At 61.9% G+C, this 66,922-nt stretch overlaps 3 protein-coding genes across 7 annotated transcripts in view; 1 reads left to right on the top strand and 2 right to left on the bottom strand.

Moving 5' to 3' along the window:
- The first annotated feature begins 21,950 nt into the window (after nt 1-21,950).
- On the top strand, nt 21,951-32,675 carry TLE6 (TLE family member 6, subcortical maternal complex member). The gene is made up of 16 exons (XM_079115182.1): nt 21,951-22,433; nt 23,358-23,471; nt 24,243-24,328; nt 24,839-24,884; nt 25,947-26,009; nt 28,075-28,137; nt 28,214-28,484; nt 28,558-28,932; nt 29,231-29,289; nt 29,368-29,405; nt 29,817-30,075; nt 30,149-30,399; nt 31,181-31,322; nt 31,802-31,952; nt 32,189-32,265; nt 32,380-32,675. The coding sequence occupies exons 1-16, from the start codon at nt 22,428-22,430 to the stop codon at nt 32,482-32,484; spliced, it is 2,106 nt and encodes a 701-aa protein (XP_078971308.1). The 5' UTR covers nt 21,951-22,427; the 3' UTR covers nt 32,485-32,675.
- Nucleotides 32,676-34,288: 1,613 nt separating this feature from the next.
- TLE2 (TLE family member 2, transcriptional corepressor) lies at nt 34,289-50,834 on the bottom strand. 4 transcript variants are annotated; one of them, XM_079115179.1, is made up of 20 exons: nt 50,668-50,834; nt 50,496-50,593; nt 50,218-50,281; nt 49,825-49,869; nt 48,479-48,541; nt 46,402-46,476; nt 46,013-46,196; nt 45,795-45,814; nt 43,249-43,347; nt 42,095-42,139; nt 41,561-41,710; nt 40,222-40,360; nt 39,475-39,599; nt 38,990-39,066; nt 37,880-38,129; nt 37,423-37,670; nt 37,162-37,309; nt 35,983-36,133; nt 35,525-35,601; nt 34,289-34,475 (listed from the first exon to the last, which is right to left on the bottom strand). In XM_079115179.1, exons 1-20 carry the CDS (start codon nt 50,689-50,691, stop codon nt 34,368-34,370), a joined length of 2,190 nt encoding a protein of 729 aa, XP_078971305.1. In that variant the 5' UTR covers nt 50,692-50,834; the 3' UTR covers nt 34,289-34,367. The 4 variants fall into 4 exon arrangements, with proteins under 4 accessions (XP_078971305.1, XP_078971304.1, XP_078971306.1 ...); XM_079115178.1 differs by having other exon boundaries at nt 39,439-39,599; nt 46,013-46,193; nt 50,668-50,833; XM_079115180.1 differs by having other exon boundaries at nt 39,439-39,599; nt 50,668-50,827.
- Nucleotides 50,835-62,738: 11,904 nt separating this feature from the next.
- The window catches only part of TLE5 (TLE family member 5, transcriptional modulator), a 6,231-nt gene continuing 2,047 nt past the window's right edge, over nt 62,739-66,922 (bottom strand). The window contains exons 3-7 of one of the 2 annotated variants that reach the window (XM_079115210.1): nt 65,550-65,613; nt 64,784-64,828; nt 64,407-64,469; nt 63,581-63,655; nt 62,739-63,504 (exon numbers count right to left, since the gene is read on the bottom strand). In XM_079115210.1, the coding sequence (XP_078971336.1) occupies nt 63,286-63,504; nt 63,581-63,655; nt 64,407-64,469; nt 64,784-64,828; nt 65,550-65,613 (466 nt within the window). In that variant the 3' untranslated portion in view covers nt 62,739-63,285. Of the gene's footprint in view, nt 63,508-63,580; nt 63,656-64,406; nt 64,470-64,783; nt 64,829-65,549; nt 65,614-66,922 lie in introns of both variants that reach the window. The other variant, XM_079115209.1, reaches the window with a different exon arrangement.

Genomic DNA, 66,922 nt, shown 5'->3' on the forward strand with positions numbered 1-66,922 from the left:
TGCTTTTTTCAACTTTCTTCTGGACTTCATGCACTGGGTTTGGGACTGTCTGTTCTGTCAGCAGACCTTACTGATGGACTATGGAGTTTGACTACCTAAACCATCCTGTTGGTAGACACCCTCTTGCCACTGATTGTGACCCCCTTTGAATTCTTATTTTAATTGATTTAGGAAAAAATAGTAAAATTCTAAATGAATCTGGCTTGAACCTGAAAATCATAAGGAGATCAGACAGGATGGGTAAGAGCTCTTACTGGCGCTCAGGATCTATACAGCTGACCCAGCCAGCCCTGCTCATCTGGGCTTGCCAGGGCTAGGGAGATGGTGAAACCACCAGAAAACAGATCAAGATGTGCCCTGGACTCACGTTCTGCACTGTTCAGCATGTCTCATGTGTCCCATGTCCACAGATGCTATAGTCAAGTCTGGAATGTCCCTAAAGGCCCATGGGTTAAGGCTTGGTCCCTAATTCAGTGCTCCTGGGAGGTGGGGGAGCCTTTAAGAGGCAGGGCCCTGTAGGAGGTCATAGGCCACTGGGGCATTTCCTTGAAGGGGACTCCAAGGAAAGCGACTCTGGTCTCTTCCTGCTACCTCCTGGTCATGAGACAATGACTCTGCTCTGCCATGTTCTCCACCACGATGTGCTAACTTACCACAGGCCCAAGAGCAACAGAACCAACTGACCATGGACTGAAAGCTTGAAACCTGAGCCCAAACAGACCCTTCCTCTTTATAATTTGGTTACAAAGAGAAAAGATTTAGCCAGTTGCAGTGGTGCATGCCTAAAAACCCAGTGACTTGGGAGGCTGAGGCAGGAGGATTGCCAGTTAGAGGCCAGCCTCAGCAACTCAGCAAAGGTCCTCAGCAACTTAGCAAGACCCTGTCTTAAAATAAAAATGAAAAGGGCTGGGAATGTGGCTCAGTGATTAAGCACCCCTGGGTTCAGTCCCAACAAAAAGAACAAGGTTCATATTTCAAAGCTGCCTGATCTCTGCCAAGTAACAATCTTCTTTCTCCCAACCAGGAACCCATAGAAACTCTAGGTCCCACCAGTCTTGGCAAGGTCAGAACTGAACCAAAATATTGGATCCCAAGAGGGAATCAGCTGAGCAACGACCCTGTAGGCCTAAACGCTGGCAGGCCCAGTCCATGTACATCAAGTGGGGTCTGCATGAGAACAAAGGGCCCTCAGGCAGGTTGGACAGTCACAGAACCCGCAGGGAGGGCTCAGACTGTTTCTAAACACAAGTAATTCAAGGGAACTGAGGTTGACATTGAGGCCTTCTCCTGGAGAAACCGTCTTTTCAAGCTCAGCCACTAGGTTTCATTAAGCAGCACTTTCCATCGTGAGACGTTGCAGTTGTCTTGTTCTTCCTTCTTCTGTCCACTTCCACTTCGATGGCCCCATTCCCAGGCTGCCATCGACAGTACTCCCTCCGCTGCCCCTGCCCTCAGCAACACTGGGCTCTGTGGTCCCCTAGACCTCTGCCCCTACAGAAGCCACTACAGCCCTAACTTCCTCCATGGTCAGTTTCCCAAATGCTTAAGCATTGGCAGACTTGGAATCTCCTATCAATTTTTAGTTAATAAATCTTACAAATGATTATGTATTAGTTCACCAGCTGCTGGTTTCACTTAAGTAGAGATGCTTCAAGGGGGTGGGCATGCTGGCACAGAGGGCCACGAGGCCTGCTTCAGTTGGCTCTTACAGGTCACCGAGTTCAGTCTCTCTGCCGTCACACTGTTTTACAGCTCCGCAAATGGCTAAGGACTCTGGGAGTGGCTTGGTGGCAGAGCCCTTGCCTGGCATGCGAGAGGCCCTGGGTTCAGTACCCAGCACTGCAAAGCAAAGACAGACAGCAACACATAGGCGCCCTGCCGACCGGCCGGTTCTGCCCAGGAGAGGGCCAACCACCCAACCTCCCTGCAGTGAGCAGGGTCTCCCTGGCCTGTGCTCCGGCCAACACTCCCAGGTTCCAAATGTGTCCACCAGCTGCAGCCCCAGCTCCTCCCACGACCCCCCCCCAGGGGGTTTTTTCCATTTGTAGATGGGGCCTTGCCAAGTTGTGAGGCTGCCTTGAACTGGTGCTCTCCCCGTCCCCACCTCCCAAGTGGCTGGGAGGACAGGCATGTGCCATTTGCCCAGCAAGCACAATGTCCTCCAGGGGCACCCAGGCTGCCCTGTGTGTCGGGACCTCACTGTCTCTCAGGTTGCTTCTCGGCCGTGTGATGTCCACTCTAGTGATGGGCCACCCTGAGCTTACGCACCTGCCTGTGGATGACGTCTGCTGCTGTGAACGATCTGTGTCCTGCTTTAATTACCCCAAGGCAGCCGCGTGACACGGCAATACTCTACAGACCGACCCTCAGATCCCACCAACCCCACACACACCTGCCACCCCAGCACTGGGGAGGCTGACGCAGGAGGAGCCCAGGAGAACATGACAAGGGCCGGGCGGGGCTCAGTGCTAACGCGCTCTGGGTTGGAGCCCCAGGACCAGAGAAAATAAAGTTCACATCAAATTGCGAGGAACTCAGAAGGGCCCAGAGTCTTGAAAATGAAGCACGAAATGGGAGGACTCGTGCTTCCTGGTTTCAGCACTTGCCAGGGCGCAGAAGCAGCAGCGTGTGGTGGACAGCCAGCAGCCACGCCCTGATCTGGCCCCGAGCACGGGGAGGGCACAGGAGCCGGTGAGGTTCAGGCACAGGAGAAATCTGCAGACCCATGAAGCAGGTGAAAGGCCCAGAGAGAAAGCCAGGCGAACGGTCGCCTGCCTGCTCACGGAGTGCAGAGGCCCTGCAGTGGAGAAAGGCGCTCTTCTCACCCAGTGGGCGGCAGGGCAGCCACGGCCAGAGAACGACATCAGACCTGACCTCACCTCGAGTACAAGACTGAGGCGGAAGACCTACAGGTGAAGCCGAACTGTAAAAGGAGAAAGACGGTAAGTCATCCTGACCTTGGACCTGGCGGACGAGGAACCAGACAGCGTTCACGCTCTCGCGACTCAAAGGACACACTGGAGAGTGAAAAAGAAACCCACAGAGTGAGGTGGGACTTCAAGTCACATACTGATAAGGAACTCGCACCCAGAATAAATTAAGTCTCACCACTCGATTTGAAAGGGACAAAACCCGGTGAACGGGTGGGGTCTGAATAGACTATTTTTTGTTTTAAGGAAATTATATAAATGGCCATGAGCCCATGAAAAGATACCCATGATTGTCAATCACCAGGGAAATGCAGATCACACTCACAGGGTCCTACTCCTCTGGCCGTGGGATGGGCAGAATCCAAGACCAAGACCGTGACATGTGCTGGCAAGGATGTGGAGCCCTGTGCACTCCAGGCTGCGGCTGGTGGGAATGCAAAACGAGGTGGCAGTTCTTCAAACAAACGAACTGCCATCTGACATGGGATTCTACTCCCAAAATAACTGAAAACAGGTATAAACAAAGCCTCATACACTCGTGATTATAGCAGCATTATTCCTAACAACCAAAAGAGGGTAAGTGAAATGTCTACCAATTGATTCTTAAACAAACACAATGCGGTCCACCCACACAATGAAACAGTATTCAGTCAGGAAAAGGGATGTTCCAACATGAACGAACCTTGGCAACATTATGCTCAGGAAAGAAGCCAGATGCAGGACACATGCTGTATATGATTCTACATATGAAATGTCCAGAAGAGAGAAACCTATAGAGAGGTGGATTAGAGGATACTCACAGCTGAGGTAGGGAACAGGGAGATGGAGGTAAGGCTAAAGAGTACATCATTTCTTAATGGTGTGGTAAAAGTGTTCTGATGTTGCTATGGTTGTGCAGACTAAAAACACTAACAGTCACTGAATTGTACACTTAAACTGAAGGAATCTTATGGTATCTTAGTTATACCTCAAAAGCCTGCATTTTTTAAATACACAGTGAATATTTTTTTTCATATTGGGGATGGAACCCAGGGGCAGCATAAGCTAGGCAAGGGCTCAACCACTGAGCCACACCCAGCCCCCTTTACTTATTTTCTATCTTGAGACAGGATCTCACTAAGTTGCCCAGGCTGACCCTGTACTTGTGATCTTCCTGCCTCAGCCTCAAGTAGATGAGAAGACAGACGTGTACCACTGCACTTGGTCACACTAACCTATTTAAATGAAAATAAAAACACTAAATGTCCACGAGTACAGAGGCTATCATACTGGACCTCAGAAGCCACAATAAGAACATGTGCAATCATGCTTGTAGAAAACACTGAAAATTCCAAGAATCTGCAGAGAAATCAGGGTAGAAAAAATACCTATTGACTAAAATTGAATCAAATCTTCATGACAAAACTGAGGTCTGTAAAATCTGGCCCAGGGAAATGTGCCTTAGGAGAACTTACAAAAGTTGAAGCTTTGTTGAGTAAATTTGTCACTGTCACCACTGTCACACGTCTGTCAACCAACCTTTAGTAACCATGAAGGACATGAGACCAGTGGCACTTTTAAGTGTCAACCAGAATGATTTTCACTCCATGTGGGCCACTCCAAGGATGATCTGGTAGTTTTTATTACAATTTAAAACGTATGCCAGTCACAATGGCCACACCTGTAATCTCAGCTATCTGGAGTTTGAGGCCAGCTTGGGCAGCTTAGCAAGATCCTGTCTCAAACGTTTTAAAATGCTAAGGTGTGATTCGGAGTAGAGGGCTTAGGTGGCACGACCAAAACCTCAGGTCCAATCCCCAGCACCAAAACAGCAGGAAGAGGAAGTCCCCCTCAGTACCTGGGAGAGACCAGACCCAGGATCCCCAGACACCAAAATGCCTGCAGCCCACGTCATTTCTGCAAAGTGGTCTAGTGCTTGCACAGAGCCAGCACGCACCCTCCCTCCTCAGACTTCGGGTTGCCTCTCCATCGCCCAGTTCCACACCAACGTTACCTACACAGTTGTCGCGCCATGCTGTTTGGAGAAAAGAGTCTACGTGTTCAGTACGATATTTTTTTTTTTCGTGGTTGAACCTACAGATGCAGCATCGCTGGACACTGATGACCGGCTGACTGTTCATGCTGAGGACATCTCTGGAAGTCCACAGAAGCCACTGGAGGTTTGGCTCGAGGGGTTCACCCACATAACAGGGGACAGACACTGGACCTCCTTTTTCGGGCATACCGTCTGGTGCCACGCTTGGTGTAAGCTCTCACAAAGAAACCGCTCCTTTAATCTGATAAGTATACAAACCATACACACATTATGCTTCCCAAATATGGAGCGCCACAAAAATAATACTGGCAGGGCGGGGGACGTGGCTCCGCGTGCGCAAGGCCCGGTGTGGGACCCCAGCAGCCCCCACCCACCGAACACCCGACGTCGGAGGCCGGCGCGCAGAGCGCTGCTCACTTGCCGCATGCCAGGACCCACGGACGTGGGACCCGCGACCCTGAGCACCTTCCGCGGCCTGTCGGCGTCACGCGGGGGCTGACGCGGGCCGGCGCCCACGGCTGCAGAACCGGATTTGCCGAGGCGTCTCCGCCAGGCCTTCCAGCGGGCCGAGGACAGGCCCGAGGGCGCCCGGGCGCAGCGTCTCCCAAGGACGCGCTGGAGCTCGGGCGCCGGCGCTCCTGCCCCCCAAGTCACAGCGGCTGGAACCTCATCAGGAACCGCGGGCCGTCCCGCTGGCCCGGCACCTGCGGCTCTCGCGCTCCGAGAACCCGACTCCATTTCCAGCCCAGGAGCAAGACTCAGATAAGGAGATCGCCGGCACCGCGACCCCGGGCACCTTCTCTCGCGGTTCCCAAGGAAACCCGAGGCGCCATTCGCGGAGCCAGCGCAGACCACGCAGCGAGCCGGTATCATCTAAGCCCCAGGCTGCCCGGAAAATCCCACGGCCCGCCCCGCCGCTCCAGCCTCGGCACCGCCCCGGAAGTCCGCCCCAAGGCGATCCCGCCCCCTGCCCTTTGAACTTCGCCCCGCCCTTTGCCCCTTCCGCCCCAGGCGAGTGCCAGTCGCGAAGGCCACCCAAGGCCAGGCGAGGTGGAGAGAAGTCATCCTCGGGAGAGGAGGACTGCTGGGGGCAGAGACAGCCGCCCCAGAGCAGCCCGCCCCGCGGACCGATACCCCGCTTCCGGTTCCGGTTATTCAGGAAGCGGAAAAGAAGGCGAGTCCGGGGCTTGGGATTGAGGGACGGGCCAGGTCCTCCAATCGATGATCAAAGAAACTGTTCCCCGCCGTCCTGGGTGGCTAGTCCCGCCCCCGAGAGGGCGTGGCCCAACCGCGTGGCCCAGCGCCGTGGGCGTGACTAGTCCTGGGCCCGCCCCTGGGCGCGGCTACGGCCGGAACGAGGCCCCGCGGCGAGCCTGGGGGTGCCGTCGGTCCCTGAGCGGCCCGATGCGCTCGTCTACGGCGAGCGCTAGAACGAGTGCGTCTCCCGTGCCGACGCGTGCCAGGAACAGGTGCGGCACGCCCACCGTGGGGATTTTTCCCTCCTCCCGTCCGCCATACCTTTCTCTCCGCGTGGCGGTTCTTATCGACGGAGGCGCGGTGCTTCCGGCCCCGGCGCTAGATGGCGACCTCGCTCACATTTTCACATTTGCAGATATTTCACTGTGCCTTGGATAGACCCAGCAAAAACTCAGGAAGTCATCACCTTCCAACCCTGTGGCCCAGAGACAAGCGCTGTCCGGCAACAACCTTGGATAGCCTTCCAAACTGTTGTGTGTCCCTAAGCAAAACTGCATTTTTTTCCAGTAAGCATCCGTGAAACTTCTCTGCATTGAGGAGGTACAGCCATAAACTGATCACAGAAACCCTTGCACCCCTTCTTAGATTTCACTAGGAGGAACGATATTAGAAAATGAAAATATATAATAAATATGCCCCAATGTGGTGGCATGGGCTGTAGGGCCAATCGACGGGGGTTTCTGTCCTTTCCGCGGCTTCCTAACCCTGCCCAGCTGTTTGACTCCCGTCCCACCCAGGGAAGGCCCCGCCCTCTCCTGTCCTCCACACCCATCCCTCTGCCTTTTACAGGTCTAAGGTATGATGCGCTCCGGGTGCAGAGGCTGGCGGAGGGTGACTGAGGTGGGGCGGTGAACACGGTGGGGTGTGGAACATGGATGTACTGAGGCACAACACACAATCAACTGCACCATTGCAGTTTTTAGATTGACTCTTGGAAAGCCACCGTAAAGAAAAGAACGCAGAAGACAAGAAGAAAACACTTGTAAGTGCATACAAGGCACAGCCAGCCCTCCGCATCCAGGGATTCAACCAATCTCTGAAACTATTTAAGATGTTTCGTCTGTGAACTTCAGGTGCAGCTCAGTGACCGAGCACCTGGGTAGCATGTGCAAGGCCCTGGGTACCATCCCCAGCGGGAGAGGAAGAGGGAGAGGGAGAGGGGTGGGGAGGGGGTGGGGGAGGGGGACGAGAAGGAGCTGCGGGAGCGCTTGCCTAGCACCTGTGAGGCGCTGGGTTCCATCCTTAGCATCACATAAAAGTAAACAAAGGCATGGTGTCCATCTACAACTACGAAAAACTTTTTTAAAAGAAAGACAAATGTTTTTTAGTCTGTACTGAACATGTAAGCCTGTTCCCTAAGCAATACAGTGTAACCGCCATGTACAAGGCAGGCGTTCACATTGTTACTTACTGTAGAGCATCTAGATCGCTCGGGCCTATCAGCAGGTGCGCAGGTTCTGTGCGGGCCGAGGCCATTTTATGCAAGGGACTTGAGCTTCATGGAGAGTACTACCCCAGGGCTCCTGTCTCCCCATGGACAGGGAGGGACAATGGCAAGTGCATCCAGATTATATAAAGAATCAGAGGAAAAGCCACCACAAGAGGGCCCCCTCTTTACCAAAACATCCCAGTTTGCTATTATTCCCCTGTATTTCGGGCCAGAGGGCACAGAATGCAATAAACTCCAGTCAAGTGGTGGGGGGAGGGTATGCATAACCCATAGATACATATTTATTAGAAATGAGGAGAAAGCTAACCGCAAAAAGGCGGCACTGGAAATCAGGCGCAGGAGATGCCAGGGAACTTCTTAAGTTATAACCAAACAAAGTTCGCCAAAGCCGGGCGTGGGGGCCACGCCCGCCTTCCAGATACTAGGAGGCCCAGGCAGGAGGATGCAAGTTCGAGGCCAGCCTGGGCAGCTTGGGGAGGCCTTGTCTCAAAATTAAATAAAGAAGGGCTGGGGGCTTGGCTCCGTGGGAAGGTGCACTTGGGTCCAGGGCGCGGGCGAGTCCCCAAATCGTTTCCCCGTTTGGGCACGAGGTCTGTGCCAGCCAGTGGTCAGGATCATTCCAAGGCTCTGCTGTGTTTTCTGGAAGTCTCGGCTGCAGCCCTTCCTAAAGTTCGGCGGGTGTGCTGTTTTCCAAGACTGTCACGGGAAGGTGATTCCTTTTAGGAGTTCTAGAGTGGTTTGTCCATGGCTGAAGTCACGGGAGTCCCAAACGAAGCCAGCAGCACGTTGCTGGTGGGAGCCGGGCAGAGCAAACTGCTGGCCTCACCTGCCGGAGGCGCTGGTCCCACAGCCCCTGCGAGGGCCTCCAGACTCCGCTTCCCCCAGGCCCCGCCTCTTAAATGACCCCCCACCTCCCAATAGCGCCGGCGGGAGCCCGGCCTGCGGGGTCGCTCCAGATGCAGGCGGGGAGTGGTGGAGACGTGGATCCCTGCGTCAAAAAGTAGATGAACTCAATTAGCAGGGCGGGGTCTGGCCTGGGCAGAGTGCCAGCCCCGGGAGCTGCAGCACTGGAGGAGGACGCTCGCTCCGCAGCTGCCTAGTCAAGACCGGTTCGGGCGAGAACCCTGCCCCTGGGAGCTTCTGGCTGGTTTTCCAGCGAGCCACCCCGCTGCTTGCCAGTGCAGGAAGGGGCTGGGCTGGGGCTGGGTGGCGCACCTGGCTCTGGCTTTGATCTCCAGCCCTGGCCTGGGGGACCAGTGAGGCTCGCAGGGCCTCTGCAGTCACGGCCTGTACTCTGAGCCAGGAGGAGCCGTAGAAGGACTTTGAGCAGACCAGGGATGGGTCTGCCTCTTTTTTCCTTTATAGTGCTGGGTCCGCCGAACCTAAGGCCCCACACGAGTGCGCTGCCCCTGAGCTGCACACCAACTCTGGCCTTTGTTTAGTTTTGGTACTGGGGATCGAACCCAGGGGTCCCCTACCACTGAGCCACATCCCCCACACTTTGCCTTTATCTTGAAACAAGGTCTCAGTTGCTTAAGGCCTTGCTAAATTGCCCAGGCTGGCCTCAAACTTACAATCCTCCTGCCTCAGACTCCTGACTCGCTGGGATTACAGGTGTGCACCACTGTGCCTGGCTCCAGGAAATGTTTTACATATTTTTGTTCAAAGTCTTCAAACCCTTGTGTGTGTTACACACTGGATTCCGACACCTATTTTGCAACTCAAATGCTTGATCTGTATGTGGATTTCATAAAATTTGCCTTTGAAAAATTCTATTTCTGTGCTCAAATTGTTCCAAACATATTTACACAGGTCCCTAAGCATTTACGGTGACCAACTCGTGCCCGGTCATCAAGCACTGTCCTGATTTTAGCCCTAAACATTCTGCCAGGAAAACCAGGATGGTGATTCAATCTAATTGAGAGCCTGTTTTTAATTTAAATTTTAATTAACTAAATTAAACACCCATTTCTTTGGTCCTCCTAGCCACAATTCAATAGCCACATGGATGGCATGAAAGGAAAGTGAAACCAGGCGAGCAACTCAAACCAGACAAGGAGATCCACACACACACAGTTTATTTGCCAGAGTCTGACAAAGGCCATGCTCAGAAAGGGCGAGAGGCAGGGAAAGGCTAACTGGGGTGTTTTATGGGGCCTCTGGCGTAGGCTTGCATGAGCAGTCCATGTGAAGCCCCTCGGTGGGCAGTTCCTAGGAATTGCCTGTGGTGCGTCCTCAGGAGAACAAGGGACATCTCAGTGAAGTTGGTGAAGGGCCAGGAGCTACCTGCCAACTTTCATTTTCTCTGCAAGCACCACTCTAGGGCAGCAAGACCCATTTTATAAATGGTATCGAGGACGTAAAGTGGTCGCACAGATGCTAAGCCGTTAAGCCTTGGACCTAATGATCCCCCTCTTGGTTTTACGTTGGACCCTTGGGAATGTGGGTGAAGGTCGCTCTTCTAGCTGCTTCTGACTGGGTGGGGCATCAGCTCAGGACGCTGGGGCGGGAGGTCTTTGGGACATGGGTGAGGGTTTGAACTGGGAGGCACCCATCATGGTGGGACAGGCACCCACATTCCCAGGAGCCTCCGGCTGACCCCTAGTGAAGACTGCCCGGTCTGTGTGTGTTCAGCGGCGAGAGGGCAGAGCCGGCCGCTCCGTAAGGCCACCTCCACCCGGAGGAAACGTGGGCCTCGAGGGCCTGGTGGCCTCGGTGGATAGGTGGACAGGTTCAGCCACCTCATCGGCAGTTTTTCAGATTGTCCAGCAAGGTCCGCGCTGTCCTAGACGCTCCCCAAGAGTCCTGTGGAAGTGAGGGAGGCGGCCAGGGCAACGCCCTTGAGACGGGGAGGCAGACGGCACGTTCTCCCGGGTCGGTGGAGCGGGGTGCCGCTGACTGCAAAGGGCGAGTTGGGGGCCAGCATGACCCGCACGCGGGGTCCCACAGCATGGGAGTGGATGCCGGTGCTCAGGGACATGGGCAGAAGCAGGTGCCGGGGCCGGAGCAGGAGGTGGTGGAGTGAGGTGGCGTGGAGCAGGGGGTTGAAGGGTGGCGTCTGGAGCGGTGCCCTGCGGGCCGCGCCGCACTGTCCAGTCGTCCCTGGAGAGGGGACTGGTGTGTTCTGGGAGTGCTTTCGTGGCTGTGGTTGGGCGTGATCGCCGCGACTGGGAACTGGTTTCACGGGGCACCTGCAAGACAGTTCCTTTCACATCCGAGTCACTGACAGCCTGGAGAAGGGGATTGAGAGGGTTTGCTGAGTCACAGAATATAAATGCCATCATTGATCCAAATAAACTCCCAGCAGGACCCCCAGGAGCCGAATCCTGAAGCCTCAACACGGGACCCCAACATCCAGCCTGCAAGGCTCAAAATGAAGCCCGTTATTGGGCTGAAAGGCTGGTGTTGAGCGGGGTCCCCAGACCAGCAGCATGAGCGTTTCCTCCTCTGGCTGGCCGCGATGGTGGCAGGGGATTGCTGGGCTGGGGATCAGCCAGCTGAGTCAGCAGCCCCCGTGGCCTGGGGTGCTGCTGGGCTCCCTCCCCAGCACAGGGAGAGGGAGGAGGGCAGAGATGGCCAAAGGACACTCTGGAGGTGACAGAATCGTCCCAAAATTGGACCGTGGAGATGGTTGTACGATCGAATCCACTTACTGAAATCCATCGGGCTGGATGCTTAAAATGGGTGACCTCATCTTATGTGAATTGATTCTGTGAAGCTGCGGTAAACGTTCTGCCTGTAGAGGGGGCCAGAGTCCACAGCTCTGCTCTGGCCCGCGGTTTCCTCCTCTTCCCGCCTTCCAGGGAAATGAACTGGACCCAGGGTGGCCTAGAACAGCCCTTCCAAGCCCTTCCAAGCCCATCCAAGTGCCTGGAATAAGCCAGCCCCTTCACGTAGGTGCCGGCCAGCAGAGGCCCCACAGGTCCTGTCGAGCCCGCTGTGACCACAGCTAGTCCTACCTGGTCAAGGCCTTTGACCCCAGCACTGGGTCAGTTGGCCACGGCACCGCATCCCAGCCACATCCCTCCCAGAGGGAGGGCTCACACCTGGCAAAGTGCAGGCTGGGACCAGCACCTAGGGGTGTGACAAGGGGCCTTGGCCTGACCATCAGAAGACCTGGCTCCTTTTTCCACAACTCAAAGACAAACACAGACATAGACGGGTCCTCCCCTTTCCTGACCACCTCAGCACCGCTGGGCCCAGCCTCCGTGCATACAAGTGTCCAGAGGGAATGCAGGGACCTGGGAAGCAAAGCCACCCTCACCCCCCAAGTGAGACACACAGAGAAACACCAAAAACACGTGCAGAGTGGACAGCCATGCATCCCATCGTCCTCCAGACGGCAGTGCCCAGCAGGGATTCAGTTCACAAGGGGGTGTCCACTGTCATAGGAACTCGGGAGAAATAAATACATTTTTCAAAAGACAACTGTTTGCCTGGCACAGTAGTACATACCTATGATCCCAGCTGCTCAGGAGTCTGAGGCAGGAGGATTGCAAGGTTGAGGCTAGCCTCAGCAATTTAAGCAACGTAGTGAGACCCTGCCTCAAAATCAAAGATAAAAATTGCTGGGGATGTAGATCAGTGGTTAAGCACCCTGGGTTCAATCACACATACCAATAAATAAATAAATAAATAAATATTAAAACCAGAAGAGCTAGACATGCTAGCCACACCTGCCATTCCTGCTACTCAGGAGGCTGAGGCAGGAGGATTGCAAGTTCCAGGACAGTCTGGGGAATTTAGCAAGATCCTGTCTCAAAAGGGTTGGAGGAATAGCTCAGAGACTGGGTCACAGGCACAGGGCCTTAGTTCCATCTCCAGCACTAAAATATAAATGAATGAACAGATAGATGTAGAAAACACGGGAGAAGAAAGAAAAGAGCACAGCAGACGGAGGGGCGGGCAGGGCGTCCTTCCTGAGAGTGGTTCTTTATGTTTTACTTTTTGGTCCTGGGGATGGAGCCAGGGGTGCTTAGCCACCGAGCCACATCTCCACCTGCTTTTTTGTTTTATTTAGAGACAGGCTCTTGCTAAGTGGCTCAGGCCTCTCCAAGTTGCTGAGGCTGGATGGTTTGGTTTTGCTTTTTGGTGCCAGGGACTGAACCCAGGGGCACTCAACCACTGAGCCACATTCCCCGCCCTATTTTGTATTTTATCTGGAGACACTGCACCCCACTGTTAAGTGAGTTTTTAAACAGTCCTGCTGGTGGAAGGCGACTGACTGAGGAAGGGGAGAAGAAAGACTCAAAGGTGGGGCCCGTGCCGTGGCCGTCATCCCAGCGGCTCGGGAGGCTGAGGCAGGAGATCGCAATTCAAAGCCAGCCTCAGCAACGGTGAGGTGCTAAGCAACTCAGTGAGACCCGTCCCTAAATAAAATACAAAATAGGGCTGGGATGCGGCTCAGTGGTTAAGTGCCCCTGAGTTCAACCCCCGGTACCAAATAAAATAAAACAAAATAAAAAGGCCCAAAGGTGGACGATCACTCACCAGTGACACAGGGGCAAGGCCGTCTCTATATTCCTGACCTCTGACCTCCAGAAATTGTGTGAGATGATAAATGTGGCTTGTCTCGAAGGGCTGTTTGGGGCAGTTTGCTATGCAGCCATGGCTGACTGACACTCTGGGCTTTCTTTCGGAGGGAGAGCCAGGTCTGAGAGATCCAAAACCTACTTAAGAATGAACACAGCTTCCTCCACTCTCAGGCCCATGGGCAGATCCAATTCATTGCCACTGTGCAGATCTGGTGTTAGGGTGTAAGGGTCATGGAAAGTGTGCTGGTGCCAGATGGCTGGAGTTCAGCTCCGGTGATTGTGAGGTGGAGTGTCCCCCAAAGTTCATATGTCAGAAACAGTCTCCCAAGATGTGCTGGTGGTGTCGGAGGTGGGCCGTCAGGAGGTGGTCAGGGCCCAGTGAGGTTGGGGCCGGGGACCCCAGGATGGCATTGGCGGCTTAAGACCTGAGCTGACATCTGCTCCTTCTCTGTTACCTTTGACCTGGACCTGCCAGTTTGCAGAACAGGTTGCCCAGTAATCATGGTTTTTTTTTTTTTTTGGTACTGAGGGTTGAACCACTTAACCACTGATCCACATCCCCAGCCCATTTTATTTTTTATTTTGAGACAGCCTCACAAAGTTGCACAAGGTCTCAGTAGCTGAGGTTGGCTTTGAACTTTCGATCCTCCTGCCTCAGCCTCCAGAGTTGCTGGGATTACAGGCGTGGCCGCCGTTCCCGGCTTGAACCCACGTTCTTTCTGAGAACCCCCAGGCTGTGGTATCAGTTATGGCAGCAGATGAACAACCGATCTGTCTCTCAGGCCTTGGTCTCCTCTTCAAGGTGGGATACCAACAGGCTGGAAGGGCTGAGTGACTTGCTGCAGTTACTTCAATGCTTCTTCTGTGGTGGGGGTGGGGTTGGGGGGCTAGGGGAATGGAACCTGGGGCCGCTGTGCCTGAGCTTCACCCCCCAGCCCTCTTCACTTTTATTTGGGGATAGGGTCTTGCTGAGGCTGGTCTCTAACTTGCAATCCTCTTGCCTCAGCCTCCATGGTCGCTGGGATTCAGGCACGCACCCCCACACCCAGCTGGTTACTTCATTTCTTTTTGGAGCTTTGTGGTGGGTAAGAATGTGTCCTAGAAGGATGTGCTGAAGTCTTGTGTCCCCACCCCCCACATACCCATACCTGAGAATGTGACCTTCTTCAAAAATAGAGCTTTTGCAGGTGTGATTCATCAAAATGAGGTCACACTGCATTAAGGTGACCCTAAATGCAGAGTCTGAGGTCCTAATAAGAAGGGGGAAATGTGGACACAGACACGGAGGTGGATGGACAGCCACACAAACGTGGAGGTGGAGACTGGAGAGATGCCCTGTGCCTACAAGCCAGGGGACACCAAGGACACAGACTTCCCCGGACCCTGGGAGAGGTGGGATCTTCTCTGGAGCCTGCGGAGGGCCCACCCGCTCCCCTGGGGACCCCAGGAGAGGACTTCCTGTTGGGCCGAGCTGCCCAGCTGGCTAAGGCTTCCCAGAAACCGGTGCAAGTGTCCACCAGGCGGCGAGGCCACGCCTCCGTCATCCGGGCACACAATGAAGGGAAGTGGGAGGCAGCCAGCCACACACCAGGCAGAGAGCCACACGTGGGGAGTTTCCTTGCCAGTCAGGATGTCAAAGGCCATCACCCGTAGGAAAGCGAGAGGGGAGGAAGGACTTGGCTCTGGGGTGCTCACAGGGGAGGAAGGACTTGGCTCTGGGGTGCTCACAGGGGCAGGAAGGACTTGGCTCTGGGGTGCTCACAGGGGAGGAAGGACTTGGCTCTGGGGTGCTCACAGGGGAGGAAGGACTTGGCTCTGGGGTGCTCACAGGGGAGGAAGGACTTGGCTCTGGGGTGCCTGAGTGGAGCCTTGGTGGGGTGGGGGGTGGGCTGCCGGGACACAGAGGAGATGCTCCAGTCTGGGGAGGGGACGCTCCCTTTTCACTTTTGTCTTCTCTGCAAGCTCCTCTCCAGGGTGGGAAAGCAGAACTTATTTCATAAAATGGCGGTAAGGACAGACGAGCAGCGGCGAGAGGTCCAGAGCCGGCTGCTCCGGAAGGCCGCCTCTGCCGGGAGGAGACGTGGGCCTGGTGGCCTGGGTGGAAGTTTCCATAGCTTTGGCCACTTCGTCACTGGGCTGCTGCCGTGCTGGCCAGATTGAGGCGACGTCCAGGGCTCCTCCGGACAGTCCTGAGAAGTGGGGGACGTGCTTGGGTCATGCGACCAGCGCGGGAGGAGGGCGGTGCCGTGAGGAGCACTGGGGCCTGCAGAGCTGCGCGTGAGCACGCACCCCCAGTGCCACGGGCCAGGCAAGCGCTCGAGCGGGGCCATGAGAACCCGGTGGGCTGGGGCGCGAGGCGGAAGAGGAGGAGCGACGTTGGTGGTGCTTGGGACGAGGAGCCGGTGTCCTGGGAGGCGCGCAGCAAGGTCCAGTCGACCCCGAGGGGGGTGGGGGTATTCTGGGAAGGCCTGTGGGTCTGTCGCGCGGGTGTTGAGGGGGCTGGACAGCAGGCTGCCGCGACTGGACCTGGCCTGACGTCCAGACTCACTGACCGCCCGTGGAGAAGTCCAGGAGGAGAACCGTGAGTCGTACCCCGATGGCTGAGGCTGGGGGACCGTTGGTGAGAGGCGAGGGGATGTGCCCTGGACCGGGTGGACGACCACGTCGGGAGGTGCTGGGCGCTGGAGGCCAGGCCTGATACTCGGCACCGTGGCTGTACCGCGGCTCCGACCCCGTGTTCCTATGCTGTGACCCAGGGATCTGGTTTCTCAGGGAGACAGATGGCTTGGTCCATTGTCCCCAGTTAGACCTGTGTGGATGTCGGGAGGCTCCTGGCCTCCGTGAGAGTGGTCAGTGTGGGCGATCGCGCGAGCAGGACGTGCACCCTGCCGGGAACCGTGGATGCAGGAGCCGAGTTCAGTTTCAGCAGAGGAGGGAGCAACGGTAGTCCTGGGAGGTCAGCGTGCTGGCTCCCGCGAGGCACTGAACCTCGCAGGCCTGAGGGACGCCCGAGGCGGGGGTGGCGGCCGGCAGGCCTGAGGTGGGGTGGAGGTGGAGCCGGGCGGTCGTGGCCAGCATCACCAGGCTTACCTGGTCCCTGGAGGGTGGTTTTGGGGTGCGATGGGTGCATCCACCTGCCCAGAGGACTGGGGGGCACAGGGCATGAGGAAGTGCCAAGGGACGGGAGAGCTTTGGCCACCAGCTGGCAGACACGAGGGGTGAGTTCAGGACCACTGTCACAGGCAAGGGGGACGGGGTGGACTGAGGAAGGGCGCTGGCCACGCGTTGCTGGGAGGTGGGGAAGGCCTGGCCATCCCCTGAAAGTGTCAGCAAGGACAGGAGGACCCCTGGGGCTCAGTCCACGTCCCGAGAGGCCTGTGGTGGTCGGCTCAGTCCCCACGAAAGAGAAGGGGCGGTGAGCGTCGGAAGGAAGGGGACAGACGAGAAGGCTCCGCGGGGCCAGCTGGCAGGGGACGCGGGTGGCGGGCGTGGGGCTGCAGCCCAGCGGTGGTGCCGCGGTCCTGAGCGGGGAAGGAGAGGGAGTGGAGCCCTTGGGGGGCCCTGGATGGATGGCCAGCCTGGGTTCTGTGGACAGCGGGTATTGGGGTCAGGCTGGAAAATGGTCGCGTCCTTGAGAGAAACTTTGATGGCTCCTGGTGCGAGGCGGGCGACGGGCAGCGATGTCTGCGACCCCAGGTGGGTAAGCGGGAGAGCAGGAGGGGAGCAGGCGGGGCCGGTGCCCAGGGCAGTAGGCCAGCGGGTCCAGGCTTGTGTCCTGCGAGGGGAGTGGGGCACCTGGAGATGGTGCAGCGGGATGAGTAAAAGCTGAGCCAAAGGCACGGACAGGGAGGGGTCCACAGGGTCAGGACTGCCCTGCACCCAGGCAGGGGCGCTGATGGCAGGCGGGCCCCCAGAGCTCCTGAGGCTGCATCTGGGGCTCCAGCGTCTAGCGGGGAGATGGGCCTTCCCGCGAGGGGCAGTATCCCCGACTTCCCGCGAGCCACAGCGGTAGTGAGGTCCCGGGTCCTGGGCCTCGCCAGTCCTCCGTAGCCAGTCCTAGATCTGGAGTGAGAGGCCGGCACACCGGATGGTCTGGGGCCACTGTGAGCTCGGGGACAGTCGACAGCCCAATGTCCTTCCCGCTGGCACTTAGGACAGGGGCCCCGGGGCTTGCGAGGTTTAGCAAGGCGTTGCCTCCCTGCCGGACTCGGGGTCTCGCGAGGGGAAGTGGAGCAGGGCCTTAGCAAGGCGGCCCAGGAACATGGGGTCCTCTGCGTAGACTTGGATCACGTCTTGCAATCCTTCACCATCGACAGCCTTATGGGCCGCAGGCCGGAGGCCTTGCCCTGAGCAAGTCAAAAGTCGCCTCGTCATCACCAACCAGCCTGGTCATTGTAACTCCAGCCAGGTTCCCGATCGGGAAGGGCCGCTGGCCGAGAGGGTGGGCCTTACTGGTCTGGCGGGGTCCCGTGGGCATGTGCCCTGGCCTGTTCCCAGACTCACCTGCGCTCACCAGGTGTGAGGGTGTTGGATGTGAGAGCCTGTGGACTTCCTGCCAGGTGAGGTCACACGACTGGGCCGAACACTGAAGTTCCTTTATGTGGGTGGTGGAGCCGAGTCGCTTCTCCACCTGGGAAAGGTCCGAGAGAGAGAAAGGGACAAGAAATCTAACATCGCCACAGACTCCAGGGCGCGGAGGGGGCCGGTGGGATTTGGTGAGTGGCCATTGGTGACCACATGGCCGGGGAGAGAAGGGAGGGGCCCTGGGGTGTCTAAGGTGCTGGGAGTTGATATGGTGGGGGTCATCAGCGGGGTCGAAGGTGGCAATTCGGGAGCTGGCGGCTCAGCCTTGGGAGGAGTGGGCGTTGGGTCAGTAGGAGCTGAGAGTCTGCGAGGGAGGGCACGGCTGTAGAGAGAAGGTCCAGAGCCCAGGCAGGAGAAGGCCCGAGTGTACGGTATCTCCTTCCATTTTCCTGAACGCTCACAGAAGTTGAAAGATCCCTAAGGATATTGGGATCCAATGTGCCGTTAGGTGGCCATTTGGAGTCACTGTCGAGGGTATATTGAGGCCAAATTTGGTTACATAAGCAAATACGCTTTGGGGATTTGAGATCTGGGGTGAGATGGAGCGGTCCTGGGTTGGCCAGGAGGCAGCTGGGGGGCTGCGTGGAGGGACTGAGGGGTGTTGCCATAATGAGAGTGGGGTTAGTGGGTCTCGAGGCCAGGCGTCCCCCCGGCCTCTGTGACCACTGCGTAGAAGATGGTCACACGGAGTCGCCACCACCACATGGTATGCCTCAAGGCAAAGGCCTGTAGGGGTGCCTGGGTGCCCGCACTGGGGCCTTCGTAGCAGAGAGGACCCAGTGAAGCCAGAACTGGGGACAGGCAGTTAGTGTGGAAACGGGTCGGGTCAGATGGAGGAAATGGGGGCCAGGAAGCATCTGCCTCAGGAAGGCGGACACGCCCTGGGAGAGTGGAGCTCAAGGACCTCAGGGCTCCCTGGTCACCAGATTCGCCTGCCCTGTCAGGGACTGCAGGCGGGGCTGCTGATTAACGCCCCCAGCCCTCACCTGCCTGAGTCACCTTGGCCCTCCCCCTGCCCAGCGCTTCGCACTTTATGCAAAACCAGGCCTGGTCAGGTAGGCAGGAAGGAGGAGAAGGGGGAGAGAACGGGAGAACAAGGCTAAGCAAGGCAGGACTCGCTCAGTCGGAGGGATTCTGCCTGTGGGTCCCCTTCCTGGGCTCGGGGAGAAGTCTGCTCTTCCTTTTCCTTAATAAGCTTCTTACTTTCTCCTCTACGCTCGCCTCCTGCTTCTCTGGCGTTAACTTCACCTGGGGAAGCAGGATCACGGTAAACGGCGGAGAGGGAGTCTCACAACAGGAAGGAGCCCCTGCCAGCCCGGAGCGCACCCCACTCAGTGGAGGGATTCAGCCGTGGTTGCCAGAACCGTGGCTGGGGTCCCCGGTCCTCGGAGGCCACTCAGCGGTCACTTCCCAGGTCTCCTGGGGTGTTTAACCCAAAGCTGGGGGAGGAGCCACTTAGCCAGTGTTGGGACGTGCAGGAGATGGAGGCCTGGTCTCTGATGGGGGCCGTGGAGGAGATGGAGGCCTGGTCTCTGATGGGGGCCGTGGAGGAGATGGAGGCCTGGTCTCTGACGGGGGCCGATCGGGTCCCAGGGCAGCTCAGACCCTTAAAGCAGGGGAAGCAGGCCTGCTGGGGAGCCAGATCCCAGAAAAGGGCCGAGCAACACAAACCAAGCAGAGAGCCACACGTGGGGAGTTCGTTTGCCAGTCAGGCGCTGACAAAGGCCATCACTGGGCGGAAAGCGGGAGGGGCAGGAAGGACTTGGCTCTGGGGAGTTCGCAGAGCGCCTAAGGCCCCAGGAGCTGCAAGTGGGAGCCGCAGTAGGGGGCCAGTCAGGGAGGGGACGCTCCCTTTTAACTTGTTTCCTCAGCAAGCACCTCTCTAGGCAGGAAAGCAGCACTTAATTTGTAAAATGGCCCAAGGATTTAAAATGGTTGCACAGATGCTAAGCCTGGGACCTAACACTGAGGGGTTCACGCTGCCTATGCTGGGCTCCTGGAGGCTGCCGCCCGCAGGGTCAGCCCAGCCAGCACCTCTGCGTAGCCTCTGTCCTGCCTGCCTGGTCTGTGCCACCGAGAGGACAGCAGGCCGGGCTCCGCCACCCGCGCCCTCCAGTGACTCCTGGGCCTGGGACCCTGTGTCCCCAGGGGTGAGGGTCTAAGCTCTCGGGGCAGACCTGGGGCATGTGTCCCCAGCCTGGCCCGGGCTGCTGTCCTCAGGGAGGGAGTCCTTGTTGGTGATGCCCAGATGGAACTGGGGCCCTGCACTGAGCTGCTGCAGCTTAGTTTTTATTTATTTTTTTATTTTAAGCAAACATTCTGAATGTTTTAGAATGTGAATGGCTTTTTGGAAATGTCCTACAGACCTTGAACAGCCTTAGCCTGGAGCCACCAGCCAGGGGCCTCCTTGCCTCTCGCATCTCCTCCCCAGGGCCAAGCCAGGCCAGGCAGAGTGGCCAGAGGTACAACTGTCATCCCAGCCCTCACAGGGCTTCAGCTCGGACAGCAGAGTGGCCATTTAAAATGCTTCCAACTCCCATGGATCACAGGAACTTGCAGAGAGCCCAGATCCCTGTCCAGTGCTTTGTTCCTTCATGATGGAATGTTCTAGATCTTTGCTGTCCAGAAGGGGAGGCCCTGACAAGGGGGGCTGGTGAGCATTGGACCTGCAGCTGGGGCACCTAGGAAATGGGACTTTACATTTTATTTATTTATGGAGGTGCTGGGGATGGAGTCAGGGCCTTGTGAGGCAAGCTCTCTACCAACTGCACTATGTCCCAGCCATCCCCAGCTGGTGCTTGCTAAGCAAGCCTCTCTCTACCATTAAGCCAAACACACAGCCTTTTTTTTTTTTTTTTTTTTTTTTTTTTGGTGGTGCTGGGGATTGAACCCAGGACCTGTGTATGTGAGGCAAGTGCTCTACCAACTGAGCTATATCCCCAGCCCAGCCCCAGCCCTTTCTTTTTTTAAAAGTATTTTTTAGCTGTAGATGGACACAATACCTTTATTTTATTTACTTATTTTTATGCGGTGCTGAGGATTGAACCCAGTGCTTCACATGTGCTAGGCAAGTGCTCCACCTCTCAGCCACAACCCCAGCCCCCCTTTTCTTTTTAGTTTGAGACAGGGCCTCACTAAGTTGCTGAGACTGGCCTTGAACTTGCCATCCTCATGCCTCAGCCTCCAGAGTCACTGGCATATCTGAAAGGCATGTATCACTGAGCCTAGCACATTGTATTTAATTTTCATTCATTTTGGTTTAAATGGACGCTGCTTAGTGGACAGCATGTGAAACAATGAAGCTCTGGACGAGGGATGTACCTGAGAGGAAGTCCAGAGCCAGGGACCCCAGAGAAGAGCAAGGCAGAGAGGGAGCCTCAGCAAGCTGGCGCGCCGGGCCTTCCAGGACCCACACCCCGCTGCACAGCCGCCACAATCAAGCCTTCCTGTGTTGACATCAGAGCTTCCTGGCTGCTCAGCCCCCAGCTCCACAGCACAGATGGAACAGAGGAGCACCTTCCTGCAGCTCCCACCTGGGCAGACCTGCCCGGTGCCCATGTGGACAACACAGGTCCCAGGAGGGGGCACCTGTAGCAGAAGACAGCTGGATCTAGACTCACCACCTGAGGCTCCACCACGGAAACTGCTGAAATTCCTTCAAGAGTAAGCTAAACGTCAGGACGGCACACAGGCCTGACTGGGCAGGCTGAGGCAGGAGGATCCCAAACTCAAGGCCAGCCTGGGCAACTTAGCGAAACCCTGACTCGAAATAAAAAGGGCTGGGGGTGCAGCTCAGTAGTAGAGCACCCCCAGGGTTCAATACCCCAGACTGAAAAAAAAATTTAGTCTAAGCCAAATCTGGAGAAAAATAGTAAAGGGATATTGAGGGGAAGGGAGGGAGGGCCCCATGAGGACGTGACTTCTGAGGGCTGAAGAATGTGAGCACCCGAATCAGTGGCTGTCCAAGTGAGACTCCCAGGCAGAAGGAACATCTCTTACAAAGGCCCTGGGGCCAGCTGCACAGCCTCTCCTCCCAGAACTCTGGACAGGGCACTTCATAGTTGGAACCGGAGCCAAACACAACTCTTGGATCCTCCTACCATAGGATCCCATCCAGACACACACACACACACACACACACACACACACACACACACACACACACACGAGGTTCTTGCCCGTGCAATGCCCTCCTGGCCTCCCTTTCTTTCCTAGTAAACTCAGCTCAGCTCTGTTCTGCCTTAGAAGCTTCAGGCTCTGCCTGGAATACCCACCACTCTTCCCCACCCTGGTCATGAACTTGGCAATTCTGAACCAGCCTCAGGCCCTGAGCTGTTCCAGCTGTCAGCACTCAGATCCTTTGTCACTGCACTGCGAGGACAGCAGGGAGATGTCGCTGATAAAATGTGTAGCCCGGGGCGTGGCTCACAGGAAGCTGCGGATCAAGAGGAGCTTTCAGGTTCTTTCCGGAAAGGGGACTCAAGCATCATTTATATTGCACGTTATTTAATATTGAGGAAAACCTCATTGGTCTTGATCTGAGGACTAGGGTTAAAATGCCAAAGATCCTACCCTACTGTTCCCCCTCTCTGCCTAATGTCACTCTTGGATAAAGCTAAAAATACAGACCAGTCACGATGCAGGTACTTGTCGCCCAGCGCCTGTCCAAGCGCCACCCTCTGATCCTCAAACCCTATGGCCTCCTAACTACCCGTGCTCCTGGACCCCACGCCCCACGCTGCCTGCGCCCTTCCTTCGGGCCAGCGGGACCGCAAGGGTTAAGCGGAGCCTGCGCTTCGCTGAGTGACAGCCTGCTCGAGGGCCCGAGCGAATCGACCAATCGTCGACGGAGAGCGCAGCCCACGTGGGCAAGCGGCCTCGCGATTGGCCAGCGCCTCCGGCGGCCGCGGCTGGGCCCGAGCCCACGTGCAGCCGCGGCTCCGTCCCCGCCCCGCGGCGCGGTCCAGGCGGCGGGGGCGGGGCCGGGGCGGGGCCGGGGCGGGGCCGGGGGCCGCGGGGTCAAATGGCGCGGGGCCGCGGGGCGCTTCCTCCGGGCCTGAACTTGGCCGACCCCGGCGGCTTCCGCTCGGCTCCTCGCCCTCGGGGGTGCGTTGGCAGGCCGTTTCCGGGGGGCCCCGGGGCTCCCGCCCGGAGGGCTGAGGGCGCCGGGGGCAGAGCCCGAGTCCCGGAGGGTGGCCGCCGCGGAAGCGGCCAGCGCCTGCACGTCCCTTCCCGCGCTGATGAATTCCGCCCGGTGCCCCTGGCGCACTCGTACTCGGCCTTCAAAACCCCTTTCCAGGGACCTCCTCTTGTGCTTCAGAAAGTCGTTTCGGTGGCTTCGGCCACCTTCTCTGGGCTCCCCGTTCCTGACAGGCTGGCCTCACCTCCCGCACCTCTGGGGCAGGCCTGCGGGCAGGGCTCTGTGGTTTCGGAGTCTGGCCCACCGAGATCAGGCGGGGTGCTGGAGGTCAGGGGGAGGGCCTGGGCCTGGGACCGAGGCCTGGAAGTGGAGACTGGGCTGGGGGCCCGGTGGGTTCTGTGCGGTCCTGACTGCCTTCTGCCCTCAGGACCTGCCGGCTACTTGCTACTTGTGGAATCTGTGGTTCAGTCCTGGGAGCCGCTGCCCGAAGATGACCTCTCTGGGCCAGCCCACGCCCGAGGGCACCCGCAGAGCAGCAGGGGTGAGAAGGCTGGGGGTGGGGGTGAGGCCCAGGCCCGGCTCCTTTGTCCTTTGGGAGCCGCCTGTGCTGGGCGGCCGGCTCCTGCGAGGCTTTGCAGCTGGAGGCAGTGACCCATCAGCCCCTCCCAAGGACAGGTGTGCAGGTGCGGCCTTTCAACTGAAGCTAGCTGACTAAACACAGCCCTCTGCCCACCTGCCTCCAGAGACCCTGGCCAGCAGGGGACCCTTTAAGTCAGGGCCACATAGTGGACACTTGGGACCTGAGTTGGAGATGGGAGTGGAAGGACTCCTTGGGACCTGGGGGAGCGCGTCCCAAGGCTGGGCGGTGCTGCCCACCCCAGTAGGCTCGCTTCTCCGGCCCGAGCACCTGAGATGTAGTCTGATTTATGGGGTTGGCACGGCTTGGTGGCGGAGCACCTGCCCAGCGTGCGCCAGGGTTCAAGTCCTACCACTGCCGAAAGGGACATGTCTGGCCTAGCAGTTGGGCACAGTGAGAGGTCAGTGACCGTGACTAGTGCTGACCTCAACAGTGGCGTGCTGCCACCAGCCGTGGGCAGGCGGGTGGTCTCCCAGGAGCGACGCGTTGGCGGTTGGGGCTGGAACGCCTGCTTTGGGTTTTAGGCCATCCTGCACTGCCCTGCGGGTTGTCCCTGGGGGCAGCCCTGGCGGGGTGGAGGTGTCCTGGGGTCCCGGTGACTGGAGGGGTGGAGGGTCCTGGGGTCCAGGTGACTGAGGGGCCGCTGGTTTTATTCACCCTCCTTGGATTTTCCAGCGGGATCCAGGAATCTCTGGGCCCGGGAGCCCGCCAGCCCTCGGTCATCCCTGCACCCTGAGCCAGCTCAAGGACCAGCTCTCCAGGTGAGAGGCGGAAGGAGGGAGGCCCTCTCCTTGTGGCCCTGTCGGGTGGTCTCGGCGTGCTGGCCTGACAGTCGGGACCATCACTGCCTCGCAGGAGCCTGAAGTGGGGGCCTTCGGGAATGCACCTTGGTTTTCATTTGAAATGTCCATTTTTCTTGTTCAGCAAGAATCTGATTCTGTTCCATCTGTTTCTGTTTGTTTTTTTGATTGAACCCAGGGGTGCTCTGCCACTGTGCTGCTTCCCCAGCCCTTTTTATTTTGAGACAGGGTCTCACTGAGCTTACTGCCCTCCTGGCTCTGTCCCTGGTGGACACGTGGGCCGCCTGCCTGGCTTCCATTTGTCCTTTCCATTACTGCTTCAAAGCCTCCGGGGAGGCGGGGTGCGGCTCAGGGCAGAGCGCCTGGGATTGGGCCCTGGGCTGCACCCTGAGCCCCACGTCCTGGAGCTGCTCCCTCCGGGGCGGGCCCAGCGAGGGTCAGGGGTGTCTCCAGCCATGTTCCTCCCCACAGGCTGCAGCTTCGAGTGACCTCTCAGCTGGAGAGCATCTGCCACCTGGTGAGCAGCACTGCCCGGGCCCCAGCTGGGCTGCCTTGCCGGGGACAACCCAGGAGCCCCTGTGTTGATGGGTCTTTAAAAGTAACACCTTGCTGGATGTGCTGGGCGTCGCTGTTAGGGTGATGCCACTGCAGCCTGGTCGGTGGCCCAGGTGGCGGAGAACAGCTGCAGTCCTGCTAGAGCTACCAGAATGTTCTGCCCCCACAGCCCCCGCCAGCCACTCAGCCCTGAAATGCAGCTGGTGGGACTGGGGAGTGGAATTTTCCTGTTTGATTTAGCATCAGTGCCTCAGGAAGGAGGCCACAGAGGAGGCCGCACAGCATAAAGGCAGTCAGCTGCCCAGGGAATCTGCAGAGGGTCCTGAGCTTAGGCGTCAGGAAGGCTTCTGGGGCTGGGGAGGTGACTCAGGGGTGGAGCACTTGTCTGGCACCTGCGTGGCCTTGGGTTCCATTGGTAGCACTGCACACAAAAAGGGAAAATGATCCAGAGAGGCTTCAGTTGGGCACAGCTGTCAACCCAGCTGCTGTGGAGGCTGAGGCAGGAGGATGGCAACTTCAAGGCCAGCCTGGGCAACTTAGCAAACTCTGTCTCAAAAAGGGCCAGGAATGTAGCTCAATGGTAGAGCATCCCTGAATTCAATCCTTAGTATTCACATTTCAAAAAACTGTCGCTAGCAGGCTGGGGAGACAGCTCAGTTGGTAGAGTGCTTGCCTTGCAAGCACAAGGCCCTGGGTTCGTTCCCCAGCAGCGCAAAAAAAAAAAAAAAAAAAAAAAAAAAAAAACTGTCTCTCTGGAGAGAAGAAGGAAGGGTGTTCTACAAAGGCCCTAGAGCGGGACCACACCTGGCAGGCTGCCTGCAGAGCAGAGGGTGTGCCCATGGGCAGCCCTGGGCTGTGGGAAGATGATCAGAATTCCTAGATCAGCTATCACTGAGCTTGGCAGCTGGCGTGTCATTCAAGAGTAAGAATCAGAGAGGTAGAGCAGCTTGCCCTGGGTCACACAGCTTGGGGGAAGCACACAGCATTCGAACCCAAGTCCCTGCTCCCATGAGCCACCTCCCAGCATGGTTCCTGCTGTTCGCAGTTCTCGAGAGTCCGGCAGGACCTCCAAGAACATCACAAGCAGGTGAGCTGGGCCCAGACTCGGGAGTGTGACTGTCCCCCTTGGAAAGGGCAAGAGCGGGAGACAGGTGCAGGGTCTGTGGACCTCGGGGGGATTGGGCCTGACCCTGGGGAAGGTGGGGTCATGGAGGGCTGTGGGCTGAGGGGTGGAACCCAACTTGAGTCCCGTGGTCCCCTCTTGGAGATCCGCGGGCCCCATCCCCTCTGAGCGGCTTCCAGGAGCTTGGCTGGCCAGTCCTTTCTGGCCTGCTCCCTGGTTCCCTGTGTGGCCCTGACAGCCTTGGCAGGTTTGCTGCTTCAGGCCGGGTGCGGTTCTGTGCCAGACTCCAAATTGGGTCCCCGGGTGTCTGAGTACTGCTGAGGCCCCGGCTGCGTGGGGCTGCAGGGGCGCCTGGCTCCCCACCTGTCAGCTCCGGGCTCCTGGCCCAGCCAGGCAGCGCACGTCCTCCATCCAGACCGTCCTGCCGCCTGGCCCCTTTCTCCTGGGGGCTGGCAGGACTCTGCCGGTGCCAGATGTGACTGGCAGGGGGCCCAGGTTGGGCAGCTGGGGAGGGGATGGGGAGAGCAGCAGGAGCCGGCAGAGCGTGGTTATTCAACAGACGCTGTCCATCACCTGCTCGGAGACCCACGCAGGTGTCAGGGATGCGGGGAGGAGGAGCACAGATGCTCCTGGGCCTGGGCACGGGTGGGGCAGGGTGGGTGCGGCCGAGCAGCAGGGGAGCCAGGGCTGGCCTGGGTTCAGTGCAGGGTGATGGGAGGCTGGCTGCGAAGGTGAGCTGTGACCAGACGGGCAGGAAGGCGCTCCAGCAGGGTGCACCGTGCAAAGGCCCTGGGCAGGTTGGAGCCCTGGCACTGGGGGCTCAGTGAGGATCCCGTGCAGTGGAAGCAAGCGGGGCAGGAGGGCATGCAGGGCCTTGCCCACTGCAGGGAGGACTTGACCTTCACGGCAGGAAGCGGGAGCCATGGAGAACTGCAGGAGTGGAAGGAGGGACTGGCTCGGTGGGTGCTCTCGCGCCCCCTGCCCGTGCAGAGAGGAGGGTGAGGCCGGAGCTGGGACGCCCCGGTGTGGGATGCCCAGGTCGTTAAGTGGCCTGGGGTTGTGTTCGGGGAAGGACCTGCTGCAGCTGCAGAGGATCGGGATGGGGCACCCCCAGGAGGGCTCCTACCCGCCCGCTGCAGCCTGCGGGAGGCCTGGGCAGACCCCCCGCTCAGCAGCCCTCCCAGCTCTTCCTACCTGGGAGCAGCAGCCCCCTCCACAGCCCCTGCCGGCAGCCTCCCCAGGGAGGCCCAGCAGCAGGCGGGAGCTGTGCCTGCTGAGCGCATTAAAGCGCCGGTAAATTGCACATTAACAAGCCAGTGAATTGAGAGGGCTCCCCTGGGCCGTTGGCCGGGATCCATCACTGCTGCCAGCAGCCGCGGAGGCGGGGCTGGGTGGAGGGTCCCGGCCCCTTGTGGCCCTGGCAGGTGGACCCCAGGCCAGCCCTGGCCCGCATCCCTTCCTGGCGGAGGAAGCGCTCCCAGCCTCAGGTCCTCGGTTCTCTACCGGCCACGTGCGAGTGTCAGGAAGCTGTCAAGGGGCTGGCCAGGGTGGCCGGGTCTTCAGGAAGGGGCAACAGCTGGGGACTGGCTTTGGCACCATCCTGCCTTTCTAGACCCACTTCACCTGCAGAACAGCCCCAGCCACTCAGGAGCGGCTGCTGCAGCAGGCGGGGGACAGACACCGCCATCCCTGGGGCACCCGGGGTGTGGGGCCGGGCGTACCTCTGCAGATGCCACCATGTGTGGGCGCTCTGGCCTGTGTGGAGCGGCCCAGGCACGGCCCTTGGCCTGCCTGCCGCCCTCAGGATGCGGGGCAGACCCAGGAGGCTATGCTCAGGACGCTGTCCTGCGTCCTGATCCCACAGGCCTCAGGACAGACCTGTCACAGGTGTTCAGAGCCTGCCTAACAGCAGGCCCCACACAGGCCTTGGCATGGCCCTGGTCCCCCACCTGCCTCTCGAGGCTCACGCGCTCCCTGACCAGCCGAGGCCCTGGCCGTCTGGGTGCAAGGTCCCCTGTGCCTCCTGCAGGTGGACGCCCTCCTTCAGGCAGTGGAGGCCTGCAGCCCCGTCCTGGACAGCCAGCCCACGGAGGTGGGTTTCGGGCCCCCAGAGGGAGGGCCGGGCTGCAGCGTGGCCCCAACTCTCACCCCCGTGCCTGCGGCCCCAGGTGGGCCAGCTCTCCCCTGGGGAACAGGCCAGCCAGGGTCACCGGGAGGCCCCAAGCCCCAAGACGCCCCAGCTCCCAGAGGTCAGGACCCTGCAGCCGTGGGAGTTCAAGAACATGGTCACCGCGAGGTCATCCAACTGGTTGCGGCGGCCCCAGTCCGTCTGGGACAAGGGCTGGTGGCCCTCCCAGCACGGCACACCCCAGTTCTGGCAGGACATCCTGACCTCGCAGCTCTGGCAGGTCTTTGCTGACGCCCATCCCTGCCCCGGAGGTGAGTGTTGTGGGGGAGCAGGCTGTCAGGGGCCAGGCCGAGCCTGCCACCTCTCCCTCTTCTGTTGTCGTAGTGGCCGGGCCGGCGCTGGACGTGGTGAGTAAACACGCCTGGTGGGGCCGGGGGCCTGGGCATGGGGGCTGTGGGGTCCTGGGTCCCTGCAAGGTGAGTCCCCCTCCGCTCCCACCCCGCTCCCACCCCGGCCCCCAGGGGCCTTGGTGCCACCAGAAGGCTATGTTGAAGCCACTGTGTCTGCAGCCCTACACCCCCAGGATGGGGCCCCAGGCAACGAACGGGCGCCTGGGAGTGGCCTGGGTGTCCCTGAAGCTTTCTGGCTCCGAGACCCGGGGCAGCCTGGTTGCTGTGCTCAGCAAACCCACGTCCCTCGGGCAGGACCGCAACGACCCAGAACCACATGACGAGGACACAGAAGCTGGAGACCCCTCGGGTAAGCGGGTGGGAGAGGCCGGCTGGGGAGCAGCACCTGCCCGGCCCAGCTCCCGTCCCATCCCAGCTCCCGTCCCATCCCAGCTCCCGTCCCATCCCCTGTCCCATCCCCTGTCCCATCCCGTCCCGTCCCATCCCCTGTCCCATCCCGTCCCGTCCCGTCCCATCCCGTCCCGTCCCGTCCCATCCCCTGTCCCGTCCCGTCCCATCCCCTGTCCCGTCCCATCCCCTGTCCCGTCCCATCCCCTGTCCCGTCCCATCCCCTGTCCCATCCCATCCCCTGTCCCATCCCATCCCAGCTCCCAGCTCCCCTGGAGACTCCCAGGAAGAGGAGGCTGCCCCGGCCGGCCCTGCCCAGGTGAGCTCTGGCCCGGCTGCCACCTGCCTTGCAGGCTGTGGTGCAGGGCAGGGGACAACTGGCTCTCCTCCCTCCCAGGGGCCCGCCGGAGAAGCTGTACCCCTTCTGAAGCTCATGTAAGTGCCCACGCTGCCCACCTTGCCTGGGAGGGGGCCAGGCAGTGCCTGCCTATCCCGCCACCCCAGAGGAAGGGACCAGAGGCACGGGGTCCACCGTGCTGTGCTCTCCAGCTGAACTGGCTCTGGGGACTTGGGGGGACGAGTTCCCAGGGAGAGCAGGGCGGCCGCCAGACTCGGGTGCAGGTGATCCCAGTCTCTCCGTCTGGGAGAGACCAGGTGCCGGAGGGAAGGCTCCCTGAGGAAGGGGCTTGGTGCCCGGGACCGTGGAGCCTGGGCAGGAACTTGGCACCCCAGGCAGAGGGAGAGGAGTGCAGCGGGATGGTGGGAAGCCAGGTAGAGCTGGAGGACCCCACCTCTGGAGGGATAGAGAGCTGCCGCAGGCAGGTCACCGCGAAGCTCCGTCCCCAGATCTTGGGACCCCGAGGACCTGGGGGACACCTGCAGGAGGCCGGACGCCTTGCCCGGGCAGTCCCGGAGGTTCGCCATCCCGCACAGGCTGCAGAAGATGCGGCTGCTGCAGCACGGGGAGCCGGTGCTGGCCACGGCTGTCAGCAGCTTCACGCGGCACGCGTTCACCTGCGGCAGGGGCGGCGTCAAGGTGTGGAGCCTGGTTGGCCAGGTGGCCGAGGACAGGTTCCCCGACGGCCACCTGCCCGCACACACGCAGGTGAGGGCCGCGGGGCTGCAGGCGCGGGGCACGGGCAGGCCGCCACAGGAGGTGACGTCCATGCCGCCCCCAGGCCCCGGGCGCCTACCTGCGCACCTGCCTGCTGTCCTCCAACAGCAGAGCCCTGCTTACCGGCGGCCACAACCTGGGCAGCGTCTGCGTGTGGGACCTGGCCGCGCCCTCCCTGTGCGTGCAGGCTGAGCTGCCCTGCCCAGGCCTCTCCTGCCAGGCCCTGGCCGCTGACCTGGGAGAGCACTTGGCCTTCGCTGGCTTCACCAACGGCTCCATCAGGATCTGGGACCTGCGGGATCGGCACGTGGTCAGGTGTGGCCCAGGGGTGGGCGGGGGCCTGCGTCCAGCCTCCCTGGAGCTGCGCCAACCAGGGTCTAGCTTGTCGGAGCCAAATCCTTCCTTCTTGAGCTTGGATCTGGGAGTCCTGAAGCGGCAGCCTTTGCTGGGCTGCTCGCCTGCAGCCACGTCATCTGCTTTTCCCCAGCTGGGACAGACTCCAAGGTGCCTTTGGTCCTGGGGACTGAACCCTGAGGTGCTCTACCGCTGAGTCACACCGAGCCCTTTTCGTTTTTTGAGACAGTACTCGCTGAGTTACTTAGGGTCTCACTAAGTTACTGAGGCTGACCTCCAATCTGATCCTCCTGCATCAGCCTCCCAAACTGCTAGAATCCCAGGTGTGCGCCCTGTGCCTGGCTCATTCTTAAAAGAGCAAAATTGTAAACAGTGAGCGGACGGTCTGTCACTGGGAGTCCTTCCACGAGACACCTCTTTGGCAGCATTGTGATGGGAGTCCTGGTGGCCTGTGGAGGCCGGGTGGGCCGGGTGCTGCACCAGCACCATGCTCTGGATCCCCCTGGCTGCCAGCTCGGGGGGTCTGCCTGCCTGTGGCCTCAGGGCAGCTCCCCTGCGAGGGGTGTGGGGCAGGCCAGATTCTGTGTCCTTCAGCTCCAGCATGAAGGTGCGAACTCGGGTGGGGAACGCTGTCAGGTCGGGGCCCAGAGCATACTAGACGAGTGACTGAGAAAGGCTGGTGGCCCTTCCTGGGGCAGGAGCCCGAGTTCCAGCCTGACCGCAGCCTGACTCTTCCGGCCAGGGACCTCTGCGGCCAAGTGAACGGGGCCAAGAGCCTCGCGGTCAAGGACCACACCATCTGGACGGGGGGTCTGGACGCCCGGCTGTGCAGCTGGGACCTAAGGATGGTGCAGGAGCCCCTGGTGTACCTGTTCGAGTCCCAGGTATGTGGCTGTGGGAAGGCTCTGGTGACGGGCAGCAGCTGCCCTCTGGTTAGGACAAGCTGGACGCTGGGGAGGGCACTTGGCCCAAGTCAGTCCAAGTGACGCTGCCGGGACTCTCGTCCTTAGGAGGGTTCTCTGGGCGGGGCACAGGGACACCCGCTGTCAGCCTGGTGACTCGGCGGAGGCAAGAGGAGGGCAGGTTCCAGGAGGGCCTGGGCCACCCAGCAAGGCTGTCTCAGAACATGAAGGGCTGTGCATGGCTCCAGGGTGGGGCACCCACCTCGCAGGTGCCAGGCCCGGGTTGGGACCCAGCACTGCCACAGAAGATCCTTGGCCATTGCCCAAATGCTCCCCAACACTCACGCTCCAGCCAGGCCTGTCTGGGGAGCCGTGCCACAGCCCGGCGCCGTGGTCCACGGCAGCCCAGGAAGCTGCTGTGCCCTGCTGGGCAGGCCTGACGGCACTGCTTCTGTCCCCAGATCATGAGCCTGTCCCACAGCCCCCAGGAGGACTGGCTGCTGCTGGGCATGGCCAACGGCCAGCACTGGTTGCAGCACTGCAACGGGAGCCGGGCGCGCATGGTGGGCTGCAAGGAGGGCGCGGTGCTGGGGCTGCAGTTCTCCCCCTGCGGTGAGCCGCCCGGCCCCGGCCCCGCCCCGCCTCGCCCCGCCTCGCCCCGCCTCGCCCCGCCTCGCCCCGCCTTGGTGGAAGCCACGCCCCGCCTTGGTGGAAGCCACGCCCCGCCCCGGTGGAAGCCACGTTCTGGCAGGGGGACGGGCGGAGGGTGTCTGGGGCCCTGTCTTCCACAGGTCCAGCTTCAGCCGTTGCTGTTCCTGCGTGACCAGCGCCCTTCCGCTTCCTCCCAGGCCAGTGGTGGGCGAGTGTAGGGGTGGATGAGCTGGTCACCATCCACAGCATGCCTGCGGGGGCCCTGGTGTTCCAGGTGGGTGGCAAGCTGCAGTGGGCACTGGGGACCTGGGGGTCCCCGAGGGACCAAGCCAACCTGCCAGGCAGGGCCCTGGCCATAGTCCGGGCACTCAGCTGGCCACGCCCCCAGGTGCCGGAGCCTTCCTGCATCCTGTGCTGCGACGTGTCCTCGGACAACCGGCTGGTTGTGGCGGGGTCCGGAGACCAGGCCTCCGTGTACCTTGTCAGCTACTGAGGCCTCGCGACCGTCCGGCCCTAGCTCCTCGTCATGTCTGTCCTGGGGGTGGTGGGGGTGCAGGTGGTGGAGGGTGTGGCCCGGCCGGGGCCTGGGGTCCTGCAGCGTTCAGCCGGGGCTTTGCGGACTCCCATCTTCACGTAATAAAGCAGCTGGAAAAGACGGTCGGTGTCCTGTCCCCGAGAGTGAGGACCCTGTCCCCAAGTGTGGCTAAGACCAAGGGGACTCCGCAGCCCCATTCACAAGCACCCTCCAAGCTGCCTCCTGCCCCAAGATGGTCCCCCCACGGCCCGTCCTGGGTCCCAGGTGGCTGCCAGGAGGTGTTCTGCAGGATGCGTCCCAGGAGACCAGCAGCTCTCAAATGGGCCACTCTGCCCAGGGGCGCTGAGTGACGTTCCCCTGGGGCCTGTGGCTGTCCTGACTAGGGTGCTGCTGGCACGGTGCCAGAGGTGGCCAGGACCCCACCCCAGCGACTGCCGACCCTGGCTGAAAGGGGTCTGTCTGGCATCTGCTCTCCTCAACCTGCAGTGTCCTTGCGCCAGTGGTGCCTTCCGTGGGGGCCCTCGGGACCCTCCAGCACCGTCTGCCCTGACCTGGGGGGTGGTTCCTGACCTCTGACTTGGCGTTCACCCGCTGGCAGAGTTCTGAGCCCTGCACCAGAAGCCAGATCTTGGGACCCGGGAGAAGCACAGCCACACCCCAAATAGCCCCTGTGCAGCTGGCTTGGATGTGGGTTGTCACTGTGGGGCTCCCTCCCTGACATGGCAGTGTTGAGGTCACGGGGCCCTTAGGAGGAGGTGCTTCCTGGGAAACGAGGCCTCGGTGTTGCTGTGGCTCCCTTTGGACCCTGGTTCTCTTACAAGAGCATCGACCCCTGAATTGCTGTCTGGCCTCCTATCCCCACATAGTGCCTCCTGGTGTGCATCCGCCACGGGGCCACCTGCTGTGAGGTGATACAGCGAAGGGGGCCTCAGCAGGGCTGGCCGAATCCATTTGGATGTCCCATCTCCAAAACTGAGCTAAATAAATCTTCTTTATAAAGGACCCAACCTCAGTTATTTGTTATAATAACAAATGAACTTGCTGTACTTTGGATCTTAATGTCCCAGAAAGGCAAGGTGTTAAAGGCCTGGCACTGTTGGGAGGGGGTTCAGCCTGGCTGGGGCATTGGCCACTCTGGTAATCCCAGCAACTTAGGCTGAGACAGAAGGGCTGGGGGTGTAGCACACGAGGCCCAGGTTCCATCTCCAGCCCTGGGAGAAAGGTGAGGCACTGTGGGAGGTCTTAGGTCATTGGGTGCATGCTCTCCTCGCTTGGTGGTCACCAGGAGCTGAGAGGCTTCCTCCACCGCTGATGTGCTGCCCCAGCCAGAAGCAATGGGCCAACCGACCATAGACGGAAAGGTCCAGACCCAAGAGCCAGAATAAACCTTCCCTCTTTATAAGCTGATGGTCTCTGGTACTTTGTCGTGATGAGACAGGGCTGGCTACAGGACGCAGGGACCGTGGGGCCCTGTACACCAGGCTGGGCTGCGGCACCCACCCGTGCTGGCCAGAGCTTTGAGGACCACGGGCAGCCCCTCCGCCCCACCTGGGGTGGCGCTCTGTACTGATGCCACCTGGGCCCAGGGGCCACTGGGAGCACCTGGCAGAGCTCCAGGACAGGAGCACGTTACTCGGCCCCCCAGCCCCGTCCCGTGCCTGGCTGGTCCTCCTGCAGTGGCCTCTGCCCGCAGGGCAGATGCCCCTAGGCTGCCTGACCAGCATGTGGGCTGCCCTCTGCCGGGAGAAAGCAGTGGTGGCGGTGTTGTAAAGACCTTTATTTCCCCAGAGTGGGAAGTCCCGGGGAGGAGGGCCAGCGTCGCCAGCCCGAGGTAGCCCTCCTCAATAGACCACCTCATACACGGTGGCCTTCTTGTCCCCGGAGCCCGTCACGATGTACTTGTTGTTCCTGGAGATATCGCAGCTCAGGACCGAGGAGGATTCCTTGGACTGCAGACAGCAGGAGGGAGAACGGAGAGGTGAGGCGGACGGGCGTGCGGGCCAGGACAGCAGGGCCAGGACGTCCTGGCCGGGAAGCGGGACAGCCTGTTTTTCTCAGTGTGGACACCGACTTTGGATAGCTCAGCCCACAGAGGCTGGACAGCCGCTGCCTTCACTGCTACACGGGGTCTGTAGGATGGCGTGCCTCGGACAAACGGCCCAGCGGACTGTTCTGCGCGTGTCCTGGGCAGCCTGATACCTGCCTGTTTCCACCTAGGGGTACTTCTGACCCAGGACAGGGCTCTGCCCTGATCCAGCCTACGTGGAGAAGCAGCTGGGGCTGTGGCAGAGCCTTGCTGGGCAGGCGCGCTCTCTCAGGAAGGGCAGCGCCTATGTTCTCCCAACAGGGAGAGAAGAAACTGCAGGGCGGCCCTCTCCCGGGAAGCTCAGAGAGGGCAGGCACCAGCATGCAGCCACACAGCCCAGCAGAGGGCCGAGGCTCCCAACACAAGGACCAAGTCCAAGGGTCAGCAGACTGCAGAGAGCCTGACTGTAAATGCTTTTTAGACTTTGCCTCAAGTCCAGCTAAGTCTCCGTCGCAGCCTCCTAGCCGCCTATTTTTTTTTTTTTCTTATAATCCTTTAAAAGTGTAAAAGTCACTCCACAGCCAAGGGGATGGGCATAATAGCAAGTGCCCCTGGAGGGTGGGGATTCTGGAGCAGCCTCAGGGCGGAGGCAGCGAGGCCACACAAAGGAGGTCTCCCCAACACCTCTGCACGTGGCAGGGTCAGCCCCAGGAGGTACCTGGCTCTCAGAGCCACAGGGAAGCAGCACCGGGTGGGAGCGGGTGTGGTGGGGGTGGAGCCTGGGGGGGGGAGATGGGGAGCCCTGGAGGTGGCGCAGGGACCCAGCCCGGCCCCTGACCGCCCCCTGCCAGGCGCTGAGATCGGTCAGGGACGACAGTCAAGTTGACCTTGAGAGTTTTACCCCGTTAGAAGCTTTCTAAGGCAGGCCAGGGCGCATGGCCCGTGGGCTGAGTGGCCCAGCGCCCTGCATACCTGGAAGATGCTGGCTCCGTAGGGCGTCCTCCAGGCGTTGAGCAGGTTGTCCTTCCCGGTGCTCACGAACCAGCGCCCTGGGGAGGTAGTGAGGACCCTCTGGGCCGCTGGCTGGGGCGGGGAGCACAGGACCTAGCCGCCCCCTCTCTGCCCCCACTTCACTGCTGCAAAGCCAACACGGCAGGGGCTCCAACACCCTGGAGGGCGGAGCCCCGACAGCTGCCAGACACCATGCAATCGCCTGAGCAAATCCGACTCTGCATGTGGGGGGCGGTGGGGGTACTGGGGGCTGAACCCTGCGACCCCTCTCCCACCTACATCTCCAGCCACCCCCACTTTTTAAATTTGGGGACAGGCTCTGGCTAGACTGCCCAAGCTGACTCGAACTGGCGATTCTCCTGCCTCGGCCTCCAGGGCCGCGGGGATGACAGGCGGGGCGGGGCGGGGGCGGGGCATACCGCAGGAGGCGAACTTGAGCGACAGCACGCAGCTCTCGTGCAGGTGCAGCTGGTACTTCTCCGGCTTGCGCACGTGCAGGATCTCCACGCTGCTGCTCTCCATGCCCACCGCCAGCCAGTCCTGGTTGGGGCAGTGGCCCAGGGAAAAGATCTAGGGGAAGAGGGAAGAGGAAAGAGCGGGGATCCGGGACCCCTTCAGAGGTGGGACCCACATTGCCTGTTGGCGGAGAGCAGTGGCAGCTGGCCAGGGCCGCCTGGGTAAGCCACGTCCAATTTAGTATTAATCAGTCACAGCAACCCGGAGCACAGCCATTATCTGCTCTGAGCTCACGACAGCTCTGGAGGCGCCTGGCAGGGGAGGCAGGGGAGGAAGCCATGCTGACAAGCCTCCCCTTGAGCAGCGGGTGAGCCCAAGCGATTCGATAAAGGCTCAAGGTCAGACCAAGCCTGGAAGCCAGGACTTCCGAGACCCAGCTGGAACTCTGCCCGCCTGCCAAGGCCTGCTCCTTGTTTCCGCCCGAAAGGACTCGGTGCTCCCCCACCCTGCATGGAGCCCGTCCTGGGCCACGGGGGGGGGGGGGGGGGGGGGGGGGGGGGACTAGGGCCAGCTCCACCCCAGCCTCCCCGGTCTTCCAGCAGGTGGGACACGTGCAGAAGCGACCGAGAAATAGAAGGGAAGACCGAGGGTTTCGGAGTCCCAGCCTGAAGACCCATTCCTGACGCTCCACTCAGTCCTGAGACCCCTGCATCCTCCCGGCCCCTTCCCCACATCCTTCAGCCTTGACCACCACAGCACCCTCCAGTCTCTGTCCCACATCAGCCTCCACCTGCCCCCTCAGGCCAGAGGCTCCCAGGGTGAGTCCTCAGTGGGGAGGGGAGCTGTCAGGAGCTCTCCATTGAGTCCAGAGGCTGAAAGCTGAGGAGAAACCGGCTATACAGTGAGATGAGGAGAACGAACGGGTGGATAGGAACATGCGGGACGATGAGCTCAGGATCTCAGTGGCCTCATAGCTTAACATGATCAGGCTTTTTGTATTAGCCTATGTTTTTGAAGAATTAAAGGGGATGGCCTGTGGATTGGTCTGGAGGACAAGAAAGAATCTGGAATTGTGCCACCCACTGAGGACAGGAAAGGAGTCTGGGATCCTGGAACTCCCACCAGACCCACAGCCAGCCCACCTGGGAGCTGAAGTCATGCTGCTGCAGCTGTCGACCCTCCCGCAAGTCCCAGCAGCGCACAGTGTTGTCCAGGCCACCGGTCCAGAGCCGAGTGCCATAGTCAGAAATGTCGATGCAGCTGGCACCATCCGTGTGGCCCTGGAACTGCCTGGAGAGAGCAGGGCCCTGTCGTCTGTTCTGGAGCCTGGGCGTCTCCAGCACACACCCAGCGCACAGGGCGGGAAGGCACCTGCTGGAGGTCAGGCGTCACCAGCCACCCACCTGACCATGGTCTGGTTCTGCAGATCCCACACCACAATGTTGCCATCGCTGCAGCAGGAGAAGCAGACCTTGGCGTCCGGGCTGACCGCCAGGGCATAGCAGGCCGGCGCGGAGGAGGTCAGCTCAGCCTTGATGCGGGGGGTGGGCGCCGCCAGGTCCCAAATGGACAAAGTGCTGGCCTCGCCGCCCACAATCAGACTCCGGCCGTCAGGCAGCAGCTTGCAGGAACGAATGTAGTTGTCCCGGTTCTGGGGTCAGCAAGAGGCGGCAAGGGCTAGTCACTGGCCCTGGCCACACCTCTTGGACCCTGGCTGGAGGTCACATCTCCCTAGCCTGGGAGTAGCCCCACCCATTGGCATGCAAGCCCCGCCCCTCCGAGTACAAACCCCGCCCTGGTTGCCTGCAGCCCCCACCCCTTGGCTCAAGCCCCGCCCCGCGCGCGCAGAGCCGCCCTCACCAGGCAGTCCAGCTGGGCCACCGGCGTCTTGGCGCCGGGCTGGCCCACGTCCCACACCTTCACGCAGCCCTTGCCGCCTGTGTACACGTGCTGCGTGGAGCCACTGATGGTGACTGCGCATACCACCTCCCCGTGCGCCAGCGTGTGCAGCTGCCGGGCGTGCCGCGGGATGCCTGCGCCCACCAGCGCGTCCGAGGGGAAGGGCACCGGCTGCATCTGCCCGTCCGCAGACACATGGAAGGAGTAGGCCCTGCGTGGAAGGTGGCCGTGACCACCGGGACAGGCCCTCTGCGCCCTCCCTGCAGCGGTGCGGGGGCGCCCTCGGGCACATTAGGGAAAGGTCAGGAGGACGTGGTTGGAGCGATGGGAGTGTGACCAGGACAGAAAGGACCTGGGTGGTGGCCTGGCGCACGCCAAGCCAGCATTCAACACGCTTGCTGGATCAGGATCCATGAAGATGCCGCCGAGACCCAGCTACCGGCTGCTGACCGGGGGCCAGTGAACCCAACTTGGTCTCTTCTTTTTTGTTCTGGGGGTGGAACCCAGGGTGATCTACCACTGAGCTACAGACCCAGCCCTTTTATTTTTTGAGACAGGATTTTGCTAAGTGGCTGAGGCTGGCCTCCAGCTTGCCATCCTCCTGCCTCCACCTGCCAACTGGCTGGGATGATGACTTAAAATCTTTAAATTTCAGCTCCTTGGCTGCACTAACACATTTCAAGTGCTCAGAAGTCACACATGACTGACTTAGACAACAGAAGGCCTAGAACATTCTCACTGCAGAAAATTCTAGTGATACCTGGAGTCCAATCATTTTCTGGGGTGCTGCAGGGTGCGGAGCAGTGTCCCTGGCCTCTACCACTCTATGCCAGGAGCTCCCCCTGCCCCAGTGACCACCACAAATGTCCCCAGGTGTGACCAAGGGTCCCCGGGGGCAGAACCACCCCATAGATGGCCATACCATGTGCTTTGCACCCTCCTCCAGGAACTGTTTGGAACCCATTTATCTTAGAGACCCCCGGAAGGGCGCGAGGAAACCCCAATGCACAGTGCAGCACTTGGAGGTGGCAGGAGGCGGGCTGGGCCCAGGGAACCCCACCCGGTACTCACGGCTTTCCCCCAGGGATGCCAGGCAGGGAGGAGGAGATGGACGACCCTCGGAGGTGGGGGTGTGACTCAAATGCCACCTGCAAAAGGCCAGAGAGGGTCGCCCAGGGCCAGCGCCTCCCACCCGCCTCTGCCCCCTGCTGTGGACTCTCGGCTGTCTTTTGGGACCCTACAGCCCCAGGGTCGGGAGGGTCCTGAAGCCGACCTGGCTCCAACGGCTGCAGAGTGCAGCCCCCGTCCATCGCCCTCCACTTCACTCACGGCTGCCTTTGCCCACAGCCAGGGGTCTGAGTCAGGTGAAGCTTGTGGGCTCCTGAGACCCTCAGGTCACCTGCACACCTGCCGAACCAGGGCCCACCCCTTCGGCCGTCTTCCTGCCTCTCCTTGGGTAGTGTTTCCACCCCTGGGCCCCTGCCCCTGGGCCCTGCTGGTGCCCGCACAGCTGGACTCACCATGGGGGAGCGTCCATACACCACAGAGCTGCTGACCTGGGGGGACAGGTGGAGACTGACGTAGGAGCCGGGCATGGAGAGGTCCCCATTGAGGGTGCTGTGGGAGCCCAAGCTGAAGGTCGTGGTGAAGGGGCTGGACAGAGTCAGGGGGCTCCTCAGGGCTGAGCGAGAAGGACAGGTCTTCACCACCCCATGCCCATCCCTCCACGCGGCCTCCAGGATTCCGACTGGCTGCTCCCAACCCGGGCATCGCTCCTCTGGGTGGCGTGTCTTTCTAGCCCCTGGGTTGGCTTATTCTCCAAAACCCCCCGGGGTCCACCAGTGCTTTAGGAACGGGCTCCCCACCCCACGTTCAGCCCCGTCCCTCTCGAGTCCCTCTCCTTCCCCCACCCTGCTCATGCAGGGCTGGGAATGTGGGGGCCTGGGTCGTCCACGCGCAGCCCTGAGGGAGCCCAGAACCAGCACAGCATTGCCAGCCCTGGCATCACAGGTAGGAAACAGGCTCAGAGAGGCTGGGTCCCTTGTCCAGGGTCACAGAGCTGGTGACTGGCCACACCCGGCCCAGAACCCATGCCTGACTCAACACCAGGTGCACCAGGCTGAAGCCCCAGAGGAAGTCACTTCGGTTTTCTGGGCCTCAGTTTCCCCAGGTGTCCAGCCAAGGTGACGACGAGTCTGAGAGCAGAAGGCCCCCCAAGGCATGCCAGGCAGGGCTGCCCCGTCCTCCCATCTTCTAAGAGCCCCCGGAGCAGGCCCAGCCGGGCAGCAGCAGGCTGCACTCACCCACACTGTCTGTGGACGGCGCGGGCTTGGCGGCCAGCGGGCAGAGGTGACTGGCTGAGCTGGGCCCAGGGGTGGGCGCGTCCTGGGGCGGAGAGGAGTCGCAGGATTTGGAAGCCGGCATGCCCGTGGGAAGGTCGTTCTGCAGAGAGGAGCAGGACGAGGCGGCCAGGGGTCCCGTCAGGAACGGGGCAGGAGGCGCCACAGGGCTGCAGGGCCACCAGCCCAGGGGCCACGGACTGTCTGCACACGTGAGAAGGACTGGCGGCTACCAGGTGCTGCCCCCGTGTGAGGCCACTGCGCCTCATTCCAGAAGGCTGGGAAGGAGGTGGGAGACCCCGGGGCGGGGGTGCGCGCAGAGTACAGCCAGGACCCTGAGCCAGCGGCCGCACCCAGAGGCCACCACGCCCGAGGCCGGCGGTCCTGGGAGGACCAAGTGGGCAAGCCAGGGTGAACCGGGTTCCTCCTCACCCACAGCCAGACCCGGGAGGGCTCCGCGCCCGCCTCCTCTGCCTTTGGAAAGCTGTCCTTGTCTAGTGTCCAATGTGGCTTCCCGGCCACACAAACTGCCACGGCCAGGCCCACACGCCCAGGGAGAGGGTGGGGTTGGGAGGATTCGGGGGTGTCCCCTGCAGAGCTGAGCTTTGCCACATCCCCAGAGGCCTCCCTGCAGGGAGGGAACAGCCCCAACCTCTGGCAGTCACCATGGCAACCCTCTGGGACGGGAGGCCTAGAAACCGACCTCCTCCAAGGGTGAGTGTGGGCCAGGGTCCTGGGGGGTTTGCACGGAAGGGGACTGCGCATGCCAGGGAGCCCCTGGGTGGTCCATGCAGCCGTGCAGGAAGGACGCCCCGCGCACTGAGGGAGGCTGGCTGTTCCCGGACAGCTCTCTGGGAGGGCTCCACACTTGTGGGTCTGAAGTCCAGCAAGAGAGTCGCCAGTCCTCCAGGGGGGCTTTCCCGGGGCCCATCTCTGTGGGACTTACTGTCCATTGCAAGGACACCTGGTTTCCAGGTCAGGTGGAGTTTTTCTTTTCTTTTTTTTTTTGCGTGCTGGGGATCGAACCCAGGGCCTTGTACTTTCGAGGTAAGCACTCTACCGACTGAGCTATCTCCCCAGCCTGGGAGAGTTGTTCTTAATATTTATTTTCCAAGTTTAGTTACAAAGCTGCTTTTTAAATATTTACTACTGAGGCTCCACAAAGTGAATCTTTGCAGGAAAAATTAGAGGACAAAAGAATCATGAGGAAGCAGTTGGTATGAGCCCCACTCATTTCTCATCCCACTACGTCTGCTTTCAGGCCCCCGGGATAAATCGAGTTTCAAGACCCCCCACTTCTTACCAGGATGAGCTCCTTGGGTCTGGGGAGTGGTGAGCCAAGACTGGAGGCCAAGGAGGCTGGACTGTCCACAAGATCCCCACGGGCAGGGACACAGATGGACGCCTTTCCACAGGGGGTGGTGGCTGGGCTGGGGGGCTCGGAGGGCTGGTCCTGGGTTGGGGGAGATGTCAAGGTGAAGTGGGAGCCCTTCTCTAATTGCCCCTAGCTGCGCATCCACCTCTGGCACGGGCAGCTGGTCACCTGGGCCTCAGGTGTCGGCTAAGTGAGTCTGGAGGCAGCAGCTGCTTGGTAAGGGCTGGGCACTGACCCCTGAAGGGACAGAGGGGCCAGGGGAGTGGCGCCCCTTCCCCAGACCACGGGAGCCCGGCTTGACGCCACGCTCAGTGCCTTTGCTTCCCCACCTGTGCTGTGACTCTTCCTGCCCAGGCTGTCCCCATCCCAGCCACCTCACAGAGGGGCCAGGACCCCATGCCCTCTGGCCCCTTCCAAAAGGCCCCCAGCTGCTCGCATCGGTGAGCGTGGACCCCGGCTCACCTCGTCCACCACCAGGTTGTAGTCACTCTTGTCCTCGTCGCTTTCCTGGGGGAGGAGGGAGCTCATTCTGGTCATACCCCTGCCTCCACCCCTAACATCTCCCAAGAGGGAGTCCTGGTGTGGCCGTACTGTCTAGACCTCCACGGCCAGCGAGCCGGGGCAGAAGGAAGGCTGGCAGTACCGGGCTGGCCCTGGGGGTGTCCCCAGTGGAAAGGAGTAGAGGGACAGAGCCCAGCGTCCCAAGTGTCCAGCCTCTTGGCCTCAGCGCCCTTGGTGAGGGAGAGGCAGGGACCAGAAGCCAGCCTCCCAGCAGCCCTGTGTGGCCGGCTGCTCGCCCACCCCAGCCCTGCCTCCCAGGCCTCCTGGGGCCCCTGGCCTCAGCCCTGCCCTCTTCAGGCAGCCCATTCTCCCAAGACCTAGTTCCACCTCTGCCTAGATCCTTCTATGGCTCCCCGGTGCTGCTGGTGGAAAGACCAAGCCCAAGGCTCCATCTGATATAGAAGCACCGTCCTGGGCGCTCTGGTCAGGAGCACAGGCGGCTTGGACTCTGGTACCGGAGGCCACCTTTGGGCAATGTCTGGTTTCCTGGACACCCAGGAAGACCCAGGGTGCAGCCTGCGTCCTGGAGGCCAGGTCTGCCGCAGGCAGGTTTGCTGACTTCCCTCCCATGCCCTTTCCTTGTGAACCGGGGCCTCCCACGTGCTAGGCAAGCACTCGAGGACAGCCACACCCACACCGCTTTCTTCCCTAAGTCAAAATGAGCTGGGGCATCCGCAGGAGCTGCGGCCCACAGGAAGATGGAAGACCGGCTGGCTGCCCTGCGGCACGGCAGGGCCCCGTGGCCTGGTGGGAGTTTGAGGCTACAGGTCCACAGCAAGTCCCAACGAGAGGGCCCTGGGGAGACCTGAGGTCCCATGGAGACTGGTTTCCCAAAGGCAGTGGGAGGGGACGCCAGGGGCAAGCCCAGAGGAGAGACGCCACCGAGGTGACCGTGGCAGCCCTGTCCAGAGGCCACAGAGACAGAGCCACCCTCTGGGCTGGCGGCCTGGGGCTACGCTGAGTGAGCACAGTGGACACGGCCGGGCTCCAGGGCGAGCCGGGCCCTGAGCTGGGCCGTGCATGGCGCCCCAGTCCTCCACCTGCCCCCAACTCACACAAGGTCCTGGCAGGTCCTTGTCCTCGGGTCTCTGCTTCCCGTTGCCACTGGGTCGCTCCTCCTCCACCAGACTCTCAGGAGGTGAGGGGGACGCACTCTGGGGAGACGAGCCAGCAGGGAAGGGTCAGGGCCCTGGGCTCCCACCATGGCTGAGGGCCCCCCTGCTGTTTTGGGGGCCTGTACCCCAAGCTTCCCATCTGGAAAATGGGCCTCCAGAGGGAAGATTCAGGGCTGAGCTTTCAGCCTACAGCCGGCTCACCGGGAGCAATGGTGAGTCCCTTGCAGGGGGGTGGGCAGAGCGTGGGAGACAGGGGCCCTGGCAGGGCCACATGTGACACCGGGCCACCTGGGTGCCCCTCAGTGGCTCTCACACCTCCCAGAGCCTCCACAGGGGTGCCAGGCAAGCATCCTGCTGCAGGGCCCCCGGCCCCCGCCCAGGTCCTGCCCCAGAGCCTGACTCCGCGGACAGGTGGGAAGGCCAGCGTGGGAGACACGGCTCCCTCGGAGCCCTGGCCTAGAACGGAGCTCAGCCCCAGCACTATGAAACGCAGACAGACAAGGCAGACACCGCGCACAGAAGCATGGAACAGATGTCACTCAAGCGGGAGCAGCAGGCCTAGACACAGAGGCGCTCGCCTGGGCCCAGGGCCAGTGTGGCTTCTGACTTGCTGTGTGACCTGGGCCAAGTCACCAAACCTCTCTGAGTCTGTTTCCTCATCTATAGAATGGGGCTCCCCGTGCCCACTCCCCAGGTTTGCTGGGAAGACGCAGGGAAGTCAGGCTGTGGAGACCTGCCGCCCATGTCCAACATATCACAGCCGGGATGCCCCACATCAACCTGGACCCTCTCTGGGGTGGTCCTGGGCCCTGCAGCTGCTGGGCAGCCACCCTGGCCTCCACCCACTCCAGGCCAGGAGCTCCCAGTGGGACAACCACACGTGTCCCCAGGCGTGGCCCAGGCCCCCAGAGCTGATCACAGCAAAGACCCCCTGCTTCCTCACCCTCCGGGACTCCTGCTCTCAGTCCCCCTGGGTGACCCCACGTGTGCGCGTATGCGGCACGCGAAGGAAACAGATCCACAAGAGGCCAGCATCCCCAATACCAGGGGTCATCTCAGGAGGTCCTCGTGGGGGGGCTAGACAGTGGGCACCAAATTCCATGTGCAACGGAACCTGAATGTGTCCCCACAGGGCAATAGGCCTGGGTGGGCGTCAATCAGCAAGGCGAGAGCAACAGACGAGTGACAGCTAAGACACAGTCGTGCTGGGTGGGGGTGGCACCAAGTCCAGTGATTGATGTCCTTACAAGGCCACGTGGTGGGGCGTGGTGGCCGCACCTGTCATCCCAGCTGCCCAGGAGGCTGAGGCAGGACAACAAGTTCAAGGCCAGCCTGGGCAACTTAGAAAGACCCTGTCTAAAAATACAATGGAACGGCTGGGGCTGGGTGTGGCTGGGGGGCCCCAGACCCAAGAGGCCAGAGCACACGGACCCTGCAGGCTTTGCATCCCAGCCAGTCAGAGGCCCCCAGGGCTCTCCCAGGCCCACGGTGCGTGAGCGAGGCCTGCGTGGAGTGCGAGGAGTGCGTGGCCTGCTGCCACTGACCTTGTGGAACGGCCACAGAACCCAGGAGTGGAGCCTGCTCTGGGGACGCCCTTCCTGGCACCCTGTCCCCTCGGGGTGTTTCCTGGTTAGCTGCTGTTTCTGGAGCTGGCTGAAGATCTTCGCTACCACTGGGTGGGTTGCCAGGGGCCGCAGGCACCCATGACGTGCCCAGGGTGCTCATGGCGCACCCGGAATGCAGAGTGCACTCTGCTCCGGGGAGTCACAGACAAGGGAGATGGGAAATATCCCGCTAACCGAGTTCCTCCCGAATACAGGCCGGAGGGGTGGGCGTCTGGGCCCTGCGTCCAACAAAGCGCGCTACCGGCATTCACCCCACCGCGAGACCTCTAGGGTCTACGGGAGGCTTCAGTGCTTCTGGGCTCCCCAGATCCAGCACTGCCTCCTGATCGCCACCTGCACGAGGCGCTACCCAGGGGCCGGCGGGCTCGCGCACACCTCTGCGGGCCCAGCCTCTCCAGGAACACCAACGTGCTTTGTTTTTTCGGTACCAGGGATTGAGCTCAGGGTCACTCAACCACTAAGCCACCCCCCCAGCCCTATTTTGCATTTTATTTAGAGTCAGACTCATGCTAAGTGGCCCAGTTGGCCTTGGCCTTGCCATCCTCCTGCCTCAGCCTCCCGGGCCCTGGGGTGACAAGGTGGCCACCACACTGTGTCAGGTGGTCCTGTTGCAGCTGATAACAAGAACAGCCTGCAAAGTGGCTCACGAATAGGCCTCGGGCAGAACAGAGGCAGCGAGTGATGGAGCACTGCTCACCCGTGACCCGGAAGCACTGGAGAAGCCGACGGGTGAACCCCGAGGTGGGGCTTCTCCCACGGGGGCTGAGGCAAGATGGGGACTGGGGTCTCCTGAGGCCCCAGGCCCAGAGCGCCCCGCTCGGGCCCTGTGCACACGGCATGTGCCAGTGCCCCTGGACTTACCCTGCTCAGGGCTCTCTCCACTGGCAGGAGGCAGGAGGCAGCGAGGGAAAGAGAGGAGGCTCTGGTTGGGCGAGGGCGCCCATCCCAGCAGCCCCGCCCGAGCCGCCCGTCCCTCCCAGCCTGTTTGCAAGGGTGCCCTACGGAGGGCAGAGCTGCCCAGTACGCAGCTGGTGAGGCGGAGCCTGGGGCGGCCCTGCCACCCGCCCACACCAGCTCACCTCTGGGCCCCTCGGCCTCGGCACCTGCTCGATCCTCCTTGGCAGTCACCGCCAGCTGAGCCTGGGCGGCCAGAGCTCCGGACAGGGCAAGCAGCCCAGTGGCACTGCTGCCCACCAGCCCGGCCGGGCGAGGGGTGAGGGGCACGGGGGGGGCGTGGTGGGACAGCGGCTGGAGCTGCTGCTGCTAGAGGGGAGGAAGGATGGGCCAGGGCGGGCGGGAGGGCACCCAGCAGTTCCCGGCCCGGGGTGCAGGGACAGGGCAGGGCAGGGGCAACGCCTGGGGCCTGGAGCAGCCAGAGCCCGGCCAGCTGCCTGCCCCTCCCTCCCAGTGGCAGGTGGCCGGGGCCTGGGGGTGCTGTCCCCAGGGCAGCGGGGGCCGGTGGACTCACCCCGATGAGGCTGTTCAGCTCCCCCACCGTCACCTGCTTGGCCCGCTCCACGGCCTGGAGAACCTGCTGCTGGTGCTGGACGGGGACGCAGGCAGAGGCCCCCTGAGCCCCGCCGCTCGCAGGGCCCGGCCAACCGGGCCTCCTGCCGCCCGTTTCAGCCTCCCTCTTTTCCTCCCGCTCCTCTTTAAATCAAGCAGTAAACACAGTCGATTCTGCACTGGGGTCCCCCCAGGCTGCGGCGCTCCAGGCTGGGCCCCACGCTGGGTGGGTCCTGGGTGCTGCAGGGTGCTGAGCAGTGTCCCTGGCCCCCACCGGCTCCAGGCCAGGGGCACCCAGTGCGCAGGCATGCACAGCCCCAGTAGAGAGCCGCCGCCCACCAGGCCAAGGAAGAGAAGGGCCGCCCTGGGCCCGTGGGAGTGGCTCAGCGGCCAGCACTTGCCTACAGCGGGTTCCAACAGCCCACAGCACAGAGGAAGAGGGGGCGGCCTGCAGAAGCCCCCAACCCAGCTGCCTTCCTGTGCGGGGCCTCCCCGGGCCTCCCTTGGGCCTCCTTGGGCTTCTCTGTGTTCTCCTGCCTCTGGCCTTTCACTCAGCGAACTTCTTCATCCCCAGTGCCGGGACAAACCCAGGGCTCACGCAGGCTGGGCAAGCCTGCCATTGGTGCGGAGCCCGGCCCAGCAGTCACCCAAGTGGCCACAGGCAGCCGAGGCTCCCACGTGGCGTGTGGAGAGCGGCGTGTCCTGGGCCTATGGCAGTTTGCTCACTGTGCTCCTGAGGACGGCAGGAGGCCATGGAGGACACTGCTGGGGACCGTCACATGGGCACGCCCGTGTGGGCCTGCCCAGGTCCCCTTCTTCCATAGAGGGTCAGAGAGTGAACACTCTGGCTCTGCGGGCCACGGGGGTCAGTACCGACTCAACTCTGCTACTGCAGTGGGAAAGCAGCAATGGATGCCACGCGGGACAATGGCGTGGCTGTGTGCCAATAAGACTTTATCTACAAAAACAGGCCAGAGGGCCAGATTTTGCAGGTGGGCTGCAGCTTGCAGATTCCTGGCCGAGGGGAACAGAGTTGCTGGGCGGATACATGGGCCTCTCGTCACTCCTTCCCAAAGTCCTATTACCCGAACTTCCTAAGGTTCTTTCCCTTCTCACTCGGGCCTGTGCCCACCCTCAACTCCCGGTGCCGTTTCTACAACCTGCACCCAGACAGGGCCTCTTCCCATCCTGAGCCTCAGGAACCTCGGCCCCAGAGAGAGTGGGAGTCCAGCCCCCACCGCCACGAGGGCCACCCTGAGGCAGAAACTCTCCTTGTCACCAGACGCTTCAGACAGAAGCAGGCACAGCCTTCACAGGCCCCGTGCCCAGACAGTGGGGTTTCTCCCAGGCTGACTTCAGTTTCTGAAGTCTTGATGAAGTGCTCCTTCCAGCTGCTGAACATCTGTGCTAGTTCTATCTTCTCTCAGTCATTGTCAGAACGCATAACAGAATCGACCAGCGTCGCCACGTGAGTGCCCAGGCGGGAGCGGTCGGCAGTCACGGGCCGTCCCCTCCGCCACCTCCAGGACTTTCCATCTCTGCAAACTGAGGCTCTGCCCATTGCACACCTGCTCCTGTCACCTCCCAGCCCCTGTTCCCCTCATGCTGCTTCCTGTCCCCGTGGATCTGCCAATCCCAGGGCCCTCCCGGGGGGACCTGCAGTATGTCCATCTCTGTCTGGTCCCCACTGAGCACCACTTAAGTGTCACCCCTTACGGGGCGCTGACCAGGCCCCCATCCCTTCTTGGCAGTACACATGGGTCAGCTCATCGGCACTTTGTGACCACACTGATAAGCAAACAAGCACAGAGAGGCACCTGTCTTGTCTAAGGCCACACAGCCAGGATTGGCAGCCTGGCTGCAGGGCCTGAGGGGTCAGCTCTACAGCTTGTCACCGCACAGGGGGAAAAGCCCTCCATCCTCATCCTCGGCCGACAGCTGCCTCCACGGTGCCCGCCTCCACCAGTTGACACGACAGACCAGCGGGGAGGCGCCCGCCAGCGCCCGCACCTGCCACCCTCCCCACCAGGCCCACTCACCTCCTGGGTCAGGAAGGGGATGATCTGAGCGCAGATACCGCTGAGCCGCTTCACGATCTCCGCCTGGCGGGAAGCAACAAGACCGGCTTGGCCAGCTCCCCGGGTGGCAAGCAGTTGCCAAGCCCAGGGGCAGGAGCGGCACCCCAGGTGCACAGGGGACACCGAGGCCAGCCAGGCACAGGCCCAGGGTGGCCTGGAGTTCAGACACCAGACTCAGGTCCTGTGACTCAATCCTCCCCTGACACACACAGGCCTGCAGGGAGCAGTGCCCCAGCCTGCATGCCCAGAAGCCCAGAGGCACGGGGTGCCAGGCTGGTGGGCCCACGTCGCGCCTGGGCACAGCCCCTCTCCGGGTGTCATCTGCCACCTGGGGATGCTGTGAGTCACAGGTGGGAGCATCACACATGCAAGTGAGGGTTCTGTGGCCCTCGTTGTGAGCAGAGTGCCCGGCAGAGGCTGAGGAGAGAAGGGCTGGGGGGACCGTGGGCTTTGCCTCACCTGAGTAACAGGTGCACTGCATCTGGGGGGTTTACACCGCCAGTCCCGTGCCAGGAGGGCACAGGCCAGACCCCCAGGGCCTGGGCAGGACACCACGTCTTTCTCCCGGTGAGGGTGTCTACTGCACGCACCCATGGATGACACCAGGCTCCCCCAGAACAGGACCTCGGGTCCAGACGTGCCACAGAGAGCACGGCAGAGCGGACACCCCACGTACCCCACATGCCCCGATGGGGGACTCTGCCATGGACGCTGACACTCTGACGGACAGAATCTAAGCATCTGTCAGACTCCGAGGCCCAGGACCTCTGCCATCCCTTTAGAAGCCACCGGTCTGTCTCAGAATCGCACGGCAGCCGTGGGCACTGCAGTCAATTCCAGAAGCTAACACCACCCTCAGAACCCTGGGGAACATCTCGGCAGACACCAGTCAGTCTCAGAACCTTCTGGCAATACCACTGGGATGGACCTCAGAACCTCCAAAGTACCAACAGTCTCTCAGGGTCCATCTCCAAGCCTCAGGTGCTGGGCAGGAAGGGACCTCCAAGACCGTCCACCAGGGCCTTTCCTGGGACAAAGACACCTCCACAACCTCCCAGCCAGATGCGCGGCCTCCCCTCCAGCGGACACCAGCTCCTGCCCTCTGCCTGCCTCTCTGCTGGCTCCAGCTGGCTTCTGTCCCCAGAAACTGAAAATCACTTTGCTTTCGTGAGACTGAGAAATGCTCCCCATTCCCAAATCAGCCCTCCAGGACCTCTGCAGAGATGTCAGGATAAGCCCTGCTCCTGCCCCTGCGTTGCCCCACACTGATGCCACCTTCCCTCAGGAACACCCCACCCGGCAGTTACCTGCTTATGCATCTCTATGTTGAGCCCGTAGGACATTTCATAGTACTGCGGAGGAAGAGCCCATGGGAAGCCTAGGAGCCAGGGCAGGGCTGGCGCAGCCGGCGACGCCGGGGTCTTCAAGAGCACCCTGGCCAGGGAATCAGCACCAGAGCCCCCAACCCACGGGGGTCCCAGAAGGCGAGTCCAGAGGAGGAATCAGGGGTCTGCTGGAGGAGCCCCTTTGCCCTCCTAGGAGATGCCCAGGACCTGCCCCACAGCTGTGCCCTCAGGGGAAGCCGGGATGCCACCCAGTCCAGGTTTCAGTAGGAGGGCAGCCGCTGGGGCCAGCAGGGGCGGCGAGGTCCACCCCAGCCCAGCCCTTCTCCCCGCCCCCGCGGGATCGGGACCCCTCACCATGACATAATGCCGCTGCATCTCTGTCTTCTCACTGGCCAGTTTCTCACACTCCAGCTTGAGGCTGGGAAGGAGAGGACAGGCGGTCCCCACGCCCCACGTGGGCCAGTTTCCAAAGTGAGGAGGTGGCCCCCTCCCCACTTCCTGGCAACCCTCCCGCGCCCCCCGCGCGCCCCGCGCCCGCCCCCTCCCGCCTCGCGCCGCCGCCGGGCGCCCACCTGCCCGGCTGCGCGCCCCGCCCTCGGGCTCCAGGTGCCGGGCGGCCGCGGGCGCCTCACCTGTGGTACTGCGCCTGCAGAAACTGGAATTCCTCCTTGATGCGGTCGCAGATCTCCAGGATCGAGAACTTGAAGGGCTGGCCGGACTGCAGCGGGGTCTGCGGGGACGCGCGGGTCTGAGCGCCGGCCCGGGGCGGCGGGGCCACCCCCCTGCGCCCGGGCCCGCGCTCACCGGGTGCCTTCCCTGGGGGTACATCCTGCCGTCCGAGAGGCCCGGCGCCGCCGGAGCTGGACAATGCGGGCGGGGGCGGCGGCGCGGGGCGCGCGGCGGGCGGGGGCGCGGCGGCGGGAAGGTCGGCGGCCGGCTCGGCGGCGGCGCGGGCGGCGGGCCCCGCGCGGAGCCGCCTCCCTCCGGCGGGGCTCGGCCGGGAGCCGCGGGCAGGGCCGCCTTAAGGTGGCGCCGCCGCCCCCGCCGCCCCGCCCGGCGCCCGCGCCCCCCGCGCGCGCGCGCTCGGGACCCCGTCCCCGCGCCCTGGGCCCGCGGGGAAACTGAGGCTGGCGGCCAGGCCCAGGGTTCCACCCCGACGAGGAAGCGACCAGAGCTCCTTGCCCCCCGTGGGGAGGGCACCCGTCTGGGGTCAGAAATGGCTTTTCCCAGGCAGTGACATTGGGCTCAGATGGAAGGGTCAGGAGGAAGCCGCCTTGCCAAGCGCAGGCAGGGACACCTGCCAGGGAAGGGACGGAGCCAGGCTCCACTGCACAGCCCGGCCAGCCCCGGCCGTCTGGGCCTGGGCTGCTCCTCTGGAAGCAGGGGCTGTGTTGGGAGGAAGCTGTGCTCCTAGGTGGGCAGGCCCAGTCTGGCTGCCTGGCACAGGGAGGGAGCCAGCTCTGCCAGCAGAGGGCGAGGCTCTGCCCACCCCGACCACCCGGGAGCATCCTCACCCAGCTCACCTGGCAGTGGGGAGCCCGTGCTCCCATCTTGTTTGAGAGAACCCTGAGTCCATTAAGTCAGTCAGCAAACACGCCAAGACCTACTGTGCAGAGCTGTCCTGGTCCACAGCGCCTCCCGAGGACGTGTGGCTAGGCCGTGGGGGCAGCTAGGGGAGGCCCCCTGTTGCTACCGGACCTCTAGGTGGGCAAGCCATGAAAGGGCACAGGAGCCCCTGCAGACAGGCCTCCTCTTCAGCACACAGGCATTGGCTGAGCACCCAGGACAAGTGCCCAGCACCCTCCAGGCACAGGGACCCAAGGGTGAGGAAGCGCAGCCCCCAGCCCTTCCAGGCTAAGCTCGGGAGAGAGGGGCAGCTGATTGCAGGAATCACGCCTGGAAATGACAGAAGTACCCATGTGTCAAAAGGACCAATGCAGGGCGGGGGGTGCGCACATAACGGGGCCACCGCCTGGGACGTGAGGTGAGGCTCACTGAAAGGCTGACGTGGAGGATTGTACCCGAAGGATAAAGTGGGGTGGCCATGGAAGGGAGAGGAAGAGAGGTCCTGGGGTCTGCAAAGTGGGGGTGCGTGCTGGAGGGCTCAGCGGCCCCTGCTGCCAGCAAAATCAAATTTTGCATGATGGTGCACACCTATAATCCCAGCAACCAGGAGGCTGAGGCAGGAGGACTGCAAATTTGAGGCCAGCCTGGGCAACTTAGCAAAATACTGTCTCAAAATAATGTGGCTCAGTGGAAAAGCACCCCTGGGTTCCACCCCCAGTACTGAGAAGTAAAGCAAAACCACAACCCAGGTCTGGGGGTGCGGCTCAGTGGAGGGCACTTGCTGGGCATGCGTGAGGCCCCGGCTTTGACCCCCGCACTGCAAAGACAAATACACAATCGGACCCAAACTGCACTCCCTTCCCACAATGCTCTGCTCAAGCCCTCAGCCCCTTCCCCCTCCGCGATCCGACTCCTGGTCTGCCAACACCCAGGGCGCCGCCCAGGCCCAGGGCCTTGGCACTTGAGGGTCCCTGCCTGGATGCTCCCCGGTGGCTTCTCATGGACACTGTTCTTTTTTGGTGCTGGGGATGGACCGGGGCCCCACAGGACAAGCAGGCCTTGCTGCTTCTCCTATCACCTCCAGAAAGGCCCTTCTGGCTCCTTCCCGTAGTGGCCGGCACCCCACCACTGGCCTCCCCTCAGTCCCACTCCTTGCTGGCCACCTCTGGCCCCCCAGGAACCTGGCATGAAGCAAGCTGGAGGCAAGTGCCAGAGGCGAGGGCAGGTGCCACACCCCTGCCTGCCAGGTCCCACACATGACCCCACAGTGCCAAGAGCCCATGACTCCAGGCACTGGGGTCTGGGAAGTCCCGATTCCAAGCCCTTTCCAGGACATGACCTGCCTCCCCAGGACACACACTGTCCCCACGCGGCACCCAGCCCTCTTCACCTGCCCCAACCCACCCCTGGCTTCTCCGGGCCCTCTCTTGCCAAAGGCCCTGTCTGAACTCCTCAACCCTGGGACCTGCCCTCTGGTCGAGCTGAGGAGGGGACCCAGATCCTCACATGCTGGGCAGGGGCTCTACCACCGCACCATGTCCCAGCCTTTTCATTTTACTTTGAGAAGGGCCTCACTAAGTTGCCAGGCTGGCCTCAAATTTGCGATCCTCCTGCCTCAGCCTCCTGAGTTGCTGGGATGACGGGTGTGGATCGCCGTGCCAGGTTCCAGGCCTTTCCTTGAGTCATCTCAAGGAGGCTGCTGGGAACAGCCTCGCTTCCCCCTCCCCTGTCCCTGAGGCCCTCCACACCTGGGGCCCTCCCTTCTCGCCAAGCACAGGGCTCTCTCTTTCCTTACCTGGTCACCTGAAAGTCACCTCGGCCTGTGCCTCAGGGACCCCATTTTCCCTCTGAGGCTTTAGTGACCCCCTTCATAGGGATCACTAAACCTAGATCCTTACCATGAGACCCAGGCCTGTGGCCCGGCCACCAACTAGCCATCTCCCCTGGGTGTCCCCAGACCTGTTCCTGATGCTGTCAGCCCCACATCCACCCTGACACTCAGGCAGAGCATCCATCAGTGGCCATGTGACCCCCTCCTCACCCCAGCCACCGGCCCTCCCTCCACCAGCCATGTGGCTTCTCTCCAACCTGGACCACAAACCTGCTCATCCCAGCAAGCTTCCCCCTGTGGCCTTCAATCTCAGTCTGGCCTCTTTCACTCTAAATCTTCCCCTGGCTCCCCACTGCCCCTAGGGACAAATTCCCAGTCAGCCTCACCTCCTCCAGCAGCTTACACCTCCAGCTCGGCCACCTTGCCAGATTACCTGATTTGCTTTCTTTCCCTCCTCAGGGCCTTTTCTCTGCCTGGAATTCCCTCTCCCTCTCTTTCTGACTAGAGAGTGCATCCTTCCAAGGCCTGGCTCAAAAGCCCCTTCCTCCAGGTAGCACTTCCAAAAGCCATCTCCCCAGCCTCCTCTCGCCCCTTCCCCAAATGGGCAGACTGCCTGATGTTGGGATACAAATGGGCATTTATTCTGGAACCACTTTCTCACGCTGCAGGACGCTGGCACCCTAGGAGGACCCAGCACCACGCTGTGCCAGGCAGGGCTTCCAGGGCAGGTGGAGGGAAGGGACAGAGCTGCACACTGCTTGTGCCCAGGCCCAGAGTCAGTGCTAGGGGAAAGAAGAGCCAGGCCCGAAGGGACCCAGAGAAGCAGAGGGGAGCTGCCCGCAGAGCAGGGGAGCCTTCCTGAGCAAGGCTCACTGCCCCCAGCCTCTGGCCCCCTCAGGCAGGCACTCCTCAGGGGAGGCACACAGGTCTGCGAGTGCCTGGGAAGCAAGACCACACACCGCATCTCTTGGTGTGTGCGAGCTGCCAGGAAGGAGGAGCAGCTTCTCTGAGCCGCAGCGTCCCACCTTTGGGAGCAGCCGGTGGGATTTGGGGAGGCTCAGGCTGGGAGAGGCTGGGAGAGGCTGGGAGACCCCTACGACTGCCAACTCCCAGAAATGCACATCCTGCCAGAGCAAGGAGCAAGGCGGACTCACAGGCAGGGAGCTAACAGTTCTAGCACAGTCTCTTCCCTCTTCCTCCACCCAGAACACTCTCCCCAGCCAACTGCACCCAGGGACTTCAAGCTCCACCTCCTGGGTCTCAGTTTCCCCCTCTGCAAAGAGAGAGACGCAGCTGTCAAATGGAGAAGGGCATTTGGTTTCCACTCTCTGCCCTCCCACTGTACAGAAAGACTTAGCCCCTGGTTCCTGGCTGAGTTTTTATGATGTGGATGTGGGTTTTTTAAAAAAGGAAAAAGCTGAGAAACAGCGCTGGGACCCCGGATTGCTCAGACCACCTTAAATCAGCCTCACCGCCCCAGCTACTGTGGAAATTCCTTTCTCCACGGTGGTTGGCTGAGCGCGCCAGCCAATCTATTCTCGGCGCTCCCACATGGGTCCGTGACGTCACAATGGGCGCTGGCCAATGGGGATCAGGATGCTAGCAACCAATGGCAGGAGGCTGTGAGATCGACTGGGCCAATGGGAAGGCGGCTAGGCGCTGCCCGCGGGGTATGGTGAGTGTGGTTCCCCCTCCCTAGGCAGAGCAGGGACCCTCGTGGACTGCCGAGCCCGGACGGGGTGGGGGCATCCGGCTTGATTGTCCCCCAAAACGGAGTAGCAAGTAGTGGCAGGTCTCCCCTTAAGAACCAGAGCCCGTCGCCCAACTTGCTACTTTGCGGAAGCCCGGCCCGCTTGCGAGGCAGAGGCGGCGCCTTTCGCCCCATTTCACAGATGGGTAAACCGAGGCAAGGAGAAGCGTAGTCTCGCGGGACCCCAGGGAAGAGCCCGGACTCTTACCCGAGCCTGGAGGCACCGGGCATCAGCTCAGTTTTATCCCCAGAAGGTCAGGTGGGGGAGGGCTGGACCCACAGATGGAGGTGGGAGCGGGGGTGGCTGGACTCCGCCTCGGTGTCCCCGAGAGCGGACTGCGGAGCAGACGAGAGCAGGGCTTCTCGGGAAGGACTACCAGCCCCAGAAGCTCGCGCGCCGCGCCGGCCCGGGCTGTCAATCAAAGTAACGTGGGTCCCTCTCCTTGGCGCCCCCGCCCGCGCTTCCCTCCTGCCAGCTCCCGCTCCCTCCCCGCCGGCTCCGGGCCCGGCGCGGTATAATTACAGCCCATTGATCCGACCCGGGCCGGGAAAGCGGCTCCCTCGGGGAGGCCAAGCCTTTGGCTTCCGACACCGCCAACCTCTGCCTCCCGCGCCCCCCAGCCGAGTTGCCGGGCCACCAGCCAGGCCGGTCCCCTCCCGCTGGCCCCGGGCTCGCGGGTGACCTCTGAGCTTCAGTCCCCCGCCACGCTTGGCCGCGAGCCCCCCTGGAAAATTCGCACACGTTTCTTCCTGCTTAGGAACAGAAGGATCCCCGCCCCCAAACCCGAGGCTGTGGCCTCTCTCTGGGCCTCGGTTTACCGCCCTAGGCAGGGCTCGGTCCTGAAAGTCATTCAGAGGCTGTTCGCAGCGCCAGGGCTAGACCACACTGGGGACCTGAGGAGGGGTCCTCGAGCCTGGGAAGAGGGGGCGACAACAGCACCCCTTCAGCCGCCGGTAGCCGGGGCTGGGGCAGCGGGAGGACCAGCACGGCCTCGGAGGCGGGCCTGGGCGACGGGAAGACCTCAGGTTGGGCGGTGGCGGGTGTTTGGGCTGGGGTCCTGCGGGCCGGGGGGGCGGGCATGCCTTTCAACCATCCTAACCTAAAGCTGGCAGAAGGAAGCCGAGGCACCTTCGTCCCTTTCCAGAGACCAGCGAACCTTGAGCTGAACCCTGGCCTTGCTGGTGGGTCTTCGAGGGCCCCCGGCTGTGAAATGGGGGAAGCAGACACCAGGGTGGCCAAGGCCTTCTCCCCTTTCCCGAGGGAGCTAGGGAACTGGCAGCCTGTGGCGGGAGGCGCTGGAGCTGGAGCTGGAGAGGGGACCCAGCGAGGACCCAGGGGCTCCGCACAAGCAAGACTGCCTGGGTCTCCTCATCTGGACAGCAAGCTGGTGACAGTCTTCCCGTGGGTTACCCACAAAGCAGCAAAGTGACCCTCGGTGAATGATCAGTAAGGGGCATCCACCTGTACCCCACTGGGCCCTAACCAGCCCTCCTCTGCACCTCAACCCCCACCCCTGCCTGGGCTATGTCCCCTCCCTCCCTCTCACACGGCTGATCACTCACAAAGAGAATCAGATGGTGTCCTGGTCCTACGTACCCCGATTGCCTCGGAATGAGATCCAAACTCATCACCTCCATGTGGATCTGGCCCCACCAACCTCCAGTCCACTAGTGCACCAGCCTCAGGGCCTTTGCTCCTACCATCCCCTCAGGCCCTCCTGCCCTGCCAGCGCAGTATCAAGTGTCCCACCCTGGAGGGGCCAGCCTGGCCGTAGCCTTCCTTCCCGGACAGTGCCTCCCACAGACCCTCTTCACAGGCCTGTCCCTCCTGCTACTGTCCTGCTTATGTGTCTGCGGTCGGCTCAACACCCCCCACCCGGGTTTGCTGCACTGTGTTTATTGGGAGAACACATGGGTGAGCCAGAGATGGCAATGGCCTCTGCAGGGTCACCTAGCGTGTTGGGCAGGCAGCCAGGCCCCTGGCCAGGGGCACCTGCAGCTGAGCTCTGAGGCTGAGCCTCCTGGGTAACCCGCAGAGCTGAGTTACTCAGGAGGTCCTGCCTCCGTGCCATGGTGGCATCCTGACATGGCAGAGTCCTAGAAAGGTGTCCACTGGGTAATCAGGGGCTCAGATGGCACAGCGAGGACACTCGGGTGGGGCGTGGGGCTGAGCTGCCACTCAGGTGACTCCATCTCCATGGGCCCTGTTTCACGTGGTCCCCAGCCGCCCTGGACACTGCTGCCCCACGCCCCAGGCACAGCACCTGACGGGCCGCAGGGTGGTACACCTGAGTGTCCCTCCTCCAGCCCCGCTCCAGGCTCAGCCTGCTCATCTGGGAAGGGACGGTGGCATCCTCTATGCCAGAGGACCCCTGGGCGAGGCAGCTGCGGCCCTGGCCTCCCCTTGGGTTCACGGTGGCCCTCCAGTCCAGACAGGGAGGACACAGTGGGCACTCGGGGCCCCAGGCAGGAGGATGGCAAGTTCCAGGCCAGCCTGGGCATCTGGGGAGACACCGCCTAAAAAATAAAAAGGGCCCGGGGTGTGGCTGGGGGAGGCCTGGCCAGCCACCCTGCGCAGCCGCAGAAACAGGAACCCAGATGGACAGGCCAGCCCCACCTCCCGCCTGTCCCCGCCCCCCACAGTTCCTGGCTTGAAAGTTGGGTCTCTGTCCCCATGCAGCTTCCCAGGACAGGCTCCTGCTGCCCGCCAGGTGACCTCAGAGCGGCCTCTTGACTCCCTGCCCCAGTCCGCCCCCAGCACCTGCCCGGAAACCAGCTCCCCCTCCTCCTCTGTGCTCCAGCCTGGTGCATACAGCAAGCGCCTAGTAGATGCTGGCTTTAGGAATAAGAGGACACCATTCTACTGAAGGAAGCCAGGACCAGCCCAGGGGCCACCTCTTGCCCACCTCCCAGGCCTGGCTGAGGGCCAGGGAGCTCGGAGCCCACCATTCACTGCCTGGGCCCAGCTCAGCTGGTGGCCCAACAGGCCCCACCAGGTCCTGCGGGCAGGGGCTGCCTTCCTGGGTCGGGGTCCGGGGGATGAGCCCCGACTGACAGGAGAGGAGGGAGAGGGGATGACAGAGCAGGGGAGGGTCAAGATGGGCTTCCAGGCCTGGCCAGCAGCCAACAGGGCTGGGGCCTGGGGGAGGTGGCTGAGACTGGGGGGCACAGAACAGGGACAGAGGGAGGGAAGAGAGGGACAGGGAAAGAGCTTCAAGGACCTATGAAGCAGAGGAGCAGAAAGGAGCAGACCGGCCAGAGCCAGAGACACCCGGCCCGGCCAAGACAGGCCTCCGGGGCCAGGGCCGTGGGGACAGCCCTTGGCCAGCGGGCACTCAGTGGCTGAGCTCCCCCTCGGTCTCCCCAGCCCTCTCCCAGGAGCCTGCTAGCCGTGCAGCTGGCTACCCTGTCCTGCCACACACCTGCAGGACCCCGGCGTCCCAGCTCCAGGCTGGCAGGCTAGGTCCTTCTGGACTGGCCGGACACACCAGCTCTTCACTCACTGCGTCAGGGGCCCTCAGCAGCAGAGGCCACAGCAGCCAGAAGGAAGCCAGGGGACGGGGAGGGTGGGCCCCAAGAGGCCTCCGCCTCCCCACCCCACCTGGGTCCAGAAACTTCTTTTTCTTAGAATGAGTGGTCAAAAAGGTGGGCCTTCCTGCCTTTGAATCGAGCTTCCTTGGCTGCGTGACCTAAAGCAAGTCACTTGGAGCCCCCGAGCCTTCCTTTATCTGTAAAATGGCTTCACAGACATTTTCAAGAATTGCAGAAATCAGCTGGGCACAGTGACTGGTGGGCTGAGGCAGGAGGACGGAAAGTTCCAGGCCAGCCTGGGTAACATAGCAAGACCCTGCCCCAAAATCAAAACCAAAAGGGCTGGGGACGTGGCTCCGTAGTTCAGGGGCCCTGGGTTTAAAAAAAGAAAAAAATGCAGGAATCAAGAGAGGAACACAGGTGCCTGGCCACAGCCTGCGCTCCCAGGCCCTCGGCCAGTCCGCGGTCACTCTAAGGCTCAGGCTCGCATGGCCTCCCGGGTCTCTCGGCTTGTGCCTAGTGGGCTAGCAGCTGCGTGCCCACCTGTGGGCAGCAAGCCAGCGGGCTCTGGTGCTGCGGGCAGCGTCCCGCCCCACAGGCCTGCCTTCCCCTCTGCCCAGGCCTTGCCCCCATTTGCAGAGCCGCCCGTTCCTCCCTCTCCAAGGCCGCCCCCAGCGCAAGGTCCCAGTGAACAGCCGTAGGACGTTCAAGCTGCCTCACGTCCTAATTGTAACTTGCGTTTCTGGGAGTTCTCCTCCCTGGCTGGGGACAGCAGTGGGGGTCCACAGGCCTCCAACCCAGAGATATAGGCTGGCCTGGCCCTGTGGGGTGGGGTCCCTGATGCCAGGAGTCTGAGCTGCAGGCTGGCCTGGGAACACTGAGGACTCGGAACCACTGCGTGGCTGGGCACAGTGGCGCACACATGTAATCCTGGCCACGGGGGAGGCTGAGTCAGGAGGACCGTGAGTTCAAGGCCAGCCTGGAACGTAGAGAGACCCACAGTAACCTACACAATAAAAAGTAAAAAGGGCTGGGTGCAGCTCAATAAGCGCCGCTGGGTTCAAGCCCTGGTACCCAGCAAACACGAAAACCCTGGCGCAGACGGGCACAGGAGCAAGGCCCTCCGGGTCCTCCTGGCCCCAGCCGAGGCCCAGTCCCTGCCTCAGAGCCAGGGAGGGGGCAGGGGGAGCGGGCAGAGCGCGCGGCCTCTGGAGACGGTGCTCCCTGAAGGGCAGGTCCTAGGAGGCCCCCTCCCGGGTCCCTTCCCTCCAGTGCAGAGGAGAAGTTGGAGCATCGCTCCCCTCCCCCTCCTCCCCTCCCCTCCCCTCCCCTCCCCGCCCCTGCTCCCTCCCCACCCCCACTCTCCTCTCCCATTCCCAGTCCTCCCGCCCCTTCCCCCTCCCGCCCACCCCGTTCTCTCCCTCCCGCTTCTCTCCCTCCCACGTCCTCCTCCCTCCCACGTCCTCCTGCCTCCCCATCCCCCACCCTCCTGCCTTCCCAGCTCCCCGTTCTCTCCCTCCCCCTCCCTCCTCCCGCATCCCTACCCCTTGTCCTCCGCCTCATTAGGCTGCGGGCCGCGGGCCCATTAGCGGATCAATTAGCCGAGGTCGCGCGGGCGGGGCCGCACCCTCCGCCCCCGCCGCGGCCGGGACGGTGCGCGCCACTCCGCCTGCGCAGGGGGCTCCGTGGGGTCCTCGGGTGGCGCCGTGCGGACCCGCCCGCCTGCGCCGGCGCCCCGGAAAGGGAGGCCCGGTCTCCTCCCGGCCTTCCCCGAGTTCACCCGTTTTACGGATAAAGAAACCAAGGCCCGGGGCTGCGGTATGGCCGAGCCACTGCCCGTGCCCGCCAGGTGGAAGAGCCAGGGTTGACGTCCACCTGGGGACCCACCCCAGCCCCAGGCCGCCGAACCTGGGATTTGGCAGGGAACCCTGCTTCGGGAGAGGGTCAGGGGAGGGACTCCTGCCGAGACGCGGAGGATTCGAAGGCTGGGGAGGGATCCTTGCAGCCAGAGGAGCTGCGGTGCAAAGGCCCCGGGGCAGCGAGCAGCTGGAGGCCACCGCTGCTGGGTGGGAGGTTTTAGAGGGCTGGGCAGCCAGGCGGGCGACCGCGTCTCTCTGGCCTAGGTGAGGAATTTATAATTTGTTCCAAGGGCCAGGGAAACCAAAAATAATCTATTTTTTGTCTTTTAAAAAGTTGTGAGCTGGGCTGGGGATTGTGGCTCTCAGTTGGTAGAGCGGGCCCTGGGTTCGACCCCCAGCACCGCAACCAAAAAAAAAAAAGTGAGCCCGGGGAGGTGGCGCCTGTTACCCCAGTAACTCCGGAGCCTGGGGCAGGAGGATCACAGGTGGGAGGCCAGCCTGGCAAAATGATAACAATAATAATAAGTAAAATAAAATAAATTTTAAAGAATTGTGAAACAGAGTAAAAGGAAGAAGCCAAAGTCGTGAACTGGAGCGCACTGGAGGTGAGCGGTGGGTGAGAGTTGCCAGGCAGATTCACTGGCACCCTGCCGCTGAGGAGAAGGCACGGTGACCAGGCAGGTGACCAGCTCCTGGGCAGCCTCCACAGAGAGGAGCCCAGGGGCCGTCCCGCAGGCACCTTGGCCCTGTGTTCTTTCTGTAAGTGGAATCAGGCAGCCCTGTGGCTCCCTCCCTCCCTCCCACCTCCTCTCCTCAGGGGCTCCACCACTGAGCCTCATCCCCAGACCTGGCCTCCAACTCAGGATCCTCCTGCCTGGGCCTCCAGAGCCCTTGGGATGACAGTCGTGAGGGTGGCTCCTGGTGGCTGTGCTCTCTTGCTGGTACAGGGGCTGGTTTCCCTGTGTGCAGGCCTGGTGTCGCCTGCAGTGTGGCCTCTTTTTCTTTGTCCGCATAAAAGCCACTGTGTGAAAGTCTCAGTTGAGCCCTCTGCCCTGGCTGGAGCTCTAGCTTCTGCCTTGAGGCAGTGACCACTGACCTCGGACTGCAAATACCCGCTTCCGGGCGTGCTTGGCAGAGTCACCTAATATATCTGGTAGCAGATGATCCAGGAGGTGAACTGGCACCCCAGCCTTTTTATCTTTCATTGCGAGACTGGGCCTTACCAAGTTGTGTATGGCCTCACTGGGTTGCTGAGGCTGGCTTTGAACTCGTGGTCCTCCTGCCTCAGCCTCCCCAGCTGCTAGGATGACAGATATAGCCACTGTGCTGACACACTGGTGCTCCTCCAGGTGCTTTGGCTTCAGTGGGCTTGGGTGGGACCATTCTCTCCTTAGGGACGGAGGCTTCTCCCCCCAGCCAGCTGTTGCCAAAGTGCGCAGCTCCTGGGAGTTGGGCTTCCATGTCCTGCAGCACTTGCTGAGAATGGATGGACAGCCTGGGATGCCCTCCGTCTGAGTCCCTGAGTAACAAAGTTGCCAATGTGGAGATGGGTGTGGGCGGGTCCCCAGGGAGGGCCCACTGGCGGAGGCAGTGGGGGACTGCAGCCTGCTTCCTGTGGGGTCCAGGCTTGGTGAGGGGTCTTCTTTGAAAAGGACTAGCACAGGAGTCTCTGGCCTGAGTTTCTAAAACCAGCTGTCTCTTGCTGGCCCAGGGACCCCTTAGCCTTTCTGAGCCCCTTTATCCACCTGTCAAAACAGCTGGCTGACCTGCACACTGGTGCACACCTATGATCACAGTGACCTGGTTGGCTGAGGCAGGAGGACCACAAGCGGGTGGTCAGTCTGGGCCACTTAAAACCCTATCTCGAGGGAAAAAAATTAAAAAGAGCTGGGGATGTGGCCCAGTGGTAAAATGCCCCTGGGTTCAGTCCCCAGGCCCCAAACCAAAGGAAAACCCACCTGGGTAATGCCAGCATCTGGGCCATGCTGTGTAACCCCAAGCCTCGAGCACACCCTCTCTGAGTATCACCTACCTGGGACCCTGGTGCCACCCTGGACCAGGTGACTAGAGTGGAAGGAAGTGCCCTCCGCCCCAGGCAGGCCCCTCCAACAGAGGCGGGACAGGGAGCCTTCTGTCCTTATTTGAAAGGCATGGCTAAGGCCGCTGCCCACGTCCCTTCTCTGCGAGATCACAGGGCGCCGCAGGCTGCCCAGCAGGCTGTGTGGGTGCTCTGCTGTTTTCGAACCACCTTTCTGCCTTCTGTCCCCCTTACACACCCGCTTAGCCCAGCCAACGTACTGGGAAAAGAAAAACGATAAACCGAGAGGCCAAGACAGCGTTAGTACCCTCATCTTTATTCGGGAAGGGGAGAAGGGAAGTCCTGGGCCGCCCCCACCCTGGTGTCCCGCTAAGCTCTCTGCACTTCGCCCCCTCGGGGGCGACGGGAGGGGACCAGGTGGCTGGGGGCGTCTGGAACTGGCGGGGGAGGCGGAGGCGGAGGAGGAGCAGGTGGGTCCTGGGCCACTGGGTGCCCGGGCGGGAGGTGTCGCATGCAGTGCCGGGGTGGGCGGCGGTGGCGTGTGCGGGAGGGGTGCTGGGAGTGTGGGTTTCTTGAGGTTCTGCTCCCCGCGGACCTGGTCCCCCGGCTGCCCTCCAGCCCTCGGCGTGGCCCACCTGGGCGGGTGTCACCTGTTCAGGCTGCGGGGCAGGAAGGGGGCCGGCTGGGCAGGGGCGAAGCCAGGGGGCTGCGCGCGGCGCCGGGGCCCGGCGGGCGCGCCCATCAATGCGGCGGGGCGGGCCGTGCGAGCCGCACCGGCCACTCGGCGGCACCGTGCGCGCTGGCCGGCCCGCGCCGTGCCCTCCCGCCTCCCGGCCGGCCGCCGCCGCTAATCCGACTTCTCCCCGTCGTCCTCCTGGTGCGCGTCCCCGTCGTGGCCGTTCTTGTCCTCCTTGGAGAGGTGCGCCTGCGAGCCCAGCGCCGACAGCGACAGCAGGCCGGTGCCCGCGCTCACGGCCGGCAGCGACGGGGGCTGCAGCCCCACGGGCAGCGGCGTCAGGGGCAGCGCCAGGGCCTGGAGCTGCGACAGCTGGTGCGCCTGGAGCTGCTGCTGCGGGGTGGAGGGCGGGCCAGCGTGAGCCCCGGCGGGGCGCCTGTCCCCCCGCCCCGGGGCCCGGACCTACTCGGATGATGGAGTTGAGCTCAGGCGCAGTGACCTGCTTGGCCCTCTCGATGGCTCCCAAGACCTGCTGCTGGTGCTGGAGGCGGGTGGGAGAGAGGGGTCAGGGATGTGGCCAGGGAGCGCCGGAAAGCCCCCTCCCGCCGCTTCCTGTCGCCAAGCCTGGCCTTTTCATCTGGCAAGTGGGGACCAATGGAGGCGCACAGCAGCTCAAAAGGCTGTGTGCCGGGTACTTGGGGAAAGGCTGCCTGCGAGGAGAGAAGCCTGGACTGCCGGCAAGGAATAACGGACATGGCTTCTGCGCAGTACACGACCTGCGCAGCTGTACTGGGACATCCTGACCCTAAGAGGCCTGGCTAAACTCTGGGTAGGGCTGACACAGGGTCATTTCCTAACCCAGTTCTGCCTCAAAGTCGGTCATCAGATGCCAGGATCCACCCAGCCCCTTTTCTGCCTTGGCTACCAGGAACCCTGTTTTGAAAGGCAAGCCCCAGGCTAGGGCAGGAGGCGCAAGTGCCCGCTCCTCTGGGGCTTTCCCTGTGTCCTGCTAGAAGGGTTCCTGGGAAGACGGGTGGGGCCAGGACAATGACAAGCTGCAGGAGGGGGCTTGAGGGCAGGAGGTCGGGCACATGTCTGTGCACAGGCCACACCCTGTCCCCTGCCTGTGTCTGGGCCTGTGGGGCCTCCCCAGCCCTGCCCACCCCGCCCCACACACCTGCCACCACTTCACTAGAGGCCGGTGTCAGGGAGGCCCAGAGAGCAGAGTCCCTGCCCCCGGGCGCTGAGCACTGGCAGCAGGAAGGGGCTGGGGGGCTCCTGGGCTCCCTTACCTCCTGGGACAGGTAGGGCAGGACCTGGGCACAGATGCCGTTGAGTCTCTTGACGATTTCAGCCTGGAACACAGAGGCTCAGTCCCAGGCAGGGCAGGGGCAGGTCTAAGACTGGGCCAGGTGGGGGCCCTGGGCAAGCCCCTTTCCAAGGAGGGAGGGGATACAGGGACATCCCCAGGTCAGGACAGAGGCAAGAGCCAAGCCCCAGAGGGCCAGGGGCTTCCAGGGTCACCAGCCTATGGGCACGTGCCCCCTGCCCACTGTCACAAAGGAGAGGCCATGCAGGTTGTGGGGAAGGCTGCCCCCACCCCCCAGGCTGCAGGTGTCAGGTGAGGGCAGCTGCTCCTGCCCAGGCCGGGGCAGCCAGGGACGGTCACCTGCTTGTGCATCTCGATGTTCAGGCCATAGGACATCTCGTAGTACTGTGGGGACAGATGGGTGGGGAAGCACGGGCCTCAGAGACAAAGGGGAGGCCACAGGCAGGGGGCAGGCAGAGCCGTCCAGCAGAGGGGCAGGCCCGGGGCTGCGCCACCCCTCCCCCACATTCCAGGGCTCCTGAGCTTTTATCTTTCTGTCCAGCCTGCGGGTGGGCCGGGCTCCCTGGGTATAAATAATCCAGGATAAACAAAGCCCGCCGGGCCTGGTTCCTGGGCCAGCGGCCTCAGCAGCCCAGGGCTGACCTGCCCCTCTCCTGGCTCCCCCCTGCCCCTGTGGAGGAGCCCAGCACCTTCCTGGGCGTTCCCAGGCATCCCCTGCTGTCCAGCAAGCTCCTTCTCGTCCCGCAGGACCCCAGCCACAGCCCACGTCCTTCTCAGGCCCAGTTGGACCCCAGCCCCGCAGGAGCGAAGGTGCAGGCCCCCGGGCACCCACCTCCTGCTGGGCCTGGGCGCGGAGGGGTTAAGCGCCCGGTGCCAGGCCTGGGGGGCACGTCAGTTCCAGTGCCCGGCTGCCACTTCCACCTCAGTGCCAAGGACAGCCCAGCTCGACCCAGTGGTTTGGCACCTCGGCTACTACCTAGGCGGCTGGCCAGGCCAGTGGGGCAGCTGCAGAGAGCCGCCCAAGTCCTCACGCTGCCCGAGCTGGCGGCCGCCCTGCGGCAGGAGGCCCTGGGGTCTGTCCCCCGCGGAGGCCGAGGGTCCTTACCATCACGTAATGGCGCTGCATCTCAGACTTCTCACTGGCCAGCTTGTCACACTCCAGCTTCAGGCTGAGGGCGCACAGGGAGAAAGGAGAGGGGCTGGCACGAGACCCCAGGGCCCAGCACCCGGGGCAAGGCCACCTTGGAGAGTGGAGCACGAGCCCTCCTGGGGCAGGTGCGTCCAGCGGGATTGGGCAAGGACTGGGCAGGGACTGGGCAGGGCCTGGGCAGGGGAAGCCGGCTCCCAGTCTTTGTAGCGGGTGTCGTGAAACCAGCCTGCAGCTACGGTGGCAGAAAAGCCATGAAAATCCCAGAAACAACCCAAGCCAGAGCGGGCCCTCTCAGGACACCGCCACATCAGCAGAACCCTCCTCATGCTCCCTTTACAGAGGCAATGGATGCCCAGAGAGGGTGAGGAGCTGGCTCAAGGTCACACAGCTCTCAACCACGGGGGAGAATTTTCTAGATACACAGGACAGGTGAAGAGGCGGTGGGAGGACCTGGGTGCCAGGTCGGCTCTGGACTGGACGTCCCAGGATCCCAGTTCAACCACGGGCCTGCATTCCCTCGGAGATAAATAAGGCGGAGTGGGCAGGAGCAGCCGGCAGCCCCAGGCCCCGCGCAGCCCAGGCTGAGCGAAGACACCCTGCACATCTGCACGCCAGGGCAGTGGCCCAGACGTCACTCCTCTGAGGCCGTCCGGGTAAGAATGAGCTGTGGGCACCTCTCCAAGGTCCCTCAAGGTCATGAGGAAGGAGAGCCAGCAGGGAGGGGCAGGCGTCCCTGTCCCTCAGCTGGTTAAATCCAGTCCCGCAGGGGCTCTGCATGCCCGCCTCCAGCACCTGGGCACAGAGGGCTGGGAGCCCCAGCTGGCCTGGGTCCCTGCTCTGCCATGCGGCTGCCAGGCTAGGTGCCCACATCTCTGGGGCAGTGCCGTCCTGGGACGGACCCGCCTGCAGGGCAGGTGCTGGGGGCTGCGGCCTCCTGCGGGCCCTGGACAGGTGCTTCTCCATCCCAAGCCCAGGAGCCTGGCAGTCCCGCCCCTGCAGTGGCCCTGAGGGTGGACCCCCCGGGTACCCATGGGCTCTTCTCCTGTCATCCCAGAGACCTGGGAGGCTAAGGCAGGAGGATGGCAATTTTGAGGTCAGCCTGGGCAGCTTAGAGAGACTGTCTCAAAATAAAAACTGACAAGGGCCTGGGACGTGGCTGGGTGGGTGCGTGCCGAGGGCCCGTCCCCAGCACCAACCAGCCAACAAACCAACACACACCCAAAGACAAGATACAAAATGAGAAAGAAAATGTCAGTTGGTGGCCACCATTTAAAAAACCAACTGGGCTGGGTGGCAGAAGCTTGCCTCGGGAGCGCGAAGCCCTGAGG

Source organism: Sciurus vulgaris (genome assembly GCF_902686455.1).
Source record: "Sciurus vulgaris genome assembly, chromosome: 16".
Lineage (NCBI taxonomy): Eukaryota > Metazoa > Chordata > Mammalia > Rodentia > Sciuridae > Sciurus > Sciurus vulgaris.

Excerpts from the sequence above, each read along its gene's own strand:
- TLE6 (XM_079115182.1), top strand. Across the intron at positions 26,010-28,074 it reads TCCAAGAACATCACAAGCAG|GTGGACGCCCTCCTTCAGGC; the intron begins GTGAGCTGGGCC and ends TGCCTCCTGCAG. Across the intron at positions 29,406-29,816 it reads GTACCCCTTCTGAAGCTCAT|ATCTTGGGACCCCGAGGACC; the intron begins GTAAGTGCCCAC and ends CTCCGTCCCCAG.
- TLE2 (XM_079115180.1), bottom strand. The coding sequence starts at position 50,691 with ATGTACCCCCAGGGAAGGCACCCG. Across the intron at positions 45,815-46,012 it reads CGAGGCCGAGGGGCCCAGAG|TGGAGAGAGCCCTGAGCAGG; the intron begins GTGAGCTGGTGT and ends GCCTCCTGCCAG. Across the intron at positions 41,711-42,094 it reads ACAACCTGGTGGTGGACGAG|GACCAGCCCTCCGAGCCCCC; the intron begins GTGAGCCGGGGT and ends CCCCCAACCCAG.